Source organism: Pinus tabuliformis, chromosome 7 (assembly GCF_031772625.1).
Source record: "Pinus tabuliformis cultivar Carrire ecotype Pingquan chromosome 7, CPIR1, whole genome shotgun sequence".
Taxonomy (NCBI): domain Eukaryota; kingdom Viridiplantae; phylum Streptophyta; class Pinopsida; order Pinales; family Pinaceae; genus Pinus; species Pinus tabuliformis.
Window position 1 is genome coordinate 1,426,932,985 of NC_142293.1, and position 72,089 is coordinate 1,427,005,073.

At 34.7% G+C, this 72,089-nt stretch overlaps 4 protein-coding genes across 5 annotated transcripts; all 4 read right to left on the reverse strand.

Moving 5' to 3' along the window:
* Positions 1-17,720: 17,720 nt before the first annotated feature.
* LOC149253034 (ABC transporter I family member 17-like) lies at positions 17,721-19,230 on the reverse strand. The gene is made up of 4 exons (XM_089459855.1): positions 18,968-19,230; positions 18,527-18,877; positions 18,147-18,334; positions 17,721-18,016 (listed from the first exon to the last, which is right to left on the reverse strand). Exons 1-4 carry the CDS (start codon positions 18,978-18,980, stop codon positions 17,762-17,764), a joined length of 807 nt encoding a protein of 268 aa, XP_089315981.1. The 5' UTR covers positions 18,981-19,230; the 3' UTR covers positions 17,721-17,761.
* Positions 19,231-24,366: 5,136 nt separating this feature from the next.
* On the reverse strand, positions 24,367-25,011 carry LOC149253035 (alcohol dehydrogenase 1-like). Its single transcript, XM_089459856.1, has 2 exons — positions 24,962-25,011; positions 24,367-24,815 (listed from the first exon to the last, which is right to left on the reverse strand). Exons 1-2 carry the CDS (start codon positions 24,989-24,991, stop codon positions 24,600-24,602), a joined length of 246 nt encoding a protein of 81 aa, XP_089315982.1. The 5' UTR covers positions 24,992-25,011; the 3' UTR covers positions 24,367-24,599.
* A 246-nt stretch (positions 25,012-25,257) lies between these two features.
* On the reverse strand, positions 25,258-28,298 carry LOC149253036 (alcohol dehydrogenase-like). 2 transcript variants are annotated; one of them, XM_089459858.1, is made up of 3 exons: positions 27,125-28,298; positions 25,424-25,469; positions 25,258-25,312 (listed from the first exon to the last, which is right to left on the reverse strand). In XM_089459858.1, the coding sequence occupies exons 1-3, from the start codon at positions 27,317-27,319 to the stop codon at positions 25,269-25,271; spliced, it is 285 nt and encodes a 94-aa protein (XP_089315984.1). In that variant the 5' UTR covers positions 27,320-28,298; the 3' UTR covers positions 25,258-25,268. The 2 variants fall into 2 exon arrangements, 1 of the variants encoding a protein (XP_089315984.1); XR_016267024.1 differs by lacking the exon at positions 25,424-25,469 and having other exon boundaries at positions 25,264-25,312.
* A 23-nt stretch (positions 28,299-28,321) lies between these two features.
* LOC149253037 (putative choline kinase 2) lies at positions 28,322-29,283 on the reverse strand. The gene is made up of 3 exons (XM_089459857.1): positions 28,824-29,283; positions 28,596-28,720; positions 28,322-28,514 (listed from the first exon to the last, which is right to left on the reverse strand). The coding sequence occupies exons 1-3, from the start codon at positions 29,232-29,234 to the stop codon at positions 28,331-28,333; spliced, it is 720 nt and encodes a 239-aa protein (XP_089315983.1). The 5' UTR covers positions 29,235-29,283; the 3' UTR covers positions 28,322-28,330.
* Positions 29,284-72,089: the final 42,806 nt, after the last annotated feature.

Sequence of the window (72,089 nt, forward strand, 5' to 3'; positions counted from 1 at the left end):
TGAGCCTCTCCCTCAGTGTGCAACCCAGTTCGAGTTCTATTAGTGGATCAACATGCAACATATTATACTAGGGGTTTATCAGACTAATGTTGTCTTTTGATGAGTGAATTGTAGATGCAGGTACTCTATAAGTCCATGAAAGAATGATGAAGAAGGATATGAAGAAGGGAAACATGTTAGAAGGAATATTTGTAGTTGGTTATGCAAGCTAATCAATCAAGACAAACCAAAGGGGCACCAGTTTGTAATCACAACTCGAGACTTGATATCATTAAATACTCCTCACCTCTAAGCCATATGGAGGTGGGAAAAGGAGCATACTCAAGAAGACACATAACAAGTAGCAATAAGAATGGCTTGGCATTGCCATGTCATCATTCAATCCATGTCAGCAGTGTCATGTCATGTCATGAAATTAGTTGTCATGTGCCACATCATTATTTTGGATTGTGTAATTATCTATTCAAAATGTATTGCAAAGTGGAATTCCAAAGGACACATACCGAATATGAAGAGTCATATAAAGTTGAAAAGTCATAGGAAGTCAAACAGTCATGAGGGTAGTTAAAGATTCACAAGGGAGGTGAAGCATCACCCCATTGTTTATATATATATATATACCCTCATTGTATGAGTAGAGGGATTTTCACCTTGGCTCCTCCTACAAGGCATTAGAGAGACAAGCTAGTTCTTTTAAGGAGCAAGTGGTGGCTCCAATTCTCCACTATTAGAGCTAGTGGTGTTTGATGTATACATGTGTTTTGGGACTTTTACTCAATATATGAAGCTTGATGACTAACACGTTCTTCATCCATGGATTATGAATGTTTGTAAGAATATTTTGTGAATGTTTATGATTCATGTTTTTTTTCACCTGTACTAAAGTAGTTGAACTATTTTGGTTATTTTAGGGCTTATCAAATTAAGAATCTGTTGCAGTGGTTGCAATGCCTGTCGCATCCTTGTAGACTATTCTGTTGGATGTTAGGTAGATATCCCTTATTTGTGTGTGTTTCTACAAGAGTGTTACTATTATCTCTCTCTTAGAGACTCACTTTCCTTTCCCTTCGTAGTGGAAGAACCTTGACACATATACAACTGAACACTCACTTTCTTTTCAAAGGCACATTCACACTCCTCTATTTTGCTGACCGTTAGAGCCAAGAAAAATATTTAAGAAACTCATAAATGGGCCATATTTTGGATGGGTCTCCTATCCCAAATGGTGTGAGGTCTAATTGGGACCACATATCGAGTAGATCCCTTGAATGTTGGCAGGTATAGCACCGTCAACAAAAATCTTTTGAAGTTTTACCCTTAAAACATGTTATCTTTAATCTCATAGCTATGATCATTTGTGTAGCTCTTTTATCTATCTTGAGATTCCTTTAACCTTGCTTCAATCATGGTCATTTGATTTTCCATTTCTTGTATAACTTGATGTCCTATCAATACCTAGTCCTTGAGTTGATCCCAACTTAGAGGCATCCTATAAGGCCTCCCATATAGGAACTTGGAAGGTGTCATCTTGATGGAACTTCGGTAACAGTTATTATAGGAAAATTCCACCAATGGTAAAAGCTCTTCCCATATTTCTTGTTGGTCCATCATATACATCCCCCTAGGACCCCCCTTTGTTCATGGTGCATAAGTCATGAAAATAATATAACACATACCCAACATTCTCCCACTTGTTGTTTTATTTGCATAAAGGAGGCCACAAGAGTACACAATCAACAATTCATGCTAATGATACCCATTGTTTCTCTATGCCACGATAAATTTTTAGTGCTCATATATTTTTCAATGCACCTGCAACATTCTTCAAATTGTCCACCTTTACCAACAACACCTTTTTGTCTTCAATCATATCTCTTACAAAGTGATACTAAACATCAATATGCTTTGTATTTGAATGATAAGCAGGGTTCTTCACCAAGAAAATTACACTTTGGTTGTCACAATATATCCTTATAACTTGTTGTACCAACCTCATACTTGAACTCAACCTCTGTAAACAAACCACTTCCTTGCTTGCATGAGTGGCTGTCATGTATTCATTTTCTATAGTTGAAAGTGCCACTACAAACTATCTCTTACTCATCCAACTGATAGCTCCTCCAAATAGGTTAAATACATACCCACTTGTAGATCTTATACAATATAGATCACTAGCCAAATATGCCTCAACAAATCCATGAATTTCCAACACTATATCCAATCTTGGTCTTCCTTGGTAGCATAATCCATATCTAATATTGCCTCACAAATATCTAAAAAGTATCTTCATCGCTGTCCAATGCTCCATTCCCAATTTTGACATATAACTTGTTGAAAAGTGGGCAACAAGAAATGCTAAATTTAGAATGTGCTAAAAATAGAATGTCTAAAAATAGTAGTTTGGCCAGTGAGGTCATTGGCCACCTTGGGTGAGAGGTGAAACTGCTAAAACAGAAAGTTCTAAAAATATAATTTATAGGTCCTTTCCTATTTATAGCAGTCCCTGGTCTATCTATAGGAAGTAAAATCGAATTTGGTCTTAACAGTAGTTTAAAATATTAACTGATTAATCTCCATGAGTTAATAAGTTGGAAAAATTAAACTTGAAGTCTTTGTGAGAACATGCAAATTAGTTGTCCCACTGATTGAGGAATTTATCGTTTATTCTCTCCACTGATAGAGGAATTAAGTATGAGTTCTATAATGAGAGAATCAGTTGCTTAGTTCTAACTAGTCAAGTCCAGTTAGATTATTTTAACAAGTTGTTAAAATAATAAAATATAGTTTGTTAATGCTTGCATGCATGTGACAACTATTATTTTAGATAACTGAGGATTCACTCATGGATAACTGTTGCATGTCAGTTCTGTTAGAGACCTGGTTGAGATCAGATGAGGGATAGTGTACTATCAAATGCTTAGATCTTCCCATGGAATATTCCTTTCATGCAGGAGGAACTAGTGTCCTCAAGCATTGCATAGTTGGACCTATGGTTGACAGCAGGTATGATTGGGGCCAATTCACATATGTTTTGTAATTGGACCCCAATCAAAATTGTGCAAGGAAATAGGGGATTGGTGGACTTGAGGCCTACATATTGAGGCATAGTGAGTCTATGATCATCATCTTTTGATTGCAGAGAGTACATGATAGCTCTTGAGCTTATATTTTTTGTAAACAGAAGAGGATTTCCACTTGATTAATAATACATTGTTGGGGGTTTTATGCTAGTGCATTCCCCAGTGATATATCTGTGTTATGTGTGATTATTTCTCTTGATCAGTTATATGTGTTTATGATTGAGGTTGCTCATGAAATCGATTTTGCTGCCGCTTAATGTTTTGTAGAAGTAGATCATGTGTTTTGCTTTAGTACATTGCATTACCAGTTTGATCTACAGGTGAAATTTCTACATAACTTCTCAATACTACCACTGCATGCATAATTCTTTGGTTGATATAGGCCATTGCATACATCAAACTTTTAACCACACTAACATATGGAACATAGGACATGGCATCTACCTCTTCCTATGTCTTAGGACACTAATTTGCAAATAAGTTTGTACCTACATGAATAGGGACCTTCTCCAGTTTACGTTCCTTCACACTAAACCTCTGAAATATTGTCTCGACATATGTTCTCTAATTTAACCATATTTTTCTCTTTTCCCGATCTCTATTAATTCCCATGCCAAAGATAAAATTTACAACGCCAATATCCTTCATGTCAAATTTAGAGGACAAATGAGTTTTCACTTCTTGGATGATTTTCCTATCATTTCCAATCAATAATGTATCACTACATACAATATCAAACAAATGAGATGATCACCAACTAATTTAAAGTACACATAATGATCTATTTTTCCTCTTGTGAATTCAATTCTATGTATATATGTATCAATTTTTTGATACCACATCCTTAGTGATTGCTTCAACTTGTACAGGGACTTTTTCAACCTACATACCAACTACTTCTTTCCCTTCATTGCAAAGCCTTATGGTTTCTTCATACAAATCTCTTCTTCCAGATCCCCATGTAGGAATGATATCTTCACATCCATCTATTCTACCTCAAAATGAAAAACATTAGAAAAAGATAAAAGGAATCTAATAGAAGCTAATTTTGCAAAAAATAAAAAAAATTGCCAAAATCAATTCTCTATACTTGGGAATAACCTTTTACTACTAACCAAGATTTGTATTTCTTCACCTCACGTTCTGCGTTCAACTTCTTCCTAAACACTTGTTTTCTATTAATGGGTTTTCTTCCAGCGGACATATCCACTAGATCCAAGACTCATTAGTATATAAGGCTGCCATTTCTTCAACCGTGGCCTTTTTCTAGAGTTTTCCATCCTCTAAATCCATTGTCTCCCTAACCGTTCCAGGATCAACATCAGTAATAAACAAAGAAAATTTTGATTGGAAATCGAGTGGAGTATACTTTTCTAGCTGCCTTCTTTCCCAAACTGATCTTCTCAAAATTAACGTATGTGGTTTTTCTTCTTTCGATCCTTCTTCTTCTGTAGAGTCTGAATCATCATCCTTTAGTTCAAAATCCATCTTCTATTCTTTCTCCCTTGGTAGGACTTAATGTTTGATAACATCTTTCACTTCTCTAAATACCACATCTTGACTGTACATAACCTTCTTTGTTTATGGATTCCAAATCTTGTAACCTTTTAAACTATCTTTATAACCAACAAAGATGCAACTTTCAGATTTGTTATCTAACTTAGTTATGTTTTCCATTGGTACATGTACATATGCAACACAATCAAATACCCTAAGATGTGCGAGTGATGGTTTCTTACCATTCCATAGCACGCATAGAGTCTTATCATCCAACATTGATGAAAGTGATTTATTTACCAAGTAACATGCAATATAAATTGCCTATGCCCAACATTCCTTTCCTAACCCAACACCATTGAGCATGCTCTTTATTTTTACCATCAACATCCTATTCATCCTTTCTGCGACTCCATTTTGTTGAGGTGTGTATGGGGTAATTTTTCGTCTTGCTACACCAAATCATTTACAAAACTCTTAAAATTCCTTCCCATAAAACTCTCCACCATTATTCGTCCTCAACACCTTTATTTTCTTCTTTGTTTGGTTCTCCACTAGAACATTAAATTCTTTAAATTTGTCAGAGAGTTCATATTTCTTTTTGAGGAAATATATCCATGTATCTCTTGAGAAGCCATTTGTAAATTAGATGTAATGCACAGATTTACCCAATGATGGAATTGGCACAGATCCAAACATATAATTGTGCACTAGTTGTAGGATTCCCTCTACTCTCTTAGAACCAGAGGAGAATCTCACCCGATTCTACTTTCCATATAGACAATGTTCATCGAAATCAAAATCTAGAAACTAATTAGACATACCTTCTACCATACCATTACCATTCAATACTTGAAGCCCCTTCTCTCCAATATGACCCAGCCTTTGATGCCTCAACATACTCTTTTCTCTTGAAGCTACAAGATTTTTTCCTTCTTCTGCTCCATTATCTGGAAGAATGGAACTTTTCACCCAACACTAACAATGCTTCCTAATAACTTATTTAGAGTTCTAATTCAAACTTCCCTCAACAATACCATTTATCCTTGAACCATCCTACAAGTATCCTTTTCAAACACTATTTTTACACCCGCAACACTCATCTTGCTTACAAAAATCAAAATTCTAACTACCCTAGGATGTGCAGAACATCAGGGAGTGTCGTAATCCTTCCATCCATGAGCTTCAACTAGACTTTTCCTCGTCCTATAATTCTAGATCTCGATTATCTCCTAAGAAAACATCACCACCATCGAATATTTCATACTCATGAAACCACTCCTTGTAAGGAGTCATATGAAAAGATGTGTCTGAGTTAACCAACAATACCTCATGGTCTATTAGTGTACTTGAAGAAGCCAAGTACACATCCCATCCTTCATCTAAGGGGTATTTTTCTTCTATAGAGATAGCATCTTCATATCCCTTCCCTTTCTTTGCAGTTTTGGTTTTATAGTATTTCTTGTAATACCCTTCTTTCCCACATTTCCAACACGCTTTTGTGAACTTTCCTAAAGATTTCGATCTTCCTCTAGATTTATATCTCCCACTTGAGGACTTATTTCAATTTCTAGTTTGGGAGTGTTATCTTACAAACAAGGCATATTCATTTTGACTCTCCATGTTTTTCCATCTCATCTCCTTCAACAACAAGGATGAGACCATTTCATCAAATTTTAAGGTAGTTGCATGACTAAATATAGCAACAACCATACTATCCCATGAGTTTGGTAGAAAACATAACATAATAATGCACTTATCCTCATATGAAATCTTAATATCAATAGATAACAATTGACTCACCACAACATTGAAAGTGTTCAGATGCTCTGTCACTGAGTCTTTGTCCTTCATGTTTAGGTTATACAACTTTTTCCACAAGAACAATTTGTTCACTAGGGACTTAGACTGATACAAAACCCCTAACTTGTGCCACAAATCCTTTATTGTTGCTTCCTTTGACACATTCAGTGACACCAAATCTAAGAGACAATTGTATTGTGCTCTTTCCCTTTCGATCAAACTTCATACAGTGTTCTATTGGCATCCCTATCGGTGCAAATTTTGTATCCACACCAATCCACCCATCTTTATCCACTAACAACTTTTCCCTTTTGAACTTCTACCATTCAAAAAATCTTCCCATTAATTTTTTAGATCTCTAGTTTAAATTTTAAACTGCTCACCATTTTTTCCACCACAAAAACCATGATAAATTTAATAATAGACACCATCAAAGATGGTGAAAAATCTCCACATCTAATAATATATGCTCACCATTTTTTTCCACCGCAAAAACCATGATAAATTTAATAATAGACACCATCAAAGATTGTGAAAAATCTCCACATCTAATAATATATACTTCAATCAATACAATATTAAATGCATCATTGTCAAGTTTTTGGTTTTACCTTTATTTTAATAATTCAATTGTTTGAAACCGTAATCAAATGTCGGTATGCATCAATTCCAAGGAAATTGCAAGGCCATGCTGTAACATGAATGCCATTCAAGAACCTTCCCGGAGATTAAGTAGTGTCAAAAACTCGAAATTAATAATTAAGAAACTGATGTCAAACTTTGAGGGAGGGGTTTGATGGAGTGTTGCGGTGGGCCACAAAGGATTATACTGCATAATTTAAAATATCACGATTTCAATTTCCACTTTAGTATTATTATTATATTGCATAATTTAAAATATCACGATTTCAATTTCCACTTTAGTATTATTATTATTATATTGAATAATTTAAAATATCACGATTTCAATTTCCATTATTATTATTATTACGATAATTTTTTAATTTCAATGTTATGATTAAAATAATTTTTATTTATTTTTGATAATCTATATAAATCTATATCGATGAAAACGTGTTTTGAAATTGCAACATTGCCTCTATCAAAACCACTGCATTTTATATTATTAAATTGAACAAAAATGTTTCATTTAAACATGGAAAAGATACGGTTATAAAAGGTTAACACTATTATAATGTTGATTACTAAGGTTTTGACATTTTGATCGGGGAGGAGAGAGATTTATAATAATATTAAGGATTTTTTTAATTATTAATAAAAAAGTCATAAAGAATTAACAAAAACATTATGTACATTAAAGTTATATATTATGACTTTTTAAAAGCAAACACATATTTTTAATCATTAGAACTAATGATGTTTTTCTATTTTTTTTTTATGTTTTTTTTTTTTCATTTTTCTACCCATTATCACAAAATCACAAGTAACAACTTTCAAGGGATAAGACGATCCAAATTCAAGAAAAGTCACAACATTTCAATCAACCAACATGTGCCTTCTTCACATTACAACCACTCTATTGGATTAACTATAATCTTCTATTAACTTTTTGTAAGCAAAAACATTTAAACTCACTCCCCACCTCTCCCTGAAAAACATATCATCCAAGAAATTTACAAGTCAGTAAATTGTTGATGCTTCTCCTTTCATTAATTAAGGAGGATGGTGGGCATCTTGGCCCCATGTTCTGAGCGCTTACCACTTGTAATGTCTTAACACACAACTACTTTAATCTATCTTTGAAAACATCATTTGCCCACTCTCAAAGCTCCAAAAGAGAAAATAATTATGAGGATTATTTAGTGATGGTTATCTTTGTGCTAATTTAGGATCTTGGTAGCAACCTCAGAAGCACTAAGTTATTTAACAACACACTTGACTAATGATTAAAATTTGCTTTAATAGATTAGTGGCTTGTTTCAACACAACAATGATACGAACAAGACCGTGATCTACAAGTTTTTATATTAATTATGGCAAATGATGTGATTTATTTACTTGTTTTTTAATATTAGTTATATTCCATCTATTGATTCTTGGTTAACAAAACAACTAGCGATAATGGAAGATATCTTATGATAGGAAAAGGAAAGTATTTCCACAAAGTTCTATGGGATTTTCTCCATCCCAATAAACTTGGGTATGTGCCCTTACAATCAATGTGATTCTCTCTCTCTCTCTCTCTCTCTCTCTCCCAAGGAACATAAATGGAACACCTAACACATCTATCAATGTAGACTAGTGTGCTTCACTCAAGAGGATTCAAAACAAGCAATATTAGCACAAACTAGCCAAATGCCCAAAAACATTGGTGACAACTAGTTGGGCTTCATCTAAGGGATTTATACAAATGTTTAACTATGTTAGCAATTTTTAAAGGATTGGATGAATTTCCATTTTATTGGCTGTAATACTGTAAATATTATCTGAATTGAATCAATTTCTGCTTCATTGATCCTACTCATGAGGTTTGCTAAGGAGCTCAACATTCATAGAGCAAGGCAAAAGCTTCAAATTTGAAAAAATGGGATTCTCCTTATTTCACAAAAATAGGTAATGTTTGTATTAAAATTGGTTGTAGTTGAACGGTTGAACAAATTAAGATAAAAGGAAAATATGTTATCTATCTTGGATATTTAAGAATATATTAAAATTTCAAAATTGCTACAAGCTAGTTGTTGTAATTGTGTCATATTGAACCTATATCTATAATTATAGCTCACATATTACTTAATGAATTGATTTAACAAAAACATTACTTTGCAAAACAATACATGGACCTATTTTTCATGAAAGTCTTTCACTCTACTTGCTTCCTACTTGATACTAACTTTGGAAATTTCATTGGTTGAGCATATTTCTATGTTTCCTCTCATGCTTGGCACTTGTTGCATAATCTCTTCTTCTTTCATCTTCATTTCTTCATTCCTAAATAATCCAACACATTGAATGGGAAGGACAATGACCAAGGGTTTTCACCGATTCTCCAATAAAATCCCAATAAAATGATATATCCATTCTCTAATTTCATAACATATCTTATAACATGTGAACTTTCTTTCTAACGATTCATATATTTTTCCATAAGAATTACAATTCATTTTCCTTTTTCCTATATATTTCCAAATACAATTTCCTACCATATAAATCTCCATTGTCGATTTATACTTACATCCTTCCCATTTATAAGTTTAGAAAAACCAAGAATATAACTCATTACAATATTTCAAACTAATTTAAATTACTATATTTCAAACCAATGATCTTTGCTTTGTTTTAATTTGTTTTATATCAAATTTTAGGCCTCTTTATTATGTGTTATTTGGAGGACTATGCCAATTTAGAGATCAGATTTGACGAATTCCTGTAAATAAGTCATCCTGGAGATAAATTTTACTTAATCCACACTTTATGTTGGCTATTCGAGGGGGATTTCGTAGGATTGACTCAAAAATTGTGTACATTCAAATGGAAAAAGGCCTTGTTTCAGGAACAAATTTTCATTTTTATGTCTTCGTGTGTTTTGAAGCGATGTTACTATTGTTCCATAATGTTCAATGATAATATGTCTGGGTCCTCTGTTAGCAATTCCCGAGGCTTGAAATTGAGCTTTCAATAGTGCCATCACTCATCTGGTGAAACAAGACAATGGTGGAATTTGGTCACAATAGACTCTCACAGATTTGTGTGTTAGAGAATAAAGAGAGACCAAAGAGCGATTACACACAACACAAAACACACACTATGATATATTTATTGACCAGAACAGTTACACATATATAGGACATAAATCTTTGACTTTCACACATCTAGATCATAACTACAACTCATATATAGGAAACAACAACTTCTAGATTGATGCATGGGAACTCTCAATTACAACACATGGAAGAATTACTTCCAATACCCTCCCTTAATGCTTACATGGAAAACATGGAAAACACATATTACAACAACAAGGATAATCTTTTTATGACTGGTCTTAATCAACACTCACATCCACTTTGGAATCTCGCAAACACTGATCTTTCACGACCACATCTTCGAGCTATCACTTGACCTCCATTTAAAATGTAACTGCTTGTGACCATCATTAAAGAGATTTGCAAGATCAACAACATTGACACCTCGGCTTGTTGAGGCTTATGCGATAAGAGTCGTTAAGTAATGAACCATCCTATAGACCAACCACCACCTGTTGGATATTTCGCTTTCGGTTATCTGTCAGTTTCTAGGATGAAGGTTTGGATACTTAATGTGTTCAAAAGTTGATTAAACAACTTGACATTACTAACACACAATAATTGATGTTCCAGACACCGGGGCTTCGAGTTTAAGAACCACCAACCCTTTTTATAACCAATAAAAATACAAACACCAACCACCAAAACATACAAAGACAAAATCAATGACTGCTCTTTATTGATTTGTGCAGATCAAATCAAATATAATAATAATAACTTTGCATATTGGTATTTGCCATCAGATCTGCAATGTTTGGATCTCGATCTCTGGATAAACAATACCACAATATTTTATTAGTTTAGATCTAGAATGAGAAATGCCAACATTCCACTTGCATGCTACAGTTGTACATCTTGCACCATTTGATAATCTCGAGAACCACCATTTAAACATGTAGACATTGCTCTGAATTGTAGATCCACACTAGATCAAGCCAAATCTACGTTGATCTAACTTCTTCACAAGCATATATCTTCTTATTTTACAAAGATTTGTCCATAATGGAACTTCACACAACAACAACAACACATGATCTTCACAAGTCTCCTTTGCATGTAACTATCCATAATCCACACACAAATCAAATATTCACACAAAGAATAGATCAAATGTTCTTTTAAACTAATCTATGTACAAAGGAGTGTCATGGCTAAAATTGCATGATCTCAGCCCCTCTCTTGAGAGAGTCTGGGCTGAACCAACTTTGATACCATGTTAGAAAATAGAAAGAGATCAAAGAGCGATTACACAAAATAGAAAACACACACTATGATATATTGATTGATCACAACAATTACACATATGTAGGACATAAATCTTTGACTTCCACACATCTAGATCATAATTACAACTCATACATAGGAAACGAAAACTTCTAGATTGATGCTTGGGAACTCTCAATGACAACTCATGACAACACACATAAGCATTACTTCCAATACTCTGCCAGATCCATTTCTCATTAAGACATAGCAGCGTGTGGATGATTTGAACACGGATGATATAATTTCATGGAATGAAGCCGGATCAACGTTTATTGTTTGGCGACCTTCAGAATTCGCCAAAGATTTATTGTCCAATTACTTCAAACAAAACAATTTTTCAAGTAAATATGTTTTGTTACAATACCATGTTTTATCAATATCATATGCTCAATCAGTAGTCATTTCATATGACACTTGTTCATATGTCATTTTTTAAATTAATTAGTTAATTAAAACATACTACTTTTGAGATAATTTTCAGCCTTTGGTTCTTGACTACTATGAAAAATATTCTAGAATACTCTTTGTAAGTTAAATCCTCACCATCCATCTAATATTTATTGATAGTTAAATTAAAATTCTGAAAGCCATATTCCAAAACCACAAAACTATGATGTAAGCTAGAATTTATTATGTTTTCTCCTAAAGAATAATTAACTATAATATAAAAATATGAATAATGATGATGTAAGCAAATAAAAAAGTTAACTAGAAGATATTTAGTATTTTTTCTAAAATTCCGAAATATAATTTTAACAAAATTATAATTTTTTATTATTTAAAAAATATATTTAAATATATAAATAAATTTAATATTCAAAAAAATTATAATCACCGTTGAAAATGAAAATTTATAATTAAAAAAACATTTTAAATCCTAACTTTTTAATTATTAAAATAGAATATAAAATATTGGTAGGGAAAATAACACCTTTTCCATTATTAAAATATAATATAGAATTTTGGTAAGGAAAATAACACCTTATCAAGTAACTATTTAAACAGACCCACTTTACAAAATTAAAATAATCTTTTAAGATGAGTTAGATAACTTAGATAAACCCACCTTATAAAAATAAAATAATATATTGATATTATTCAGATAACTTATAAATCCGTTTAATAAAATTAAAATAATCGATTAATAATATTTTATAATTGAATGATTTAAAATCGTGATTAAAGCTGACGAACATCGATTTTGAAGTTTATAAAAGTAATGTGAAGCAGTTAACATCAATGTCAATGCAGTATCTTCGCCGAAATTAATCGCGGTAAATATCAATGCAGTATCCTCGGGACTAATTAATTGCGGGAATTAATTGGTGTCAATTTTTTGCTGAATTTTATCATGATTTTGCAAGAAAATCCAATATAAAAATGATAATTGTAAATTAAATTTGGTCAAATTTCGGTACAAATTTAAATGTAATGTTATTATAAAATATTTTTATTAAGAATTTAATTTGTGATAAATTAAATTGTGTAAATATAATATTTAAAGTTATTATAATAATATATTTATTAAAAATTTAATTTGTGATATCTAAAGTTATTATAATAATATATTTATTAAAAATTTAATTTGTAGAAATTGATTATGGAAAAAAACATCAATTTCATTTTTTATAAAATTTTAATAATTTTAAAATTAAAATTTTTATATTGATTTTCAAAATTTTAATTATTAAATATTTGATAATATTTTTATAAAATTACTTAAATTTATGAAATATTATATATTTTTTTTTATAAAGTGAAATATTTCTATTTTATAAAAGTTCAATTATATTTCAAAAAATAAAAATTAATATTTTTTTAATTATAAAAATTTAAATAATGAAAAAATTTAGTCTTTAAAATTTTCCTATCTTCTTAATCACTAAAACTACACTCAATTAAAATTTTAATTAAAAACCTTGCGTAACGATTATAATACATTTATTATTATTATGTTTGGATAAGGAACTTATCATGAAATATTTAATATATACCATGTATTCATTGTTCTGATTATTTCCTTATTTTGTGGTGTATAATTTCCTTCTGTAATGATCATGTCCGGATAAGGAACTTATCATGAAATTTTTAATATATACATTGTTGTAATTATTTCTTTATTTTGTGGTGTATAAATTTATTTATTTTTTTATTTAAGTGTAATAATAAAGTGTAATATATATATTTATTACAATATGTTTTTTTAGATTATTAATATTATTATTATAATAAAATTTTAAATAACATAGGAAATCATAAAATTTTTAAGTTAGTTTTAAATTCCAATCAAAAAAATCTAAGACTCAATCAAGGTTAGTATAAAGATACCAGGTCTGGTTAAACCATTGGGAGATGGGCGAGTATGTTGCTTTGCAAAACATTAATAACATTAAAAATATTGTTACTTCTAAGTTCAAAGAAAAGATGTGGTGTGAGAAAGATTTAGCAGCTAAAAGAAAATTAAGATATTATAAGGAGGTCATCAACCCCACCCTAGAAGATCAAAAGTATCTCTCTGTTTTAATTAGCTCAAAGAAGAAAATTAATATAGCTAAGATTAGAATGAACTCTCATGAGCTCCATAATGAAACGGTTGTTGGGCAGTTCCTAAAACACCATGGATGGAAAGGTTATGCCATCTCTGTGAGAATACAAAAGGTTATGCCATCTTTGTGAGAATACAAACATGGAGGATGAAAATCACCTTCTCTTAGAGTGCCCAACGTACAACCACATTAGATCTCATTTTCAAAATCTTTGTTGCAATACTGACCTTCCTAGCCTTTTACATTGTCAAAATTACAGTGAGCTTACAAGGCTCCAAGCTTTTTGAGCATAGGAATAAAATCTTAAATCAAACTAAATAATTCGTTTCTTTAGATCCGATAGACCAAAATTTGGTCTCAGTGGACCTTAACCATCACCATCATCACCATCAAATAAATTACGTATAAATAATTGAAATTAAATTTTAAAAATATTTATATCTAAAATTAATTTAAAAGGTATATATAAAGTTTAGTGGATATATTAATATAAAAATTATTAAAATAATGATGATAATGTAATGGTAATTAATGAGTTTAACAAAGTTTAATTAATTTGTATTGGAGTCATTTAATTTTATAATATATATTTTTTAACTATTAGAACATCATTTTTATAAGCTTTCACATTCTATGTGTGAAATGTAGTGTAAAATACATATACATGATAGACAATATTATTGAAATAAAAAATTCCACACTTCAAATTAGATATGGAGATATCTAAATATGACAATTGGAATCAAAATAATAAAGAGCAACAAAATTCTTTAAGTTTAGCATGGAATATATAAGATATGGAAATGGAAAATTGCAAAAAAAAAAAAAAAAAATACTAAAAAAACTAAAATACACTTTCTATAATAAATGCAAAATATGAAATGATATATAAAATGGTAAATAAGATTTAAAAAAATTATACATTTTAATTAAATATTTTATTTTTAAATTTATTCAATAAAATATATTATTAATTAAAAATAAATTATCTTAATGATGATGTCAATAATCAAAGTAAAGAGCTTTGAAATTAACATGGGGATCCTTGTAAGTGTTTAAATTAAAAAAACAAAAACAAAAAATAGGAACATTGCCACACATAGCTCTTGTTTTATTTTTAATAAAATTTTGAATGGAATTGTAATTTTTAATTATTTAAAATATATTTTTAAGTATATAAATAAATTCAATATACAATTAAAAATAAAATAAAATAAAAAATGATATATTATATGTAGTATAAAAGACAAATATGCAGAATTAAGAAAAATATAATAGATGTTAAAGTCTACTAAGGTGTACATGTTGTGACCTCTTAAAAAGAAACATATGTTCTTAACCATCATGTCCAATGGTGCCCTTCTATGTTCTTATTTCTTTTTCTCTTTCTCTACCAACCATCACAAAATCACAAGTGAACTTTCAAGGTATAAGACCATCCAAATTTGAGAGAAGTCACAACATTTCAGTCAACCAATATGTTCTTCACATTACAATCACTCCATTGGATTAAGAATGATATCCTATTGACCTTTTGTAAGCGAAAACATTCAAACTCGCCCTCTACACCTCCCTAGAAAACATGACATCCAAGAAATTGACAAGTCAATAAATTGCAAGTTCTTCTCCTTCCATTCATTAAGTTTGATCATGGGCATCTTGGCCACCATGTTTTGAGTACTCACAACATGTGATGTCTTAACACACCACTACTTTAATCTATATCTGAAAACATCATTTGCCTACTCTTAAAGCTCCAAAGGAGAACATAATTATGAGGATTATTTAGTGATGGCTATCTTTGTGCTAATTTAGGCTTAACTTGAGAAGCACTAAGTAATCCAACGTCACAGTTGACTAATATTTTTTAAAATTTTCTTTTATAGATTGGTGACCCCTTTCAACACAACAATGTTACTAAAAAGACCATGATCTACAAGTTTTAATATTAGTTGTGGCAATTGGTGCAATTTATTTACTCATTTTAAAAGATTAGTTATCATTCCATCTATTGGTGGTTGGTTAACAAAATTAGTGACGGTGGAGGATATTTTATGATCAGAAAAGGAAAGAGTTGCCACAAAGTTCTATGGGATTTTTTGCATCTTATTCAACATGGGCATGTGTCCTTACTCACAACTAATGTGATAGTGGTCTCACTCAACTCTGCCACAAAGTTCTATGGGATTTTTTGCATCCTAATCAACATGGGCATGTGTCCTTACTCACAATTAATGTGATAGTGCTCTCACTCAACTCTCTCTCTAGAGATTAACAATGTAATACATGTCGGGGATTTTTTCCTTAAGTAAACCTAAGGAATGTCCCCCCACCTTTATAGATGTCATCCATAGTAAATCTATCAATATAGAGTAGCGTGTTTCACTTAAGCGGATTGAAACCAAGCAATTGTTAGCACAAAACCAGCAGAATGTCCAAAGATATTGGTGACAACTAAATGGGCTTCAACTAAGGGATTTATGCAAAGATTTAACTATGTTAGCAATATTCAATGGATTGGATAAATTTACATTTCATTGGTTATAATACAAATATTATGTCAATTGAACCAATTTCAGCTTCATTGATCCTACTCATGAGGTTTGTTAAAGAGCTCAACATTCCTAGAGTAAGGCAAAAAACAACTTCAAATTTAAAAAAATGAGATTATTCTTTTATTCACAAAAATAGATTTAATTTGTATTAAATTTGGTTGTGGTTGAAGCATTTAACAGATTAAGATGATGTATTTTATAATTTGGATATTTTAGAATATCTTAAAAATTCAAATTGCTATAAGATAGTTGTTATAATTATGTCATATTTAACTTATATTTATAATTAATAAAATGATTTAACAAAAACATTACTTTGCAAAACAATACATAGACTATTTTTTATAAAAATCTTTTCCTCTACTTCTTTCCACTTATATTAACTTCAGAAATTTAATTGATTGAGCATATCTCTATGTTGCGTCCCATGATTTGTGATTGTTGCGTAATCTTTCTTTTTTCACCTTCATTTCTTTATTCCTAAATTGAATAAAAAAGACAATGAAGAAGGATTTTCATCTTCATTTCTGTATTCCTAAATTGAATAAAAAAGACAACGAAGAAGGATTTTCACCCTTCTCCAAAAAAATTCCATTAAAATGATATCAACCATTCTCTAATTTCTTAACTTATCTTGTAACATGTTAACTTCTTCTTCTTCTTCTTTTTTTCTTTCTGATTTTCTATAAAAACTGTAAATTCATTTTCTTTTTCTTATATATTTCCAAATACAATTTTATACGCAGTTGTCTTTAGTGAGATTTTTGGAAGCTTTTCCGATGGGTTTTTCCGATCAAATTTCTCTAAAATCCGGCAGCAATTTATTGAAATCCCAAAGTTGATAGGTAATTTCTGCACAATCAAAGCGTCCCAGGGTTTTTCAGGTGCTGAATCCAAATATGCAGTTAAAAAACCATTTTAAATAATACAAATCCAGATTTAACCTCAATTTTTTCCACCGGATTCCAACACCTGAATCTCCAAAAAATCACACTAAAGACAACTCCATGTAAATCTCCATTATTAATTAATTTATTCTTACAGCTTCCCCATTTGTGAATAAAAAAAAACCAAAAATACAACTCATTACAGTATGTCAACATTTGTGAATAAAGAAAAACCAAGAATACAACTCATTACAGTATCTCAAACTAATTTAAATATCATCTCATTACCATATTTAAAAACAAAACTGGGAAGAACACACTGTTAAAACAGAAAGTTTCTTTTATATATTATCTCATTATTATTCAGGAACTCAATTCAAGGAACATGCGAGCCATGGGATGGTTGGCATTGGAGAGCTGATCGGGTTTCAGAGTCTCCACAATCTGCCCGTCCACCAACAGAAACACGACGTCCGCGACCCTCTGAATCTGTTTCACACTGTGGGACACCATGATTATGGTCATTCCCCTCCCCCTTTTCAGCTTCCCGATCGACTCCTCGATGTGCTGAGTCGAGATGGGATCCAGAGCGCTCGTCGGCTCGTCCAGCAACAGCACCTGTTTACATTTAAAACACAACCAAAAGATCTAAAAATTGAAATCCCCTTCTCCGACCCCAGAAAAGTAATTAATTAAATACCCCAAATCCCGCACAATTGTAACCAAATTTAAGGAAAAGTAGCCGGACCTCGGGCTCATTGGCGAGAGTCCTGGCCAACGCCACGCGCTGCGCCTGCCCGACGGAGAGACCGTTCGCGGATCTGGAAGCGAGGGAAGAATCCAAGTCTGCAAAACCTAGATATTTGGTCACCTCCTCCTCTGACAATTTTTTACCGCGCAGAGCCGGCCCGTACCTTATGTTATCCCCCACGGTTCCTGTGAATCAAAGAAATGGAAATGGGAATCCATCAATATATATCATCCAGTAAGAACAGAGTAAGAACAGAGTATCAATACAGATATACATAGCCTTGTTTTGGATTGGAGTAATTTTCAGACCACATTCTCAAAATTTATACAATATTGATTACGCCAAACATATATATATATATAAAATTGATTACCGACCATCGAAGAGCGCCGGCGTCTGGAAAAGCATGCCAACGCGCCGCCGGAGAGCGAGCACATCGAGCTTGGTAATGTCGTGGTAGTCCAGGAAAACAGAGTCGGCAGGCGGTTCCCAGAGCCTGTTCAAAGCCCTCAGGAATGTGGATTTGCCGCTACCGCTGGGACCAATTACACCCACCACCGTCCCCTTCCATATATCCACCGACACTCCCGACAGAAGGCACCGCCCCTCCTCCGATTTCCTCTGCAGATTTCTGATACTCATTTTCGGATGGAGATCGCCATTACCCGAACCCTCCACATTCTCCTCGTCGATGCGCAACAGCAGCGCCTCTCGCAATCTATCGGCTCCTTCAGAAGCCCGTAACTCATCGTCAGAAAAAATATTTGGGAATTTATATATGTAATGGCAAAAACACAGATATGTGAGTAAATGCATACCTTCGAATTCCATCGACCGACCTGCAATCTCGACCGCAACTGAATCTTTCCAAGTCCGATAAAATTCAAGAAACAACGATATCCACTCCTTGAAAGCCTAGGCTGTAGCTCCGCCTCAGCTTTCAGGCTGTAGCTCCGCCTCCCACTGAGAGTATGAATTTATGTTTGGTATGGATTTCGCCAGTTAGCTTTCCCCCAGTTGTGCCTCACCCCTGGATGTGCCTGGAAAACTACCAGTCGTCTCTCCGATGGCAGAGCCCATTTTTAATTTAATAAATACAATTTATAATACGGAAACTACCATTCAATCACGGAATTTGGACTGTGCTGGGTACGGCAAAAAGTGTACACCTGGCGCCGATGTCACATGGTGAAGCTTTTTAATAGGTTTTTGACCAATGCCAATTTGGGAGTTATAAATGCAATAGTCTAATTATTCGGAGGAATTGCTTGGAAAGTTATGGAAATTTCGATAAGGATTTTTGTAAATGTAAATTTGGAAAGTTATGGAAATTTCGGTAAAGGATTTTTGTAAATGTAAGTTATAGTTGTTAAATTTCAAAATTTTAGGTGTTTTAGACGTTTTTGATGGTGTTGAATCCATTTCCATCATCAAAAACACGATTCAAACACTGACTCTACAAGATTTTTTGAAATTTTTTTGCCTAGACTCTAGCCACTTTTGGCCATCCGGGCAATTCCTCCGCCTGGATAAACGACTCCATTATAAATGTTTTATCTAAATTTTCTAGAAGAGGAATATTGAAGTCATCATTATTTTATTTAAATTTTGTACACCTCTAAGATTTCTAGATCTCAAATTGTCAAATTCAATAATTTTAAAGAGAGTTTTATTCACTTAGATTATAAACTTTTCAATTATTTAAATATATATAATTTCTTTTTCCATAAAATTTACATTTTATTAAATATTTTTGTTCAAAACCGCTCATAACTCAATTATTTAAATACATATATATAAAATTCCAAGAAAAATTACATTTTATTAAATATTTTTTTTTTCAAAAATAAGAAAACTTGTCATAATTCAGTTCTCAAATCAATAAAAATGACAACCATCACGGATAAATGTAAATAGATAGAGTCACATTATAAAAATAAAATAATATATTAATATTAGTGAGATAATTATCTAGATAAACTTATTTGGTAAAAATAAAACTGTGTATTAATTATGTAAACTGACTAATTTCAATATGTGTTTGGATACTTGAACTTACACGCTTTGGGAAAAATATTGTTCACCAAATCATTCGAACTAAGATCTTTTAACTATTTATAAATATAAATTAATATATAAGTATAAATTTCAAAAAACATATAATAGTATTCTTGATCATGGGAATTCTTAACTTGTAAATATTTTGTTGCAATGGGTCTATAATTTTGTTTTTTTTTGTTTTTTATAAGAAAAAAAAGCTGTATTATATTCATATATATTCGGAGTATACATCATATGGCAGATAGTAGGAGAAATCCCAAATAGGTCATGAAGAGAGATCACGAGAAAAAACTATAAGATCCCCAAAACATACAAGACAGAGGGATGATATAGATCCATATCATATGAGAATATGACAAATACCGTCTCTGAACATATCAAAATACTAGCAATTGTCCCAAAAGGTACAAAGAGAGGCCGATAGGATTATTAATTTGGAATTGTAAAATTTAGTAGCAAATATTGCAGAGGGAAATCTCATGATATTACAGAATGAAATCCCATCCTATTACAAGTAAAACTGAGAAATTTCATATACCACAATACAAGTAAAACTGAAACCAATCTTGTAGAGTGAAATCCCATCATATTACAAAATGAAATCTCATTATATAGGATTTATTAGGGTGATTACAGAGAAAATTAACATAAGTGGAGAGCTGATTCAGAAGGTATGACATGGACTCTGTAGAGTGAATCCCCTAATCTTGTAGAGTGAATCTAATCATACTACAGAATGAAATAGAAGTCTAAAGGATTTATCAGAGACATTACAAAGAACGCTATCACAATGGAGAGCTGCTTCACAAGGCAGGACATGGATTCTGCTTATTCACCACAGAAACTCTTGTTGTTGAAGATGAGAAGCAGCACAAAAGTAAGTCATTCAACAACTACTACAAACTTACAACAATATTAACATCCTGCAAATATTCTCATCTATGAGGAGCTTTGGGGGCCTATAGATTACAAGAGAATAGCAGAAATTTTTCACTAAACATGTAAGTAGCGTACTGATCATCTTGGCGGTTGGAGACAGAACTGGTGTTGAAGCTCTCTTTCCTCACAAACCCAGCAGGGGCTTTCTTGTCATGATTCTGAGTACAAAATTTGACTGTCATTTTCTGCATCTTTCTATTTATATACATTGTTTGAACTCCTGTACAAAATTTCCCACAGAATAGAAACAAAAGATATTACAAGTGACTTAAGCTATTTGGCTAGCTAGAAAGGAAAAGAATTCAAAACAAAGATGTTATTACTAATCAAGTTTGACACCAGAATAGATATGCATATTAAGGGACACAACCACCTTTAAAGGAAAAGAAACAAATAATACTAAGATCCCCAGATATATATATAACAATAGTGTGGAGTTATTTCAACGAGGCTTGTCAAGGTAATCCCAGCGATTGTGGATCATGAGTCATTACTTTAAGAGACAATTACGAAATCAGTTTCAAAGCAGAGCTGTAGGAGATGGATCAAACAACAGAGCAGAACTTTATGCTTTTTGGTAGATTCTGAAAATAGCAATAGAGAAAGGTTTAAATTGTCTACAGGTGATAAGAGATTCCAAACACATTGCAGAGAGGTCGATTCCAAACACATTGCAGAGAGATGTTGGAAGACATGGAACAAGAAATGTAGGCAATCAAGAATAAGCTAAAGGCAACACATGATAGGAAGAAGAGTTATACATATTGAAAAAAGTTGTTTAAGGAGTTTTAGGTTGTGGAATAGGTGTACTTGAGCATCAAACCAAAGAAGAGCTCGTTACAAATTTGATCATGTACCAAGTTAGCACCACGGTTTTGTGGACCCTTTAGTATCATTGAGATGATTGGGCTAGTAGCCTATCGACTTGAAATGCCTCTGATAGTGAAAGTCCATGATGTTTTCCATGTGTAACTACTTAACAAGTATGCTAAGTATGTTGATCATGTGATTGAATGGTCTATATTGCAGGTGGAACCAAATGGAAAATTCCCGCTGGAGCCTTAGTGTATATTGCATAAAAAGGTGCTCATGCTGTGGAACTGAGAAATCAAGCAGGTTAAAGTGCATTGGAAGCACTTTAGGACCGATGAAGCTAAATGGGAGATGGCAGATCAGATGTGGGCTATGTATCCTTCCTTGTTTGCTAGTTGAGGCAAAGTAGTTTTGGTATGGTGTTTTGGTATATGTTCTGGTATATGTTTTGACGATTTTTCTATATGTAGATATGTATATGTATGTAAATACCACCATGAGCTATGTTATAAAGCTCCAATAAGAAGTATGGGTGTCATTTCATTATGATGTCATGTTATTATGTTGTTATGTTGGTTTGCTTTTAGCAAGGGTTATCATTGTAAATATTGCATCGAGCTATGTTATAAAATTCCATGGGTAGTATGTTTTCTTTTCATCAGTTTTTCTGAGGTCTTGGTGTGCTCTAGCACTAAGAACGATGTTCCCCAAGGGGGATGGTTGTGTAATAGCCCTTGTGAAAATTACATGTAATAAAAATAAATAAAAGAAAAATAATAACCACGGTTGATGGGACACTTATTCCAAATTGAATGTTGGGAAAGACATCCTAAGTGGTGTTCATTTGGTTTATTATGGCTAAGGAAATTGGCAAAGGCAATGGCTAAGGCTTTGGAAAGGCAAAATGGAATTTTTGACACATATATTTATGAAAATAATGGAAATTAGGAGAGAAAAGGGAGGTGAAAGGTCACATGTTGCATGTGAGGAGGAAAATGAAGAAAATAGAGGCCTCACTAATAAAAAGGATTCTTAGGATCAATGGGTAAAATTTTATCAGTTGATTTTTGGAGCTCTCTCATTATTATCTCTCTCACTCTCTCTCACTCTTAGATTTTTCTTAGAGCAAGAAAGGCAAAGAAGGCAACAGGAAGGAAAGATCAAGTAGGGAAAGGCAAGATCAAGCAACTACAACAAGATTCTCTGCAGGTATCGATTTGCATGTGTATTTTCCTTGTTAGATTTGGCATGCATGGTATTGCATGTGGTTCTTTGGTGTTGTGGCATGGGTTTTCCCAGGTGTAAAATTATTTTCAGCCTAGCCTTGTCATTTCAACATAGCCATGGTGTGATGGGGTTATCATGTTTTGGTTGAGCTGGATTTCTAGATGGATTCGAAGTCGAGTGGGGTGGATATCCAAATGATAGAGCACATGACCTAGTGGTCCCTAAACCAGACTGTGGATCACAGTAAAGCCACTGGCCTAGTGACCCCTGAGCCACATTGTAGGTTGCAGTAAAGCCAAGATTGTGTTGCCTTAGTGGGCCTAGGAATACTTGCCAATGAATGGAAGGATATACAGTAAAGCCAAGAGGTGGTTTTCTCTCAGTTGGGCCTAGTAATCCTGGGTTTGGAATATGCGATAAAGCCTGGAGAGTGGGTCTCGATTTAGGGCCTAGTGATCTGGGTTTGGATTGCGGTAAATCCCGAGAGACTAAGAGGCAGGAAAATTCCTCACAGTGTAGGTGGAGAAATCCGGTGGAGTTCATGCTTGTTTGGACCAGTGATTGGGTGGAGATCAGAATAAAGCATGTTATGATGTGTTCATTGTGTTAGCTTAGTGATCTAGGATGGATTATGGTAAAGTATGGTTTCCATTGATGAGGGAGAGGTGGTTTAGCCTCGATATTCCCTGGTTGGTTCTGTTGTTTTGAGTTCCACATTCATGCTTGGAATATGGCACGAGGGTGAATGGTTGAAGAGAGATTTGGCTTAGCCATTCTATGGGCTGGTGGAACACGAAAGTCCCATCCTGGGTTTGGTTTTTGCATCATTAATGAACTGATATATTGTTCAAGTAAGCACTGAGGATGCAGAACAGATGGATGGAGATGATTGAATACCCCATCTGGACCTTCTCATTCAATCTATTTCTAATCAAGCTATTATAGTAATGACCTTTTGTATGGCTGTTTTGGAAGCAGTGTCAAAACTTAAACATCATACTTACCCTAAAATTATTAAAACTGTTTACACGCTTTCCAGGACTTTAATTGCATACCATAGTTACACATAAAAGCCACGACAATAATCACATAACAGTTTGAAATAGTTCAGCATGCCTTCATAACATTGGAGATATTCCAACTGTGTTCATATTTTTCACTAATCTTGGATGGCTTTAATTACAGTTCTCAGACCCTCTCCTTTAAGCATGTGATCAAATGCCTTGTTGATGTCAGCAAAAGAAACCTTGTCTGTAACAAATTTATCCAGTTGAAGCTCCTGCAAATTTAACAATCAAGGAAGGAAAGATTAAAACCATAATTATAACTCTAATTAGATATGATAAGCATAGATTGCTCCCGTCATGGTACGGACAAAAAAAAACAACTGGGAAATATGACCACACAGTATTATCTACAATTATGGTTTAAATAAGCTGTTACAACTATGTTATGAAGTCTTACCCCATTCAAATACATCTCTACAAGGCCTGGAAAATCAGTACGAGGCTTATAATTTCCAAAGAAGGTTCCTTTCAACGTTTTCTCGCTCAGAAAGTTTACAGGATTCGTTTTAAAGACTGCGTCTGAACGAGGGACCCCTGTTAAAACGGCTACACCCCAACCCTGCAAAAACAGAACTCTGATATCAAACATATGCATTGCCTGCATTTTCTTAATTAAATCGAAGCAATCAGTTTAAACTTTAAAGCTACAGCTTAGAATTGAAATGATTGATGTATCTTAAACCAAAGGAAACCAAGAGCTAGTACATCATGGCAGCATTCCAAAGCTTGAACCATGGCCTCAATACTCCCTGTGCATTCGAACGCTGCAGTCCACCCCTCCATCAGTTTTTTTCCGCAATTACCTGTAAACATTTTTTATAAGTGTTTGGAAATTAAGAGTCTACACTGCTTTGAATGGATGGTGAATGAGTGCACTCCATGCGAAAACTTAAAATCTCCCCCACCTAAGTACTAAAGTACCACACTAGTCAAAAGCAACCAATACTCTGATCTGGGAGAGAGTTTGATGATCATTTTGGGCAGCTCAACGTACCTCCTGAATAGGTTTTTCTTACTCTTTAGGGTTTATAAATTCCGTTACTCCAAATTGTTTTGCTGAGAAAGGAAAGATTACAAGAAAGGGTTAAAAAGGCAATTCTACAAGTCAACATATCAACATATGTACACAGATTTTCCACATAATTCATAGGAGTAAAGTATGAATACCTTTGTAAACTAAGTAGTCAAATAACGGCATACAAGAAGCCTCTCGCTCCACGAACACAAAATTGTAAACTAAGTAGTCAAATAACTGCATACAAGAAGCCTCTTGCTCCACAAACACAAAAGAAAAAAATCTCTTACACCTTAATATTAAAAGATAAAATTATTATTTATAAATATTTTAACATATACAATTTGGTGCTTGGTGCTTTTTTCTGTTCTTCTCAATACAACAAGATTCAGTGCTACTTCAAATTCAATTTGCCACAAATATTCTGCACTGCCTATTATTCACTTTTCAACATAATATATGGACACTCTCTCAAGGAGGTAGCAGAATTTTGACCTACACCATTTGATGCTCATGTTTCACATTTCAGCTCGCACAGATGGTAGGGTTCTTTAAGCAAATTAAGAGAAACATTGAAATTGCAAAATTCTGCGTAGTACAATAACTTGTCAAGAGCTTGAAAATATATCTTATATTGATTCAGTACCAATAAATCAAATGATTGAACAAGCTTATTGAAGCCTACAAGGATAGAACTATTATGAAGAAAACAGAAAAACAGTATCCAAATGGCCATATGGTGATGGTCCTTTTATGGCACAATCGGTTATAACAAATTAAAAATGAAAGGAATTCAGCTATACTAAGTTACAGAAACCTTGTTAATTTAAGCAATAAGTTCAAGGATTGTTCGAGAGCTTCCAATTTAATACAATCTGTTAAACGATATTTTACTTTAAAAATGTGCAGAACAATTAGGTTCCAGAATCCCCAAAATTTACCATGATGATAGACTTGCATTACATCACTCGGATGAATGAGGTCCTCATTAAAGTTTCCCATAATGTAGAGATATCCATGAAAGTAACACCATGAATTATGTGCAAATTCCTCAAATTTACAATAACATGATGTTCCATGCGGTTCAGCCTCAAATTTTGCTGGATACTCTCTCAAGGAGATTACAGAATTTCAACATACGGTATTAGATGCTCATGTTTGACATGTCTGCTCACACGGAAGATAGGGTTCTTGATGTAAATTAAGAGAAAAATTCAAACTGCAAAATTTGTGTAGAACAATAACTCATCAAGGGCTTGAAATATAAAACTTGAACAAGCAATTTAAAAGGGGATTAAAAAATCACTTCGAAAAGGACCAAAACACACAGGGCAATTGGGAAAAAAAATCTTCTTTTGATTCACTACTAACAAATCAAATGATTGGCCAGCTTATTGAAGCCAACGAGGATAGAGCCATTATGAAGAAAACAAAAAAGCGGTATCCAGTTGGAGATATGGTTATAGTCTAATTATGGAATGATCAGTTATAATACATTAAAAAGAATGGAATTCTCAGCTATGGCACGTAACAGAAACCTTGATAGTTTGGTCAATAAGTTCAAGAATTGTTCGAGAGCTGATGTGCTAAACGATATTTTACTTCAAAAATTGCAGACCAATTAGCTTCCAAGATCCTTAGAATTTAGGATCATGATAGATTTGCATTACAGCGCTCGAATGAATGAGGTCCTCATTAAAGTTCCCCGTCATGTAAAGATATCCACGAAAGCAACAGCATGAATTATGTGCACAGAATAGTCCCTAGAAAAAGGTTTGAGGACTTTAAAACTGCAACATATACTAATATGCATACAGTGGAACATAAAGAGGGCACTTGTTATTAGTACTTACAGCAAGCCCAACAGCCCCCAGGCCAAACACTGCTACTATCGAACCCTTCTTGGGTTTGCCTGCGTTCAAAGTAGCACCCATCCCTGATTCCACAACAGAGAAGAATTTTACACAACAATTCCAGTCAAAGAAACCATTATGAATGATTTTATAATTATTAACAGTACAGCGAGCGAAAGTCCTCGCAATTGACATGCCCACTTTGTAAAACACTATACATTGTCAACGAGGTCAATTATTTCATTTCTTCAGTCAAACTTAATATATTATCATCTCAAAATTACTTATAAAATCTTCTACAATTCAGGAAAGTAGTTTTTGCATAAATGGCAGGCTGCATCCAGACTTGGAGTCGCTCTGCATTGAGTAAATTCTGTTTTGATAGGAGATCCAAGGGCAATATAGGCCTTGCGGGGCAGGGGGTGTTTAGAGATGAGCATGGTAACATTCCAGGGAGGTTAGACAAGTTTTGGAATAGAATACCTAACAGGTAAGCAGAGATAACTTGTAAAATCTTCTACTATTCAGGAAAGTAGTTTTCGCATTAATGGCACGCTGGATCTAGACTTGGAGTCCCTCTGCATTGAGTAAATTCTGTTTTGATAGGAGATCCAAAGGCAATATAGGCCTTGCGGGGCAGGGGGTGTTTAGAGATGATCATGGTAACATTCCAGGGAGGTTAGACAAGTTTTGGGCACAACACACACACATATATATGAGAGCACTGGATTTATCAGAGGGTTGGTGGATGGGAGATTGCTGAAGAAGCTGTGGTCTCTTTCCCAATTTCCCTGTGATCCCAGTTTCTGTGGGAAAACTCTCAACATCCAATAAAGGTTGCCAACTACACTCAAGGGAATCAAGTTTTTCTTAAACTCTCAATGAAATTTTGTTTTTTCCTTCTAGCAGAACCCTTTCATTCAGATGTGCTTTTGCATGCTGCAATCTAGAAAAGCTTCTTGTCACTTTCATCGTGCCAAAACATGAAGAGTGTAAGTTTCAGACAATAATCACAGACAATAATCTAAAAAGATTTTGCGAACAATAAAACCCTGAAAAGCATTCTTTCAGATTTAATTGTTCAGAACAGAAAACTTGCAAAAGTCTGCAACTGGTTAGTTGATGAGAGCAGTGAAGAATTCCTTCAAATCATGAAAAAAGTGATGTCTATAAATATTTTAAGGTGGAGTATTCTCACAATTAATGTCAAGCACTTATCTTCATCGTTAATATCATGTTTGCATACTGTAAGTCATTGTGACAAAATCCAATGCTTTCACTCTCGCCTGATAACATCTTCTCCAGAAAATTGACCTCATCTTCTATGCAATCCAGTCGGAATCCAGCAACCTCAATGTCAGGACATAGCGCCAACGCTGTCTTTAACCAGTTTCTGGTTTTAATAACAAAAGATTCAGTAAAGAAAAAGAAAAAAGTACATCACAAGCAATTTGATAAAGATCCAAGAACAACCCTGAGGCGCATCCAGAGCTTTGGTTGCCGAGGGCCGAATATGTCAAGGTGATGAAATTCCCACAACTTTGATGCTATTTTAGCAGATATTTCAGGATTTTTCAAATCAGGGGGCGACAGTGTCTAAGTCTCTCGTACAAATTAAAAAAAACTGTCAGAATTCAGTGATTTTGATTTAAAGAAACATCTTCAGTGAAGAATTAGTTGAAAAGTCTAAAGAACTTACCCTGGCATTCAGAAATTCCTCAATGCGGCCATTAGTGAAGGAAGCCAGGAGACGGGGGCCCTGCCCGAGCCTGGAAATGCACTCAAATGCCCTAATCTCGTATTCTCGATCAAAAAACGCATTCGCATGGGCATCTCCATAGATCCGAACCTTGACCTTTCTAGGATTTTCCTCCTCTCTGGTCTGCCAACTGCACTTGAAAATCTCATTCGTCATGCTGCCCGTGAGAGGCCTGATTTCCATCTTCTTTTCGTCGATAACGTCCGCCCAATGCAGAGCGAGGGTTTGCAAAGTACCCTCGGCTTCTTTGGGCAAAATAGAACTCTGTTCTGTGGTAGCGGCCATGAATAACGACTCGAAATTTCTGCGCTGCAGAATTCTGTTGAACTCAGAAAAGAATGGATCGTGCATAAGGCGGAAGATAACTGCAGGAAGTTAACACGACCCGTCATTCCCTCGCAGAACTACTCCCTCGCAGAACTGTCCCGCCAGAATCCGATGCCACGTGTCAGTACGAGGAACGAAGGATCCATTCAGAATCCGATGCCACGTGTCAGCACGAGAGCCAAAAGAACGACGAAAGTCTGTTCCAAAGGAAGGCCTATCGGCCTAAATATAACGATTTGCTGAATAATAGCATCTGAAATAGATGAAGATGATAGAACATGATGAAACATAGAATGTAACAGGTTCATGCTTCGTACCATATATGAGGATCACAAATATTGAAGAAGCAGGGTTATACAACGTACCAGATATGAGGATAAAAAATATTGAAGAAGCAGGTTTATACAACGTACTAGATATGAGAAGAGAGTTACTTATGCTATGTACCGGGGAGGCGGAATTCCTGAATGTTGTGCTGAATTTCTCCAATAGTGATGGAAACTTGCCAAAATTGGTTTGGAGACGAAAGACCTTCTTTGGATAGCGCATCTGCCTCCTTGTTGAATGACCTTCCAATGTGATGAATAGAATAATCCTTGTGAGCCGTTACTTATGTTATGTACCGGGGAGGTGGAATTCTTGAATGTTGTGCCAAATTTCTCCAACAGTGATGGAAACTTGCCAAAATTTGTTTGGAGAGGAAAGACCTTCTTTGGATAGCGCATTTGCCTCCTTGTTGAATGACCTTCCAATGTGATGAATAGAATAATCCTTGTGAGCCTTCCATATAGATGCGATTCTTTCCAGCCACCCCAAGAGATTGATATTTTGAATATACCATAGTTTATCAATAGCACATGCCCAAAAAGCCATGACTCATTTCATATGACACTTGTTCACATTTTTTTTAATCAATCAAGCTAATTGAAAAGAAAGAAAAGGGATGACTACTTTTGAGATAAATTTCAACTTTTCATTTATGACTACTATTAAAAATATTCTACAATATTTGATGGAGGTTAAATCTTTACTATTTATCTAATAATTATTGATAGTTACATTAGAATTATGGAGTCTTAGTTCAAAATAGACAATATATCCTTGTAACTATGATCTAAGAATGTGAGTAATTATCCTTATACTATGATGTAAGAATGTGAGTAATTATGATGTAAGCCTGTAAAGAGTCTAACTTTGTGATGTTTTGTTTTTTTCCCCAAAATTTAAGAATATAATTTTAAGTGAGATTGTGATTTTTAATTACTTAAAATGGGTAAATAAATTCAATGCTCCAAAAACTATATAGTTATATTGAAATTTATGTGAAATTTCAATAAAATTTATAATTAAAAAAAGTCATTTAGATCATAAACTTTTGGATTATTTAAATATGTATAAAATTTCGATGAGAAAAATAACACCTCATATAATAACTAACAAGTGTAATATGCAAATAACTAATAAGAATAATATGCAAATATCTAACAAGAGTAATATGAAATGTTGTTGCTTAGCACCTATCTCTTATGCAAAAAGTAATTCATAGCTAAATGTAAATTAATCTTAAATTAAAAAAATAAAAATATATAAATCTAAATATACATTATAACAATTAAATATTCACACTTTTTAATTGAAATTTTCAATTTTCAATTAAAATTAGTATGCATGTAAACATAAAATAATATGTTTCCAAAAAACCAATTAATAAATATCATTACTAAATATTTATTTTAAAGCTAGGCAAACATTTTACCATAAAAAAAACATTAATATAAAAGATTAAAATTAAAAAAAGAAGTATATGTAAATAGTTTTGAGATAATTGAAGAAATGTATATGAAGGTAGAATAACAATGAATAGAAAATAAATTATATTGTTGTGTCATTAAATGATGTGTTTAAGGAGTGGTTTATTAAATTTTAATTTAATAGTTTTCTAAAATTTTTTGGAAAACATTATAATTTTTAAATTATATATATATATATATATATATATTATTTTCTATTTCTAATATGTTAATTGATATTATTATAAATGAAAAATAATGCTCATTCACACATATCAACTATTTTATTAATTTATTTGTGTTAGTTTCATTAATTTAGTGAAAATTGTTAAATCATGTGTTTGGTAAAAATTGTCTAATTTAATTGGTTGATATTAAAATAATTTATTTTTAATAAATATTGAAATATTCTTTTATTATTAATTTATTTTAATATTATATGTAAACTTTATGTGAACCTAAGAGTTATACATCTATTTCATATTGATTCGTAGAAAATACATTTTGAAAAAGAAAAGAAAACTCTAATTCATTTTCACTATAAAATAGTTTGATGATAACATGTCAAATCAATAAAAGTTTGACCATGACATTTTAATTGAAAAGTAAGAAAACTTTCAGTCATTAATTATCAAATATTTTAATGATATGTGTTTTATGATGCACAAGTGGTATATAATTTTCTTTTTCCTCACATTATAACTCCATAAAACTAGTCACTTTGTCTATATGAACCAATTAAAAAATAGAAATTTAAATTTAAAAAAATTTAAAATCTATTTTTAATTTTCAAGTTTAATATTTAATTTTTTCAAAACTTTAATAAATTTTATAAAATCTATTTATAACTCCATAAAACTAGTCATTTGTCTATATGAACCAATCAAAAAATAGAAATTTAAATTTAAAAAAATTCAAAATGTATTTTTAATTTTCAAAATATTAAATTTAATATTTATTTTTTCAAAACTTTAATAGATTTTATAAAATTTTCAAAATATTAAGTTTAATATTTATTTTTTTCAAAACTTTAATAGATTTTATAAAATCTATTTAAAATTTATAGAACTAATTGAAAATCAATTGTTTTTTAGGTAAAAACAAATCAGTATAATAAGACAGACATACTTTCTAAAAATAACTATCTAGATAAACCAACTTTATAAAAAATAAAATAAAATATTATATTATTTTATAATTAAATTATTTAAAGTCTTAATATGAAAGCAATGTGTTGCAATAAACATCAATGTCAATGAAGTACCTTGGTGGAAATTAATTGGTATTAAAGTTCACACTCAACTATCAAGAGATTTGAAGTGGAAATTAATTAGTGTTAAAGTTGACACTCAACTACCAAGAGAACTCTATAAAAAATAAAATAATATATTGATATTATTTTATAATTGAATTATTTAAAATTTTAATAAAAATAAAATAATATATTGATATTATTTTATAATTGAATTATTTAAAATTTTAATATGAAAGCAATGTGTTGCAATAAACATCAATGTCAATGAAGTACCTTGGTGGAAATTAATTAGTGTTAAAGTTGACACTCAACTATCAAGAGATTTGAAATTGATAATTAACTAATATTTGCATCAAAAGGGTGCAAAGACATGCTGATAAAAGTGTAGATGAATGTAGAGTGATGTAGAGGTAGCGTTACAGAAAACAACAAGGATATGGACGGGGAAGACATGAGGAATTAAAAGGCTAAAGTATTGTTAAGTGGCATTTATGGATAGTCAATGTAATGTTGAATGTCCCAATAACAATTCTAATAGGTTTTATGCTCTAGCAATTTTCATTAGCATTTTAAATTTTATTAATTTGTAGCATCTACTACACAAGCACTTTTTGTATAAATGTGCAAAACACACATTATAGATTTTTGAGTTTCTGAATTCAGATATTCCACACTCTTCATTTTTACTTTGTAGGCGTTTCGAATCTAGAACAAACCGGAGCTCTAAAGATGATGATGTGAGTTGTAGAGTTGGGAAGCCCACCACTTCAAGATTGTTTTAATTCTTTATTATTATATTGTCATTGATAAATTATTTTATTTATTTTATTTTATAAATTTTCCTATAGTTCTTACTTTGTTATAATAATGCTTTAATGGAATTATTGTTAACTTATTTTTATTAATATCTCTATGATGGTTATAATATACTTAATAAATTAGTTCAAAATGTTATTAATTATAATCCTACCTATATGCTTATTGTAATAAGATTAGATTCTCTAATTTTTATTTTTAATTATATTCTAATTAAATTACAATAGTTTTTGGTTATATGTAAAGTGTTAATATATTACTTTAATATATTTAGAATTTGGATATTTAAGTTTATGTTAATGGCTTATTTCTAAGGTATTTTTAATTAGAATCTTAATTTTGTTTAATATAAAGTCAATTTATTGTAATAAGATTTGATTTTAAAAATTGTGATTTTTTGTTTTATTTTATTATATTCTAATTAAATTACAATTTAATAGTTTATGTTTGTAGAGAAGTGTTAATATATTATTATACTAATATTTTTGCTTCTTGATTTTTATGCCTATGTTATTGGCTATAGACATCCTAGATTTTTATAGATATTATTAAAATTAATAGTTAAAGGAGGCATCGTACATAAACTTTTCAAACAAAATCATCATAATCAAAATCACAACTCATTAAAGCAACAATCAATAACACTCACCTTCCTTCAAATGAAAATTTTACCAACATAGGAGAAACATCTCTAATTTTATTCATTCAATCATGCAATTATGATAACAATAATTTTATGTTAACTCAAATTAATGATTTTTTTTTCAATCACGTCTATGCCTTTTTCATAGGAGGGACTAGCCACCTTAAGTTTGGACTTCAATATTTGTAATTATCAATAATAATTGTATTAATTATTGTTTGATATTTCACATATGACATAATCCCCCTTTGTTCGTCGTGTTCTAAATCTTCAATTTTAGAGAAGAATCTTCGGCGAAAATCACATAGAGATCATTTTTTTGTCGACGCGTTTCGAACCAACCAGTGTGGTTCATCGTCAGGATGTGATTTTCGCCGAAGATTCTTCTCTAAATTGATATGGATCACAGAAGCCTAAATTCAATAATCTTCAATTTTGTTAGCAACTACCATTAGTACTTTGAAAATAAACATATGACACTCCTTGCTAGGGGGGCCTAACAATGCATACTACACCTTCTTAGAGACTTGATTTACCTTCATGATCCATGTTCTGAAAGTTCAATGTTGTCCAACTACCATTAGTACAAAAACAATATATATATATATATATATATATATATATATATATATATATATATATATATATATATATATACACCACTCCTCTTTAGTAGATACCTAATGGTACACACTACATAGAGATAAAAAAATGTTAACTACAAAGAACGTAATCATCACTTGCAATGAAAAAGCAGTCCAAACCTTCATCCCTTCAAACCCAGCTACATAGAACGTAATCATCACTTGCAATGAACAAGTAGTACAAACCTTCGTCCCTTCAAACCCAACTACCCCACTACCTTTTGCTAAGGTAAGCGAGGGAAGCTATCTAAAGCTTATCTTCATTTAATCCTGCTGAATCTAATAACAAGGAGCGTAATATTGTTGCAATCTTTAGAGGTGTTGTGACTCTTAAGGATCTTAATTTCCCTGGTGATGAGGAGTGCTATTCTTGCAGTTTGGATCTCCAAACTAATGGAAGACAATTCATATAGCAGGCAAACATCATATACTAGTCTTTGCTTTGATTCCAAGCACAACTAGAAACTTTATGATTTGAAGCTTTTAAAGGTTGGATGATGAATTTCACTAGTGACCAAAGATGGCAGGAAAACATCATATACCAATATTTTCTTTGATTACAAGCACAACTAGAAACTTTATGCATTGAAGCTTTTAAAGGTTGGATGATGAATTGCAACTACATTAATTCATTAACAACCCAAAGCATAGAACCAAAGCCCAACTATCGTGGTTCCAAAAGTAGCTAGAAACATTCTTAAATAAAGTTTTCCTATCAAGATTTGATGCCTAGTTGTAGCCGCATCGACCTCTTGACATATTGCGAAGGAATTTGAATCATTTTGTTCAACAAGGTTTCCATTTTTAGCAATCTTGCAAGCTGGCTTGTTAACTTACACCACCATATGCACATTAGGCTTCAATGGATTGGGTCAAGGAATTCCAATGAGACATGGGATAGAGTATAGATAATTGGGAGCCTCTCCCCCTTCAGAGGCTTGACCTTTGCATATGCCTCTAAACACGGTGACGAGCTATTGTCTCATTAAACTCCAATCCTCAAAAATGTTTCCCTTGATGAACATAGAGGTGGCATCATAATAGATGTCTTATGGTGAAATGCATTAGAGACCATTCAAAAGTAAAAGCTTGTAACCTCCTCATAGATAAAGATATTCTAAGAAAAAAATGTGTTTATGATAGATAGACATAAAATCTCTACAGTCAAAAACGTGGGATTAAACAACATTTGCCAAAATGTGTTTTCCTGCTATACTAATATAATACCCCACTAAAATTGACCAATGCTTAAAGATACTTTCCATGATTTATTTTGAACCTGATGTTAACTTGTAAGCAACAAGCTCTTGGATTTTCCATCAGATGTTATATAATTGGTTAGAAAACAATAATAGGAACACGAATAGGATCAAGTGATCAACATTGTAAATTTTCACAAGAATGAAAATAAGTTCTTTATTTTAGATAGAGGACGCATGACTTGTTATAGAGTTTTGTGAACCCAACGTTTCAAACTACCAAGTGAGCCCATCATCAGGGGATGCGTCAATAGATATTCTGTATATATTAATGATGTATCCATGAGTTGTGTTTTAGAGTATATATATGGGCTATGAAAGAAATAATATAAGAGATTTTGTCGGCCATTATCTGATTAGGGTTTTTGTTGTTGTTGTTCTAATAATAGATATTAGAACAATAAGTTCTTTATTGTTCTAAGAACGCAAACCAACTATTGCAGTTGATGCTTTCAAGAGTAGGTGTTAAAGTAATTGGTGATCAATAATAACTCTTGCAACTTATGTTTCTGAATCTTAAAGTACATATAACTCTGTGATTGCTTATTTTATTTGCAGCTGATGCTTTCCCTTGTTTTTCATGTCAATAACAAAATGTTTTTTTTTGTTTTGTTTTTTTTTTGTTTTTGTTTTTGTTTTTGTTTTGTTTTTGTTTTTGTTTTTGTTTGTTTGTTTGTTTTTTTTTTGTCTGGGATTTATGCAAGTTGGAAATGATAATATGCCCCACTTACAAATTGTTGCATACCGTAGAGAGACGATTTTGCTGATAGCCCTATATGATGTAGAGCAGGGTGTCCACAGGGAGATAACTAAAGCAAGCCAATGCATGGGGACTTTATAGAGGAGACATCTATACATAAAAATTACCTTGCAATAATAAGAACATTTATTGCTATGATTTAGTTAGACTTAGAGCTCAATCATGACCACACACTTGTTAGTTTCCCATGTTCTTTTGATGACTTGGGAGGTCTGAACAAACATAATGTAACAAGGTACAATCCCTATGACCTAGGGAACAAATGTATATGCATAAAAAAATTAAAACTAAAAACAAAATAAAATAATCCCCCTTATGGGATAACACTGTACGTTGCATGAATATAAATCTCTAGCTATGATACCAACAAATTATATGTTTGAACCTTATGGAAAAATAGACCAAAATAAAGATGTGGGAGATGATATATTGGCTTAGTGCAATAAATATTTGTTGACGGTGCTGGACCTGCTAACATTCAAGGGATATCCCTGATATGTGGTCCCAATTAGACATGACATCGTTTGGGATAGGAGCCCCATCCGTAATATGTCTTGGTTGCCGGTTTCTTAAATATTTTCCTTGGCTCTAACTGTCAACACAAGAGAGGAATGCAAATTCACCTTTGAAAAGCAGGTGAGTGTGCCCGATTAGTGTTCGAGTGTAAGTGTGTCAAGTTTCTTCTACTGTAGAGGGAGAAAAGAAAGTGAGCCTCTAAGAGAGAGGTAATAGTACCACCCCAATAGTGACACACGTAGCCAAGAATGATTCGTCTAATATCCAAGGGAATAGTCCACAAAGATGCAACAGTCGATAGAATCAATGAATACGAAAGATCTGTCTAATATCCAGCGAAATAGTCCAAAGGATGTGACATCAATAGTAACCATTACAACACATTCTCAATATGATAAATACTAAAATAACCGAAATAGTTCAACTACTTTAGCACAGATGAAAACAAACATGAATTACAAACATCCACAAAATAGTATTAAAAATATTCATAACCCATGCATGAAGAAAGTGCTAGCCATGAGGCTTCTTATATTAAGTAGAAGTTCCAAGACACATGTATACAATGAACACCATTAACTCCAATAGTGGAGCATTGGATCCACTCCTTGCTTTCCAAAAGAACTAGCTTGTCTCTCTAATGCTTTGTTGGAGGAGTCAAGGTGAAAAGTATTTTTCTCATACAATGAGGTTGTATATATAAACAATGAGGGTGTATATATAAACAATGAGGTGATGCTTCACCTTCCTTGTGACTCTTTGACTACCCACATGACTGTTTGACTTCCTATGACTTTTCAACTTTACATGACTCTTCTTATTTTTAATGTGTCCTTTGGATTTCCACTTTACAATACATTTTGAATAGATAATTACACAACCCACAATGATGATGTGCCATATGACAACTCATGACATGACACTGTTGACATGGACTGCTTGATGACATGGCAATGTCAAGCCACTTTTGCTGCTGCAAGTTAATGTCTTCTTAAGGATGCTCTTCTATCCACCTCCTTATGGATTAGAGGTAAGGAGTCTTCAATGATATCAAGTCTTGAGTTGTGGTCACAAACTGGTGTCCCTTTTCTCTTCGCTTGATTGATCAACTTGCATAATCAACTACACAAGTGTCTTTCAACATGTTTCTCTTCTCCATCTCCTTCTTCATCATCTTGTCATGGTATGATAGAGTACCTCAATCTGTAACTCACTCATGAAGAGATGACATCAGTATGATAAAACGCATAGTGTAAGATGACACATTTTGATTTATTGACTAAGCTAGAACTGGGTTGCAGGTTGGGAGAGAGGCTCAGTGACTCCGTAATTTCATAGCTCAAAAGCTCAAGGGTGAAGCTTGAGCCTTGAGACTGCACAATCCAGGCTGGAATGAGGAAGGAAACTGCACAATATGGGAGATCAATGTGACAGAATGAGGGTATGGGCACTGGTTTAGCTTATTGCACAGTTCCAAGAGTAAAAGGAGGTTGGGTAACTGTGAAATTGTGCATCTCAGGAGCTGAAGGTCTGAGATTGAGCTCGGAGACTATGTAATGCACAATTAAGGCTAGGTTGGAGAACTAGATTGCACGATTATGGGGGCCAAGGTCTGGGCTTGAGCACTAGAACTGCACAGTGCATAGTGTTGGGAGGCAGGAACTACGCATTACACAATGTCAAGGGACAAGGTTATAGCTTGAGGGTTGGAACTGTGTAATGTGCAGTTGGGGAAGGCCAGATGAGTCTAAGTTGCTGGGAAATTTCTAAAATTTCTCTAAGTGTGGGATCAATGAATTAATGTGATCAATGACATGACTTGACTATGACCACACACTTAGAACACTTGATGACACAACAACATAGATAATTCATGACAAATGAACCACACATTTCCTCCAGTGCGACAACTTTGTGATGACTTGCGGAAAGTGCGAAACCAAAGGTACACTTTGGATGACCATAACCACACTTGTGCAACAATGCTTAAAACTTTGGGAATGAGTGCTACGAATGTTTACATGACTAGATAAACTCATTTGCACAAAGATAACCCCTTGAAACCACTAGAACAAGACTTTACACATTATGCAACAACTAACATGTGAAAAGACAACATTTTTCCTTTCTTGCTGAAGGGACCATAACACTATAGGTTTTTGGTGATTCTTATGTGTTTGTTAACTGGTTTAATTAAAAATCTGTTTATCACATTCACACATTCACACCCATATTGGAGGAGGTTTAATTGTTAAAAAGGAACTTTGATCACATCATTTGTCAACACATTTATAAGGAGAGGAATGCGCTTATTAATCAACTTTCCAAGGTGGGCACACAACAAGCTTGGGGGATTTGGCAGACCTTAGAATATGTAGACAACTAACACTACGAGTATTATCATAGACCTTTTGTAGATGGGATACGGGAGGATGATCGCTGAGATGGTTGACACTTGCTCAGTTTTTCTACAAGATGATTTCTAGCTTATACCAAAGTAACTCTTTATATTATGTTTTTTGTATTAGATTTTGTATCTATAGCTATGATCAGCTCATGTAGTTATATCAACTCTACGTACAGGGGCAACTTATGAATCCCAGATAGTAGGCTTATTAATTTTTTGTATGCTAGTTGTTTCTAAACTGTTATGATATGATCAAATTTAATGACTATTGGCTTCGTAAAGTAGTTCATATGATATGATATATGACATCTACAAAGTGAAATTTGCATCTTTTCATAATGAAATTTACAATTTTTCCTTGGAGAAAAAAAAACATATTCCAAGAATTTGATACTAACATCTTATTTTCTTTACAAAAAGTTACATATTCCCTCCTCTCATATAGATCTTAGTCTTAAGAAGTTGCTACTAACCAATTGAATTAACTACAACATAAATCCTCTCATAAAAAACCCTCCTTATGTTATTTCAATAAAATTATAGTTATAATTAGGGAATACAATCCCATTTTGGCAAGAAAAATTCTCATGAGTTATTTGAACTTTATCCTACCATACGAAAACTCTATGTGAATACAATGTATTCTCCAACTTCCGATATGTGATCCATTTAAGTTTTAAGGTTTATTCCTTTCTTTTTTTGAAATATAATTGAAGTGAAAATAGTGGTTTTTTTTGCTATAAAATGGATAGGTGAAATTTTGTTTAATTGTGCATGCCATTTTGTGATAGAAGAAAAAATAGAAAAAATAACACTAAAAAGAACAATGCCACTCTTGTTGAAAGGTATGGCTAACAAGAAATGGAGTAATATTCATGTAGGGATTTTTCCCTTGAGAACTAACAAGCCTTAGAATTGACATCTTTTACACAATTTTTTCCAGGCTATTATTAATTCCTTTTCACTCTCCCGTGGCCTTATATTGGTATATTCTAATGCTTATATGTGAGATTTAGACATAAAGTTTTTTTCCATTGCATTCCTTAGTATACAAGAATATGTGATTACACATTAGAAAAATATCATATTTGTATTTATCTTTGAGTTAATTTGCAAAGACGATGCGCTAGACAAGTTGTTGTATAGGTTGTGATGTTGCCATGGGGAATGTTTTGGTTATAGTTTATGCAACTCTGAACTCTTTTCATGCAACGCCAGTTCACGTTGTTGTTGCAACTCCTGCTGCTATAACTCCTACTGCTACTACTTCGAAATCATAATGAAATAATTCAATTATTAAGCTTTTATTTTAATTGTAATTTATAATTTTCATAGTTTGTAATCAATTTATTTCCTTTTACATATTTATTTGGTTAATTACTGTGATTTATTTCTTTTTTCATATTTATGAATAATTAATTTTTTTGAACTAGCTTAGTTAATCAAATTGGTTTATGTTTTCAATATAGCAAGTGTTAATAAATATGAACACTCAATTATATGAAGGCATGTCCCACTTAAATAGAACACAATGTCATATAATTTATGTAGTTCTCTTTTCTAGTTGCATAATTTAACTAATTAGTTATTTATTCATCTACAATTTATTTTATTCATTGAACTGTAATTAATTTATGGTTATGAGATTTTTAATTATTTATGCAATTAATTATTCATGCATGGTTGTATTTATTTATTTATCGATTTATCTACACAATTGATTATTCATGCATGGTTGTATTTATTTATTTATCAATTTATTTACACAATTGATTATTCATGTTTATTTCTCATTTGACATGTGTGCATTTCAAATTGGTTTGCATTCAAGTTTTTGAATAAATGTGCTCAACACGTGATTACATGTTTTAGTTGACTAAAAACATAGATCATCTTGGCAAGGATTAGTCTTTTCATTTCCTACCCATATGGTTTGTTCTATCTGTGCTAGGGTTATAACATTAAGCTTCCTGTGCTAGGGGTTATAACTAGGTAGAAGTGTGTTATTTCCATTTTTTATGTGTGATATTTAATTTCCTGCAGGCATGTTGAGTTTCCAACAAGTGTGCTTAATTTCCTACAAGTGTGTTTATTTTCCTGTAAGTGTGTTTACTTTCCTACAAGCATGTTTAATTTCTTGCAAGTGTGTTTACTTTCTTGCAAGTAGTTTTAGTTTCTTTACTTCTGAATTTGTAGAACCTTGCCAAATTTGTGAGTTGCCTATACTTTATCTACAAAAGTAATCATTGATACTACAACTACAAACAAACCAATAAAAATTAAGAGTTTGATCTACATATACAGTGCACGGTAACTTGCAAGTTCCATACCAGCCCTAGGTTGACAATTAAATTCACATTGTTTTGGTTTTCTTTTTGAGAAATTAGAAAGGTAGTTGAAAGGTTCATTAAGAACAATAGTTATGCAAGTCAATGGGCTTCTTAATGAGGCAATTATTTTAAAGGGAGTGAAAGGTCATGTAGCTACATTAGAGAGTTTATGGTGAAATAATTTATTGATTTGGGGGCTAATGTTGTCCAAATTTCAAACATGTAGACTCTTAACTTTATTTGCTTGGAAACTTAGGTTGGAAGAAATAAAATTTTAAAGGTGGGCATTAAAGTAGAAGCGATGCATTTTGTTCTTTGATGGGTTCTTGAAAGGTGTTGACAGTGCTGGATACCTCCAACATACATGGGATCTACCCAATATAAGGTCCCAACTAGAACTCACACAGTTTGGTGTAGGATTCCAATCTGAAATATGGCCCGATTGTTGTTTACTTAAATATATACTTGGCTTTAGCTGTCACCATGAAAGAGAAGTTTAATTGTGCTTTCGAATGAACAAGCTAGTATGCCTTGTGAATGATCAATTGTTGATGGATGAAAGTTCTTCTATTGCGGGGGAAAAACTAAGTGAGTCTATAAGAAAGAGAAGTAATAGTACTATCCTAATGGGGACACATGTGAAAGAGAAATGTTCGTCTAACATCAAGCGAAGTAATTCACAAGGATGTGATGATCGTTATAGAATAACAACACATTTCCAACAAGGAGCACCTGAGTAACCAAAATAGTTCAACTACTCCAGTACTAATGAAAGCAAACATGAAAATAAACATTCAAAGAATAGTCTTAGAAACATTCACAATCCATCTGTGAAAATGTGTTGGCCTGGAAGGCTTCAATGTTAAGAAAAATTCCCAAGATACATAAATTCAATGAACACCACTAGCTCCAATAGTGGAGTGTTAGAGCCACTACTTGCTCCCCAAAAGTACTAACTTTGTCTCTCTATTTCCTTGCAGGAGAATCCAAGGTTAAAATTCCTTTACATGAGAAATGAGGATCTATTTATAACTTCAGGAATGACCTTTCACATCCTCATGACTCTTGATTTTATAAATTCTTATGACCTTTGGACTTCTACAACCTTTGGGATTCCAAATGACATTTGGAATTACACACGAATTTTGATATTACATGTCTTTTGGATTTCCGTGAGTCTTTAGTTCATACACAACTCTTTGGCTTCCACTTATTTGTACTTTACAATGATTACAAAAATACATCATGATTTCCACATCATAATGTTATGAGACTTGACATGTCACTATTTTGATGATTGGGACCTGTAGGTTTTAACCCTGTACAAAAATTACCTGCATACGAATTCTAAAACACAGAAATAAATAATGCGAGAGAATAACACATAAAACACATATACACAGAGATTTTCCCCTAGATCCCAAAACCGGGACTACCAGCTTGATTTTTCATTATGTTCCTTTCAATGTTACAATACATATTTATAAATGCCGAAGCATCCAATACCAAGGACTGAAAACCATCGCATCCAAAACCATGTGTGAAAATCATGCACAAAACCATAGGTAGGTCCGCCCAACCTAATATAGGGTCCAAAAAACAAAATTTTCCGGGGTGCTACCCCAAACCCCATAGAGGGGGGTTACCTGCACCCCTCAAACCCTCTGTGACCCCCCTGCTACGCAATCGACGCAACGAAGGACCCCCCCTCTAACCACCCCGTTAACTACGTGGGTTAGTCATGGAAAGAATATAGCACAACCCAACATTCTCCCACTTGTTGTTTTCTTTCCACAGGGGCCACAAGAGAGCTTAGTCATTTATCTAGCCTTGCAACGCCCATTGTTTCTCTACAACAAGAGAACTTCTTAGAGCTCAAAAATATTTTCAATGCACCTGCAGTATTCTTCAAAGTGTCCACCTTTACCAACAACACCTTTTTGTCTTCTATCATATCCCTCACAAAGTGATACTGAACATCAATGTGCTTTGTCTTTGAATGATATGCAGGGTTCTTTGCCAAGAAAATTGCACTTTGGCTGTCATAGTCTATCCTTATAGCTCCCTGTACTAACCCCATATTTGAACACAATCTCTACAACCAAACTGCTTCCTTGCTTGCATGAGTGGCTGCCATGTATTCTGCCTTTGTAGTTGATAGTGCCACTACAAATTGTTTCTTACTCATCCAACTGACTGCACCTCCAAATAGGTTAAACACATACCCACTTGTAGATCTTCTTTGATCTAGATCTCCAGCCCTGTCTGCATCAACAAAGCCATGAATATCCAACACTCTGTCCAATCCTGGTCGTCCTTGGTAGCACAAACCATAATCACTAGTGCCACGCAAATACATGAAAACTCACTTCACTACTGTCCAGTGCTCCTTCTCTGGTTTTGACATAAACCTACTCAATACTCCCAATGCATGTGCAATGTCTGGTCTAGTACAAACCATTGCATACATCAGGCTACCGACTGCACTTGCATATGGAACACGGGACATGTCCTCTTCCTCTTCTTGTGTATTGGGACACTGTTCAACATATAAATTCACACCTACAGGAATAAGAACCTTCACCGGTTTACTATCCTACATATTAAACCTCTGCAGTATTGTCTCGACATACTTCCTCTAGTTTAACCAGAGCTTCCTCTTTGCTCGATCTCTTTTAATTTCCATGCCCAAAATATAGTTTGTAGCACCAAGATCTTTCATGTCGAATTTGGAGGACAATTGGGTCTTAAAATCCTGGATAATTTCTTTGTCATTTCCAACTAGCAACATATCATCCACATACAAGACCAGATAAATAACACAGTCACCAATTAATTTAAAATACACACAGTGTTCTGCTTTGCTTATGGTGAAGCCAAGTCCCCGTATAAATGTATCAAATTTATGATACCACATCCTTTGTGACTTTTTTAACCCATACAAAGACTTCTTTAACTTGCATACCAGTTCTTTATTACCCTTCACCACAAAGCCTTCAGCTTGCTTCATGTAGATTTCCTCTTCTAGATCCCTGTGAAGAAATGTTGTCTTCACATCCATCTGTTCTACCTCAAAATCAAAAGAAGTTGCAACAGATAAAAGTAATCTAATAGAAGTTACCTTGGCAACAGGAGAAAAAATATCACCAAAATCAATTCCCGGCACCTGGGAATAACCTTTTGCTACCAACTAAGCTTTGTATTTCTCCACCTTTCCTTCTGCATTTGTCTTCTTCTTGAACACCCATTTGCTGCGAATGGGTTTCCTTCCAGCTGGCAACTCCACCAGATCCCAAGCCTCATTTTTGTGCAAAGATGCCATTTCATCAACCATGGCCTCTTTCTAGAGTTTTCCATCCTCTGAATCTACTGCTTCCTTCACATTTCTAGGATCATCATCAGTAGTAGATAAATCAAAATTTGAACAGAAAGCATATAGACTATACCTTTCTAGCTGCCTTCTTTCTCGAACTAATCTTCTCACACCCAGAGTTTGTGGCTCTTCATCTTTTGATTCCTCCTCTGTTGTAGAGTATGATTCTTCCTCCTTAAGCTCAAACTTTATCTTCTTAGGTTCCTTTGGTTGGAATTCATGTTTAATAACATCTTTTACCTCTCTGAACACCACAACTCGGCTGTACATAACCTTCCTTGTTATTGGGTTCCAAATCTTATAACCCTTTAAACCATCCTTATACCCAATAAAGGTGCACTTTTCAGATTTACTATCCAACTTGGTTCATTTCTCCTTTGGAACATGTACATATGCATCACATCCAAATACCCTCAGATGTGAAAGAGAGGGTTTCTTACCAGTCCATATCTCTTGTGGAGTCTTATCCTCCAACGTTGATGAAGGTGATCTGTTGAATAGGTAACATGTTGTCTCCACTACCTCTGCCCAGAATTCCTATCCTAACCCGGCACCACTGAGCATGCTTCTTTCCCTTTCCATCAACGTCTTGTTCATTCTTTCTGCAAATCCATTTTTCTTAGGTGTGTATGGAGTAGTCTTCTATCGTGCTATACCACACTTCTTACAAAATTCTTCAAATTTCTTACTGCAAAAATCTCCACCATTATCTGTCCTCAACACCTTTATCTTCTTCTCTGTCTGGTCTTCCCCAAGAGACTTAAATTCTTTAAACCTGTCAAAGATTTCAGATTTCTTCCTAAGGAAATATATCCATGTATTCCTTGAGAAGTCATCTATAAATGATACATAGTACACAAACTTACCTAGTGATGGAACCTTCGCAGGTCCAAACACATCACTATGCACAAGTTCTAATATCTGTTTCACCCTCTTACCACCAGAGGGGAAACTCACCCGATTCTACTTCCCATATACACAATTTTTACAGAAATCAAAATCGAGAGAGCTATTACTCATACCTTCTACCATACCATTACCATGAAGTACTCAAAGGCCCTTCTCTCCAATATGTCCAAGCCTTTGATGCCACAACATGGTCTTCTCTCCAGAGACCACTAGATTTTATGCTCCACTTTTAGGAACCATAGAGTTGTTGCACCCATCAACAACAGTGCTACCTTGCAACTTGTATAGAGTTCCAATTCGAACTCCCCGCATCAATACCAGTGCTCCCCAAACCATCTTGTAGGTATCCTTCTCGAACACTGTTTTTACACCTGCATCATCCAGCTTGCTTACAGAAATCAGATTTCTGGCCAATGCAGGAATATGAAAAACACCTGGAAGTGTTCTAACCCTTCCACCTTGCATGTTCAACTTTACTTTTCTGTGACCAATGATTCTAGCCTTCCTATCATCCCTTAAGAACACATCACCACCATCGAACTTCTCATACTCGCAAAACCACTCTCTATGGGGAGTGAAGTGAAAGGGTGCACCTGAGTCAATCAACCATGCCTCATGATCTACATGTGTACTTGAAGAAGCCAAGTACACATACCCACCTTCATCTGAGGTGGTTTTTGCCTCTGTAGAAGGAGCATCATCAAATCCCTTTCCTTTATCATGAGTTTTAGATTTACAATCCCTTTTATAGTGCCCTTCCTTTCCGCATTTCCAACACACCACCTTTACATGTTTTCCTGGAGATTTTAGATCTCCCACTCGATGATTTTTTTTTTTTTTTTTTTTTTTTTTTTTTTTTTTTTTTTTTTTTTTCTGTTCTGGGACCATCCTCGTACAGACAAGGCATCACCATTCTGGCTCTCCATATTTTTTCGTCTCGTCTCGTACGTCAGTAAGGATGAGACTATTTCATCAAACTGCAAGGTAGTTATATTGCTACCTATTGCAATAACTAGACTATCCCACCAATCTGGTAGAGAACACAACAAACTGATGCACTTATCTTCATCTGAAATTTTAATATCAATAGATAATAACTAACTTACCACAGTAGTAAATGCGTTCAGATGCTTTGTCACTCAGTCTCCATCTTTCATCCTTAGGTTATATAGCTTTTTCCGCAGGAACAATTTATTCACTAAAGACTTACATTGGTACAAAGTCCCTAACTTGTCCCACAAAGCCTTCAACGTAGCTTCCCCTGATACATTCAACAATACTAAACTTGAGACACATAATCATATTGTGCTCTTTGCCTTCCGATCAAGCTTCTTCCATTCTTCATCGGACACTCCCGTTCGTTTAGTACTTGGATCTACTGATCTTTGTCCACCAATAGATCCTCCATCTTGATTTTCCACAACACAAAACACTGACCATTGAATTTCTCGATTTCTATCTTTCCACTGCTCACCATCTTCTTTCACCACCAGAATCGATCTCGCAGATCTCCCATTAAACAGGGTCTACCATAGGCCTGAATGAAACCCCTCAGCAACAAAGGCATCCCCTTGAAGCCAAAACAACTCTGATGCCAAATGTAGGTTTTAACCCTGTACAGAAATTACCTACATATGAATTCTAAAACACAGAAAATAAACAATGCAAGAGCATAACACATAAAACACATATACACATATATTTTCCCTTGGATCCCAAAACCAAGACTACCAGCTTGATTTTTCATTATGTTCCTTTCAATGTTACAATACATATTTATACATGTCGAAGCATCGAATACCATGGACTGAAAACCATCGCGTCCAAAACCATGGACTGAAAACCATCGCATCCAAAACCATGTGCAGAAATCATGCACATAACCATAGTTAGGTCCGCCCAACCTAATATAGGGTCCAAAAAACAAAATTTTCCGGGGTGCTGCCCCGAACCCCATAGAGGGGGGTTACCTGCACCCCTCAAACCCCCTGTGACACCCCCCGCTACGCAATCGACACAACGAAGGAGCCCCCCTCTAACCCCCAGTTAACTACGTGCGCTAGTCGTGGAAAGGATATAACACAACACAACAGGATCAATGGTGACTGATGACATGGACTTTCTTAATTGGTGACATGGCTCCTAGATGTGTCTTCATTCTTTATTCATATTCTGATCATGTCATTTTTACCCTCCAAAGGGTGTTTAATCTTGGAGTCTTTAGGGTGCTTCGATCATCAAGATTCAATTGTGTTATTTGTTCTTTCCATGCTTCCGTTTACTGTTTCTCTTTGTCTAATATTCCTCATGTGTGCTTACCATGGTGTTTTTGGAATACCTGTAACTGAAACCACTCATTATGAGGAACTATCAACCTAAAAATATCCTATTCTACCATGATCCATGCATATTTTATGTTCAGAGCTTTTTAGTGCACTCAAAAGGGTCAAAGGGGCTAGAGGGTGCAAGGGCACACTTTGAAAGGCTGAAGGGATGAAGAGGAGAGGCTTTGAGGATTTAGTATGTGCTCATGCTCCCAAGAGACAGTCAGGGAAGGGCACAAGTGACAAGTTTGAAGGATGAAGGGGAAGGCTTTGGGCTTCTCAAGTGCACTATGCACCCAAGGGAAAGAGGGAGGGAACATGGCACACTCCCGAAGGCTGAAGGCTAAGGCTTTGTGCCTTTATGGTGCACTCATGTGCTTGAGAGGCCTCAATGAGGGTGCATAGCACACTCTTGAAGGTTGAAGGCTGAGGTTTTGTGCCTTTGGAGTGTGCTTATTCCCTCAAGGAATCAAGGAGGTTGCATGGTGCATAGGGGAAGGTTGAAGGATTGAGATTTAGGTCTTAAGGGTGTGCCAGTGCACTTAAGGAGGGCGTACTTCTTAGAGTCAAAGGAGTGCGCTCCAAGAAGACTTAGTCAATTTTAGAGGGAGTAGTTCAAAACAAGGAAGGGGAATCAGGCTTGAGGAGTGCACTTTGCACTCTTAGAGGATGCAGGGCACACTCTTGAACAATGAAAGGTTCCCCATCAAGGATTTGAAGCGCACTCATGTGATTTTGGCCTTAATGGGTCCATTTTGAAACTAAAATTTGTCTAAGTTTGAATGTTAGGGAAAGAGGTGAACAAGATGGATTATAGTCATAAAACCATGCGGACACATACCAACTCATCAATAAAACTTAGAAAATATTGATAAACAATGAACATACATGAAAACACCACTTTATACACATTCCCAAAGTATAAGTGAAGCGTGTGCGACTGCGACCCAAAAGTGTTGTTTTGCAACAACAAAGATGTTATGACCATGAAATGCTCATAGAGATGTTCTAATCAAAGCAACGACACTTGAGAACATGAAAGGACACTTAAAACATATAAAGAAACATGAAATGACACTTGATGACTGAGGAAATACCTGATACGACAATGATGTCGGCTCCAAAATTTGAATGTGGTGAAATTTTGGGGGGTGTTGTAGCAAAGCCAATACTTGGTGACACATTGGGTGAATTTCAGCTTCTTTGTGTAGGAATAGCTTTCATAGTAGGGTCAGACCTTAAGGAAGTATTGATTGCCTCGATTTCCCCCTTTCAACCTAGTTTTATACATATCATCTTCAGTTTTATGTACTTGGTTGAACGCATAGGAAGATACACCATATCACAATTGCTTCAATTTGGGAAAGGGTAATATGCATAATGTGTTTAGTGATATTTAGAGTATTAGGTTTTCATCTCTAGTGTTTCTCTGTTGCCAAAAGGCCTAGATAGTTCCCCGACGGAGTCACTTCAAGAGCACAAACATTACTTCATTGCCGACGAGCCTGGACAGTACCCCGACAAAGTCACTTGCTTCACCTCCCTGCACATGAAGCTTTTCTTTTCTTTCACCCTTTATTTATTTATTTATTTTAATAGAACTATGCATTTACACTTATTGTTTTCAACGAGAAGAAGAGGGATCCCAAATTATTGAGAGTAGAGGAGGTTGCCCCTTCAGATAAGTATTTTGAGACCTCTAATATTGGTTTGCTCGCTTTAGATTTTCCCCTTATCCCTTCTCTACTAGATTGGATAAGCGTTAATACACAAGTAGGTTAGAACCAAGTTGAGCAGTTTAAATTCCAACATAAGTACACATCTTATAAATTCCCTCAAGGTTCTCCTATTGGATGAATCGTATTTTCCATCTGGCCTTAGCTCAACCTATGGAATTTTCCCACACAGAGAAGAAGAACAACATAAGGCCAAGTGTTGTGGTTGTCACACTTCTCTTTGATTGCACCACAAATCCTTTTGATCAATGCACTTTACACAGGGGTCTTATTTATGTACAGTGACCAAGAATAAGACATGACAAGACATGACTACATAAAAGACAAACTAATGGCGCAAAAAAAATAGAAGAAGAGACTCAAAACAATATGTACAGGAAGTGTAGCTTGCAGCTACTAATGGAAATAATGTTTCAAGCCTTGGCCATTTACGAGAAGGGGGTCAATCCTCCTATCTAAATATTTCAGCTTGAAACTATTATGACTGAGCTTCTCTTCAATAACCTATGGTCCACTCCATAATCACTAGAACTTTATGTGTTTACCGTTGTCTCTGTGGGGTTTATCCCACTTGAATACTAGGTCACTCACATCAAAGCTCTTTGCCCCTATGGATTTTCTGTCAAACCAGTGCTTTACACGATTTTGATGCACGACAAATCTATATTTTCCCTTATGCCTTTCTTCCTCGAGTTTGAATAATGTATCTATCCTGTTATGAACCAGTAGGTAGTGTTCACCTTGTGACTCTTGGGAGAGTTGCAAGGTTGGAAGATACAGGTTCGAGGGAAAGATAGCTTCTTTACCATAAAATAGGAAGTATGGTGAGTTTCTTAGGGAAGGATTTGGAGTTACATGGTTGGCCCAAAGAGAATTTGTCAAAGCTTTATGTCAGTTCCTTTGTTCAAATAATATGATTTTCTTGATTATGCGAATAAGGTTCTTATTCGTTGATTCATCCAAACCATTTCCCTGCGGATAATAATTTGATGCATGTTTCGATACAATTCCATTTACTAATGTGAATTCATAAAGTTTTAATGATGAAAAATATGTCTCACAATCAAAGACAAGTGACGTAGGAACGCTAAACCTAGTTATAATATTTTGCTGCAGAAAGTGGATGACCTCTTGGTAATTTACTTGTTTGAGAGGGACTACTTCTAACCACCATGTGAAGTAGTCTATTGTTTTGAGAATTTACCGATGTTTCTTTGACAAATGAGGAAAAAATATCTTCAATAACAACAAGGCCCCACTGTTGAAAAGGTTCTTCAACTGCTACCAGTAGTAATGGGACAACTGCCCTTTGATCACGATTGACACATCTCTAACATGCTTGGCACTTTGGACATAAGCATGAGAATCCTTAAATGGAGTGGGCCAATAATACCTAGACCTCATAACCTTAAGTATTGCAGTGTCACCTACATAGTGACCACCTTTCAGTCCATCATGTAGATATTTTAATACCTTCTCTATATCCTATGGCTCAAGGCACCTCAGCAGGACACCATTGTGGTGCTTCCAAAAAAACACTCCATGCACTAATTGATATGATAGATATTTTAAATGAATTTCCCTTTTCTGCTTGTTCGATAAGTGTGAGGGAAAGGTGCCATGCTCCAGAAATTGTTGTATATTTGAGTACCATGGCACTGTAGGTGTGGATTGAGGAACATATTCAATATTGTACATTTCGATCTCCAGCACACCTTGACAGATCTTGTTCAGGAGAATCTCTTACTTTAGTGGCTAGCTTACATAGGTCATGACCCTTTATGGTATGAAATAGTTTAATTTCCAGGTCATATTCTTGAAGACAAGTCATCGAGTTAGCCCTCTTCTCACCCAACTCTTGCTGCATGAACAATGTTCTTACTGTTGCATGAGGTACAAACATAATTGTGTGAGCTTTTAATATGTAGGGCCTGAAATACTTGACTTTCTTGTATACAACATACACTTATTTATCAATGGAAGAATAATTTAATTCAGGTCCATGTAGACTAGCACTCATAAAAGAGATAGGCCACTCATTCCCTTCATTTTATTTCTGAGTCAACACAACCACAATCGATAAATTCGAAGAAAACATATAGAACATGAAATATTTACCATAATATGGACTGAAAGGCGTGGGTGCATCAGAAATAGCTCGGTTAATCTGAGCAAACACATCCTTTTCTTGTTTATCCCATCTGTATACTGTATCTTTCTTTATCATCTCCTATATGAGCTTGACTATCTGAGCATAACTGGAGATGAATTTTCTTAGGAAATTAATTTTTCCTAAGAAATACTGCATGGCTTTCATATTCACCGGGAACAGAAACTGTGTGATAACTTTGACCCTCTCAGGATCAATATTGATTTCACTCTTTACTATGAAGTGCCCTAGTGGAATCCCTTCGGATACACCACAAACACTCTTCTTGGGATTAAGGGAAATCCCATACTTTTGACATTGATCAAATATATGTTTCAAATGATATATGTGGTTTATATTTTCTTGGAGAACATAGTAACATCATCCAAATAAACAACAACGCTCTAACCTATCAGGCCACGAAATGCGATGTCCATTTCTCTGTGGAAAGTGGCACCTGCATTTAGAACTCCAAATGGCATTCTCTTAAAAGTGAATGCCCCCCATTTGGTCTGGAAGGTTGTTTTCATTCAGTTGGGTTCTGCTACTAGCACTTGATTATACCTAAAAACCCCTCTAGTAGCAAAAAAATTTCATAACAAGTTACTATCTGGATTATCTGCTCCATGGATGGCACTGGATAGTTATCTTTATCAGAATCCTGACTAAGGTTGTGAAAATTTACACATAATCTTATCTCTTCGAACTTCTCTCTGACTGGGAATAGATTGGAAACCCATGTGGAATTTATGACTTTAAAGATGATCCGAGCATCCAACAACTTTTTCAGTTCCTTTTGTATGAAGGGTTTTGGTGTTGGATGAAATTTCCGTAATTTTTGCTGGAATGGTTTCACCCCTTCTTTTATAGGGATGATGTGATGGTTAATACGACTTTCGTAAGTATTTAAATCATCGTAGGCCCATGCAAACACATCATGGTACATTTTGAATAAACAGATAAACACATATTGTTCCTGTGGGGAATAACAAGTACCAAGGTTCACATATTTCAGTTCTTTAGGATTTCCAAAATTGACTTGTTCAGATGCTAACTTTGAACTTTGAGTCTTAGTATCGGTTGGACCCTTGAATCTGTTTTGTAGGTTATATAATTTCTCCAGGGGCACCACACCCTTATGAATAGTGTTTCCTTTCATTGCATTAGATGCCTCCTGCAAAACCTGATCGTACTCATGCTCCTTGATGGAAGCATCTTTGAATACATCATCATTATTAATAAAGTGTAGTATCTATTGGTTGTCATTGAAAATGCATAAGTTAGTGACATAGTCTGGAAGAAATGGTTTATATATAATTTCAATAGAAAAACCATTTTTTAATGACGACATCCTGACAACTACATTTGCTAATGCATCTACTGCAATATTTTTAACTCTAGGAACATAAACAATATTGAAATATTTGAAATGATTGATCAAACGCCATACATCCTACTAGTAGTTTTTAAGATGCGGTGAAACACAGTGTATAGTATCTGATTCCTAATGAGTGACCACCTATGAGTCACTGATTACCTTTAAAATTTCTACCTTTAGTTCAATAGCTTTCTTAAATTCGAGTACAAGTTCTTCATATTCAAAAGTGTTATTGGTGCACTTGAACTCTAGACAACATGAGAGCATATGCTTCTTAGTGCATGGGTCTGTAAGAACACAACCTGCTCCGACACTATCCTATGTCTTTGAAACATCAAAATATAAAGTCCAACCATTATGAGCTACCAAGCTTCTGCCTATATGACTATTACTATTACTATGTACATCCATATCACATGTTTCATTTTCACCAATTGGAGAACAAGGAAGGAAATCCAACTGTGTATCTGGTGGAATGGGTGATGGCAATGCCTGATAACACACAAGGTCATTTTCAAGAAAACAATTCCCAAAATTCAAATCAGTAAAATCAAGAGGCTCGTTGTGGCCCTCAAGTGGTGTCACAATGCATTTCATGTATAGCTCACTGTTCACTTGAATCTGATTATTCCTTACCTTATATGGAAGCCACAAATGCGACCAGTCTATTGCAAAATATCCTTGTAATTTTCTAGACCAATCCCTGCTAAGTAGTACACCATAGGCTTCTGGTATGTCCACAATTATAATATTTGTAAATTGGTGAAATTCAACATATTTTGATAATCTAATAAGCACATTCTTAAGCTCACAAATAGCCTGGAAAAGAGACCTTTCCAACTAAACAATTTGTGCAACAATTTTCTCCCATTTTGCATTTATTTTCTTTGCTACAAATAATGGCATGACATTCACAGATGCACCAAAATATACTAAATAATTATGGACTTTATAATTGAAAATTTCAAACGTTAATAAAAATGGTGGGTAGAGAGTGTCTGTTTCTAATGTTAAATCATCTACTACAGATTCAAGAGGATCATAAGAGTTACCTGACACCTTTTGAGAGGAAGAATCTTTACCACCTATCGAAGGTTGTGAAAAATTCTAGACAATAAGTTCATGTTGTGTTGTAATCTTCACGAGCTCATTTGAATTTTCTTCACATCTTTCACAATGTTATAATCAATTGTTTCACCAATAGTAGGAAATGGTGAAGTGTCTGGAGGAGTGGATTTGTTTGACGATTCCTGAATGCTCGGCTTACCCTTGTTACTAGAGGAAGCATTCTTGGACTCAGTTGTGTCTCTAGACTTACTTTGTGTATTATGAGTAGGATTGACCGGTGGTGAGATTCTTATTAGCAACTTCTCTTTTAACTTCTGCTTTGTCAATCCATGTTCAGAGATGGGCCCTTTACTCCTTAGACTATATCGACCATTTTCTTCTGAGGAGGGGGCTCATTCTGCGGTGGTTATTCAACGTCCTTCTTATCAACGTTGTAAATACTATTATATATATTCATTTCATGTCCAACACTTTTTCTTTCCTCAAGTTCCTCTAATTCATATGCCTATTCTATCTTCTCATCTGCTAATAGAGTATCTACAATGTGTACAACCAGAGAATTCATCTTCTGATTCCACTTAGGGAATGTTTTTTCTAAATGATATTCCTGGTGGAAAGAATAATAATTATCCATGCCTATGCTTTCTATGTTCATCACAACATTCAAATTTTCTGCAGATTTGGCGGGCTTATTATTGTTATTATTACTATTTAATTGACAAGGGAAGGACTTGGGAGGTTTTCTGCTGGTGGAAGTCTCACATGACCTTTTCTTTAGTTCTGAAATTTCATTGGTGAGCGTCTTCACCATCATGTTCAAGATTTCGATATTTGATGATTCCTTCTCTTTAGCATTACTAGAAGAAAGTTGTGACTTCCTACTAGTCTCTGTGGAGTCTTTTGATTCCTCATCATTTGAAATGACCCCAATCATGTACAAGTCCTTCTCAACATCGATAACTTCTATAAATTTTAGTGCCAACGTTGCCTTTGCATATCTCTTTATGAACTGGGAAATATTGTTGAGCAAGGCAACTTTGAAGTAATCGATACTAATAGAATCATGTGGTTTCATGTATTGGGTAAACTTATTCAATATACAATTGAATCTCTAATTAAAATATTTCACTTTCTCTTTTTCCCCCATTTTCATGCTTTTGATCTCTTTGAGTAGCACGGAGGGAGTTTTGTCGTTAGTAAACTTCTCAAGAAAAAGTTTTTTAAATTCCCTCCACGTGTGAATTGAATTGATGGGCAGACTAGGGTACCATGATGTCTCTTTGCCTTCTAATTTATGAGAGAATAACCTATAGGTCACATCATCATACCTCACCTCCAAAATTTGTAAATGCAGGTATAAATAATCGAGATGGTATTCTTCCTTTGTCCACTTATCTAGATCATACTTTGAGAGTATCTTTTCCGGATGTATCAGCATGCTATGCAAATTTATCAAAAAAGAAAGAGGCCCTTGGGAGATCCAATCCAAATCCTAGTCTACCATGTTCTCATATCTATGTTTTTCTTCCTTGTCAGAATTTGAGGAATCTTGATTGTCTAATATGTGGGAGAGATCATCAGAAAAATAACTGTATCATCTTCATATCCTTCATTAAGAGGTGGGAGTTATTCTTGATGTTCAATATTCTCTGTGGATTCTGCCAACCCCTCAAGAGTGGAAAGAACTAAATATTTCACTTTAGAAACCAAGATACCAGTACTAGTTATCTCTTTCTTCTTCAAAAAATGTGGAATATTTTGCACTCCAGGAATTAATCTGATGGCCTTCATGAACGAATGGGTTATAAATTGAATTGCCTAGATCTATTCGTAAGTAACTTCACAAGTTGGGTCTATGTCAGGCTGAGAAGATACTCCTACTTCAGTAACTAGAGTAGTTCTCAGAATGTTGCTACCTTTTCTGGAAGAAGAATGATGAAGGTGTGTGGAGTGATCAACCATAAAAACCTAGCAGCCCTCCTTCTAGCACCATAATGTTGACAGTGCTAGATACCACCAACATACAGGGGATATCCCCAATATAAGGTCCCAACTATACCTCACACCATTTTGTGTAAGATTCCCATCCAGAATATGGCTCGACTACCATTTACTTAAAGATATTCCTTGGCTTTAGCTGCCAGCACGAGAGAGAAGTGAAAATGTGCTTTCGAATGAGCAAGCTAGTATACCGTGTGAATTTCAATTATCGATGTATCAAAGTTCTTCTACTGTTGGGGGGGGGGGGAATTAAGTGAGCCTCTAAGAGAGAAGTAATATTACTATCCTAATGGAGACACATGTGAAAGATAAAGTTTCACCTAACATCAAGGAAAGCAATTCACAAGGATGTGATGATCATTATAGCATAACAACACATTTCCAACAATGAGAACTGGAGTAACTGTAATAGTTCAACTAATCCAGTACTAATGAAAGAAAACATGAAATAACATTCAAATGATAGTTTTAGAAATATTCACAATCCATGTGTGAAAACATGTTGGCCTGGAAGGCTTCAATATTAAGCAAAAGTCCCAAGATACATAAATGCAATGAACACTGCTAGCTCCATTAATGGAGCGTTAGAGCCACCACTTTTTCCACAAAAGTACTAACTTTGTCTCTCTAATTCCTTTTGGGAGAAGACAAGGTTAAACTTCCTTTACATGAGAAATGAGGATCTATTTATAACTTGAGGAGTGACCTTTCACATCCTCATGAATCTTGATTCTCTAACTTCTTGTGACCTTTGGAATTCTACAACCTTTGGGATTCCAAATGACTCTTGGAATTACGTATGACTTTCGATATTACATGTCCTTTGGATTTCCACGACTCTTTAGTTCATACATCAGACTTCCACTTATTTTTCCTTTACAATGATTTACAAAAATACATCATAACTTACACATCATCATGTGATTAGACTTGATGTGAACTATTTTAATGGTTGGGATCAATAGTGACTGATGACATGGACTTTCTTAAGTGGTGACATGGCTACTAGATTTCTTTTCATTCTTTATTTATCTTTTGATCATGGTGCTTTTACCCTCCAAAGGGTCTTGAATCTTAGATTATTTAGGGTGTTTTGAACATCAAGATTCAAGTGTTTTATCCATTCTTTCCATGATTCCTTTTAATTTTTCTCTTTTCCTGATCTTCCTCTTGTGTGCTTATCGTGGTGTTTTTGAAATAACTGTATTTGTAACCACTCACTATGAGAAACTATCATCCTTAAAATATAATATTCAACCATGGTCCATGCATATTTTCTATTCGATCATTTTCAGTGCACTCAAAAGGGTCAAAGGGGCTAGAGGGCACAAGGGGTCACTTTGAAAGTCTGAAGGGCTAAAGAGGAGAGGCTTCTAGGCTTCGGTATGTGCTCATGCATTCAAGAGAAAGTGACAGTGAAGGCAGGGCACATGTCAGAGGTACGAAAGATGAAGGGGAAGGCTTCATGCTTCCCAAGTGTGTTGTGCACTCAAGGGAAAGAGCTAGGGTGTAGGGTGCACTCCTGAAGGCTGAAGGTTGAGGCTTCATGCCTTCAATGTGTACTCATGTGCTCAAGAGGCCTCAGGGAGGGCGCAGGGAAAACTCTTGAAGGTTGAAGGCTAAGACTTCATGTCTTTAGAGTGCACTTATATTCTAAAGGAATTTGAGAGGGCATATGCCGCATAGGGAAAGGCTGCAAGATTGAGCTTTGAGTCTTCGAGCTCAAGGAGGGTGCACTTCATTGAGTTGAAGGAGTGTGCTCAAGGAAGAATTAGTCATTTTCAGAGGGCACAATTTGAAACAAGATAGGGGAATTAGACTTGAGGAGTGTGCTCTACACTATTGAAGGGCACAAGGCGCACCCTTGAATAATGAAAGGTTTCCTGTCAAGGCTTCAAAGTGTTCTCTTGTGCTTTTGGTCTTAACGGGTTCATTTTGAAACTGAAATTTGTCTAAGTCTGGATGATAGGGAAAGAGCTTGAAAGGATGAGTTCTAGTCATAAAACCATCTGCAAAACATACCAACTCATCGAGAAAACTTAGACAAGCTTGATAAAAAATTAATATACATCAAAACGCCAGTCTATACATAATCCCCAAGTCTAACGAGTGAAGTGTGTGTGACTGTGACCCAAAAGTGTCGTTTAAAAAAAAAGGATGTTATGACCATTAAATGCACCTATAAATGTTCTAATCAATTCAACGACACTTGATAACATTAAAAGACACTTAAAACATATAAAGAAACATGAAATGACACTTGACAACCGAGGAGACACTTGATATGACAATGAATTAGGCTCCAAAATTTGAATGTAGTGGAATTTTGGAGGGTGTTGTAGCAGCAACAACAGAAGGAAATCGATGGGAAATATGTAGGGAGGACCATTCTTGGTCTTTAAGAAAATTAAGAATCTATTTTTGCATAGGGATTAGGAAATTCCACCAATAATAAAGAAACATATTTGACATTGTTATAGGGATAACTCTTCTCAATACTAGAGGGATCATGCATCTCATTATTATGGGTGATTCCACAATTATAATGTGCATTTTTTTGTGTCAAGTGTCACTTCAATATCTCCACTTGGTTGGTCCCATTCATAAAGCTCAAAGTTTGGCGAAGAATTATGAACTGAATGAGTTTTTTTGGTGTTGACATCATATAACATATTAGCATATATACTAGCATATTATCATATACTAGAATATTAGCATATATATACTAGTTCCCCATGGGATCTAGTATTTCCTCATTTATTCGAGCTTGCAATGAATTTTTTCAAGTTGGTGGAGATGAGATGAAGGTTTGTATGTAGTATTATGTGCTTAGAAGTACCATTTTTTCTCCCTTTTTCTAGTTTCTTATTAGCTATTAAGAGAGAGTTGATGTGATTTGGTGTGTCAATGGTTTGCAAGTGTAGAAAAACACACCCATTTTGCGACTCAATGTCAATCATCTTAGATTAGAGTCTCATAGAGCCTGATTATGATTTTTTGAAAATTGCATGCTCAAGTGTGATTGTTAGGGGTCTTATGGATATTGAGCGTTGTTTCTTGATTAGTATAATGTCTAGGTACCACTACCATCTAGACCTATGTGCACTATGTGAGACATCAAAATTTGTAGGGGTGTAAGGAGATGTGAGCATCATGTGGGGGAAGTGTAGTATTATTTGTCTATCTTTGTGCACAAATGGGAAGGGTGTAAGTATAAAGTGGCAATGGAGACTTGATCCATTAACATATGTTAAATTGGTACAAAATTGTAGCTCGAAACATATAGGAGGAGGAAAATGAATTCACAATTTTCATGGAAAATCAAAAGAAGAGGTATGAATTATTAAAATAAAAAGTTGGAATGCTACAAGATAGGGTCATGAAATTGGAGAATGGATGATATCCTTCTATTGGGACTTCATTGGAGAATGAGTGAAAATCCTTGGTCACTTCCTTCCCATTCAATGTGTGGGATTATTTAGGTATGAAGAAATGAAGGTGAAAGAAAAAGAGACTATGCAAAAAATGGACATAGAGATATGCTGAACCAATCAAATTTCCTAAGTTAGTATCAAGTAAGAAGCACGTAGTGGGAAATAATTTCACGAAAAATGGTTCCATGCACTATTTTACAAAGTAATGCTTTTGTTAAATCAATTCATTAAGCAATGTATTGGATATAATTATAGATATAGGCTCAATATGACACAATTAGAACAACTAAAAGGTAGAAAATTTGAATTTTTTAAATATTCTAAAATATCCAAGGCATATAAAATATCTTCATTTTATCTTAATTTTTTCAACATATCAACTACAACCAATTTTAATACAAAATATACCTATCTTTGTGAAAAAAAATAAAAGAACATAGCAATCCCATTTTTTCAAATTTGAGTTTTTCTATCTTACTTGCTCTATTGAAGTTGAGCTTCTTAGCTAACCTCATGAGTATTATCAATGAAGGAGAAACTAGCTCAATCCACTAAATATTTGTATTAGAACCAATGAAAAGGAAATTGATCCAATCCACTGAATATTGCTACTATAGTTAAAATTTTGCATAATCCCTTACATGAAGTGCAATGAGTAGTCACCAATGTTTTTGGACATTTGGCTAGTTTTGGGGTTGTTAGCTCTACTGTGCAATGTTGATTTTCTAAGGCTAGAAAGGATCATGGTCTGTTGGTCTGTGTCCAAAAGAGGGCTCACATTTGGTCATTCCTCCTTTTCTTCCCACCCCGCTTACTCTCCACCACCTCTGTTTTCCTATTTGTCTCTTAAATCCGACAGAATAGCCCCTTTTGACTTTAGCCCCGAGCGCAAAAAACCCCAAAGCACCCATAAATCCTTACCCATATGCCCTCATGCACTCGTAAACCCCCCATCGTTTCCCGACCATTGATCGACCCCCTGCCGATCCAACGGCTCCCATCACACCTGATAAAGTGACCCGCTCGATCATTTCCCACCGTCCGATCATCTCCGCGAAGATCCAATGGAATTCACTTTCATCACGCCAACAACTTGATCAAACAATAGCACGTGATGAGAGTGGTTTTTCTCTCTCATTCGCCGCTATGTGTCGATCGCTGAATGGAATCACGTGACTTCGGGCTTTTACCGCTTAACGCCCGAAAGCGGTGTGATGAATACCATTATCGCCCGACCAAACCGCTCGCGCCTGTTAAACAATTGTGTAGTTCAGTAGCCTGATCACCCTTTGATCAGTCCACTGAAGATCTGATGGCCCTAATTCACCCCACTCTCACCTCGGTTGATAGCCTCCATCAAGTCATCTCCACCGTTCGTTTTCTCGATCCGACGGTCATCCTTCATGCTCATCTCAACTGTTCGTTTGCCCATGCATTCCACATCCTTGACCACTCTATTGCCCGAAGAAGGAGATGATCAGCTTGCCAGTATCAGTCATAGTCAATCCCCAATGACCATATTTAATAGACAACATGGCTAAAGGAGAAAAGGACGAAGCACGACCCTGTAACTGAATTTATCAGTTATGGACTCCACAGGTACGAGAACTCCGACAACCAAATAGGACAGCACAACACCTGAATACATCAAATTCATCCACTGAAGCAAGCAAACACATTCAGAGACTCCATCAGGTAGTTAAATGCAGTTGGCGTTCAATTATGACCCCTCCATACCTAAATGGCCAAGTGCAATTGTAATGTAAATCTATAAATATCCAGAAGCAAGATGCGATCAGGGTTGGCATTTGATGTAAGGTTTACACTAATACAAACTTCTTTTGCTGTTAACTGCTCACTTTCCATTTTCCTCTGTTCTAAGCTTATGCTTGATATGCTATGTTCTTGATCTTTTGAGGTTTAGCACTAGATAATTGTCATCTTATCTCTATGTTAGATTGTTGAATGCATCACTGAATAGGTTACGCAGGTTTCTTTCTATCTGGTGCAAGAGAGATGTCATCCTGTCTGTGCATTATTAGAATAGATTTACAGGTTTCTTTACTAGTTGTAGCTAGCCATAACATGGTCTTATGCATCTGCTAGTGTGGTTAGTATTCTCCATATTCACCTAATACCTCAAACTGTGAGCATTGGTGGTCTAAAGTCTTGTAGTCTTGGGGTGTTCACACACGTCTAGAGTGAAACAAAGTAGAAGTGGTTATCTAGCTTGAACCAAACCATCATTCCTTCCATTAAACCTGCAACAACAGTTGAATTTATATGTTACCATGCATCTCCGAGCTACAACCTAGGAGAGTTTCTTGGAATCCTAACAGTGCCATGTGATTCTCATAAGAAGAACATGCATCACTAAATATTTTACATGAATTTGGGATGTTTGAAAGGGGACAAAGATTTGAGACCTATTACATATCATTGGGTAGAATATTTAGGATATGAAGCTACACAAACATATGGAATTATGTGTAAATTTTGGATGAGTCTTTGAAATTGGCCCTTTATTTAGGGAAGAAGATTCATTTACACACATGTATCTATGAAAATTTGTATGACTTGATCTGGAAATAGAAAGAAGAGAGAATTATTTTTGAGGTATTAGACATTCTAGGTAAGTTATTTACAATCTTTGATGGATTGAATAAATAAGTTAATAGAGTTGAAAGCTATAGGTTTCCATGATTCCCACTCATCTTCTATCTTGCATATGTTGAGTTAGTGAATTAGAAAGGTGAATTAAAACAAGGCCCAAAATATTCTTTCATGACAAATAATACATATAATAAGATTCATCACCTAGTCCAAAAGGGTGGATAATTTAGAGAGACATGACATCACTTATCTGCACAAGAAATATCCTCATTTTTAGATGTCAAAGTTTCAAAGAAAGGTTTGATCTGTTACATGTTTGAACAAAATAGAGAAGCTTCATTATAGTTTAGAGGAAGCATGTTTACCATAGACCTATGAGATTATATGAGTTAAATAGATTTCATAATATCCCAATACACTAGAAGTTTAAAGAGAAGATAAGCAGAGGTAACAATATTATATAGGCTTAGAGGTTTGCCTTAACTAGATCCAACTTGTAAGAAGTTAAATTTGTGATGTTTGTAAGAGTAACATGGTGAGCCAACAAAACTATATTAACTAGGTTGATCTACCATGGCGGTTTTGAATTAACAATGACGTTGAGCTGACCATAAACTTGGCTAAAATGATAATTTGAATTTGTAAGGCACATATGGAATGAAGGAAATGAATAAAGAGGATGGGTTTTGTTTGCATGACTGGGGGAGATCTTACACCTTAAAGGGCTACATTTTGTATCTCAAAGGTCACTTTCCCACACATGAAAAAGGTTCAAAGTGTCAGTTTCATATTTAATGGAGCAAACAACCCTACTGAGAGGACTATCCTCTATTCCAGTGGGGGCAGGGTGGGGGGGGGGGGGGTTTCCATATAAATCTTTGTGGGGTGGATTGTATTGGAATACTGGAGATTCCAATTTCCAAAGGATGGGATCACATGACATATGCCATGATGCACCACTTAAGGGCTTATTGGAGGCTTCTACAACATCTTATGAGTTTATTTTCTATCATTATAGAATAATTTATACCCTTCAGAGGGCATGTGTTCCCACTTTCAGGGTCAGATGGATAGTTTTGGAGACTTCTTGGAAGCTACATTGTTGAAGTTCCTTTGGAGGATGGACACCACGTCCATAAGCCCCTTGTACCCTTCATTTATGAAGGAGGGTAATGTTTGAGATTATAGAATTTTGTAGAATTTTTCTACAAATCAGTCAACTCTGATACCATGTAGAAATTTCCCACCTGTAGATCAACCTGGTAATGCAATGTACTAAAGAAAGACACTTGATCTACTTCTACAAACAATTTAGCGGAAGCTTAATCAACCATGAGCAACATCAATAAGAACACATATAACTGAAGAATCAATCACACATAACACAGAAGAATTTACCCGGGGAAATCACCTGCCTAAAACCCCTTCTTTTTATTATCATACAAGTGGAAATATAGTCCAGATTACACAAAGCCTTAGCTCAGAAGCTATCCAGCTCTTAGTACAATCCCTCTGCTGCTCATAGATAGTCTAAGGCTTCTCACAAACCTTCTCCTCTGCCCTCCAAGCCTCCTATTTCCTTGTACAGTTTCCTTGGGGTCCAGTGATGTCACAAGTGTGAATTGGCCTCTTCACACACTCACTAACCTCTGATCTAACTGCACAAACCTGAAGGAGATAAATCCTCATCATGGATGAGCTTCCTTTATAGGAGAAATATTCATCCAACTGATAGTACACTGTCCCTTCTCTGATCTCAATTGGGTCTCTGTCTGAACTGACATGCAACAATTATCCATGAGTGAATCCTCAGTTATCTAAAATAATAGTTGTCACATGCATGCAATAATTGACAAACTATGTTTTATTATTTTAATAACTTGTTAAATTAATTTAACTGGACTTGACTAGTTAGAACTAAGTCAACTGATTCTCATACTTATTCCCTCAATTAGTGGGACAACTCATGTGCATGCTCACAAAGACTTCAAATTCAAATTTCCTTAACTAATTAACTCAATTGAATTAATTAATTAATATTTCCAACTGCTGTTAAGACCAAAATTAATTTTGCTTCCTATAGATAGACAAGGGACTGCTATAAATAGGAAGGGGCCCCGAAATGCTATTTTTAGAACTTTCTATTTTTAGCAGTTTCACCTCTCACCCAATGTGGCCAATGACCTCACTGGCCAAACTACTATTTTTAGCACATTATAAATTTAGCATTTCTTGTTGCACATTTTTCAACAGAGATACCATGCCCCTTGGATTTTGTACAAGTGGTTCAATTCATGCATCTTTGGCCCTCTCCTTGTATTATTCACATTTGGATTGAAAACAACTAGAAACCCCTAATCAAAGGGGAGGTTGTTTCCTCCTTTTATGGGAAAGGGTTTTTCACCTTTTTATTTGAAAACAAGTCGAATAGGGATCTGATCTTCAGGAGTGGATTGCATTTCATGGGTCTGCAGGGCCTCTTCCTTGACTGTTGGAGCCTGTATTTCAGTCCCAATTGTCATGTTCCTACCTTGGTCCTTGTTTGGGTCAAGCTCCCCTTCCTCCCCCTACACTATTGGAATGATGCTACGTTTAAATGAATTGACAATGCCCTTTGAAAATACATTGACTGTATTGAACCCTGTGAAGGGATTTTCTCCCGTGCTCTCATTTGTGTTGAAGTTGATATAGATAAAGGGATCCCTACTGCAATAAATCTCTACCTTGACAACTGGTCCCATATTCAAGAAGTTAATTACGATCAACTTACCTTCAAATGCAAAGTTTGTTATGAGTATGGGAAATTTGTTAGAAACTGCCCCAAAAAGAAAGAAGATCAAGATAAGCATGGTGATCTAGGTGAGCAATGGTAGTAAGCTAAGAAGAGACATGGCCACAACAATCAACGACCTCCTCCCAAGCCTCAAAAAGATAAGGAAAGCCCAAAATGCAAAGGATCCTCTTCGTCGAAGAAAAATACTCCTGGGAATGGAGAAGGGTTGAGCAGATCATGGAATCCAGAAGGTAATGAGAACAAGTTCGAAGCCCTAGATACCATAATGGAAGAAGGAAAAATTCCTCAAGAAACCCAGGTACCAGACAAGCAACTCAAACAACCCTCCCATCTTGAGCCTAAGGAAAAACCCACAAATGAACCTAGATCTAATGTAGATCTAGATAGTAGCTTAGAGGAACATTCAGATGAAGAAGAGGTTTTCCTCTCTCTAAGATAAATTTCAGCCACTTCTACCCTTCCCATCTCATTGGATGAAGCAAATGAAAATAAAGAGATTGAATGTCACTCAAGTAGATCGGGAAGAAAAACCAACAAAGAAGTATGCATTGAAAAGACTAAAAAAAGAAAAGGAGCTTGGACACCAACATACCATTCCTTGTCAATTAGCAGAACATGGTAGAAAAGGAAACATAAAAGGAGTTGGAGCAACCCCTCCAAAAGGGGAAACCTAATATAAAAGTAAGTAATGCTCGTCATCTCCTGGAATTGGATTCCCATGGTAAGAAATATCAAAAGTACTTTTAACAAAGTCCTTGAATATAAAGCAACAAAGTTTCCACCAAGTACCAAATTATCCTTAATGACAACATCAATTCATAATATAAATTTTACAATTCCTATTCTCTCCATACAACATTATAAAAACTACCCACATTGCACATAACTCAAGGCTCCAATATGGTTCTTTTATACATACATTTGTTATCCTTCCTTAAAGTAGTGGTGTATATCTAATTTTTTTCCATAATGGAAAAATGAGAAAAACATATATCCTACCCTTTACAACAATGTATGCAGTATTTACAACAAGATATCTCAAGGATCTCATGAATCTAGAATGCATGTCTAAGAAGCTAGAAACACATATAAATTAAAACAACAAATATAAAAGTACCAACCTATAAAACCGCACACCATTGGACAAAGACTTATATTCAGGATATCAATGAACAAAATCCTTCTATACACCACCCTACCCAAGCTTTTCCTCACAGATATCCACATTTGAGAACCAATTAATTGGTCTAAACAAACTTTCTTGGCATTGTCACACATGCAACCTTGTATTCTCCTTAGGAAATAGGTTGAATTTCCTCTTATTATTATGCACACGGGATTTTACCCCTGCATTACATCACATCTCCATGGAAATACTTTTCAAAGCATTTCCTTTCGAACAAAAGGCCCTTTGTACTTGGATTTCTTGCCTCTCAAATTCAACATAATAAAACATTATTATAGCTCACAAACAATATCATATACCAAATATTAGGGTTTCCAAAATCGGCTATAACAATTTATATTGTCCTTGTTAAAAAGTTGTAAGGAAAATGGAATCTTTAGTCTATATTGTGGAAATGCACTCCTACAAATGAAGAAAGGGAGATTCAAATTTGCTTAAAATTCTAGCTTTTAGTGTAAAGAATTCTAGGCACACCACAACAAATATTTTATCATGCAAGGTTGTTCCCTTAGATCTTATATCTATTATCACTAGTTTATTTCTCAAATTTATGAAATTACTTGAAATATGAAATAAAATAACAAACAAATATACACACCAACCACACAAATTGCTGACACCTAATCCTGAGGGATTGGGAAAATATAGTAAATATGCAAATAAGAAGATAAGAGACATTAGAATATGAATTGCAAGGGTCTTCCTATGCAATGTATATATTATTGATACTTCTTAATAGAAATTCACTATTCATGGAGTTACCAAACATGGTCTGACATGTGGTATCAGAGCGCAGGTCCACAGATCTCAATTTGACATTCTTTTGCCATTGTAACTCCTATCAGTTATGCCCTAACACCTACCGAGTGTTAGGCCCCTATACTACTAGTGTAACCTTTATTGTTATTAGTACAACCCCCTTATTATATTGATGTACCCATGTAGTCCCCATATTGTTATTATTGTGCCCCATAGAAGCCCATTATTGTTATTATTGTGCCCTTACATTATTATTGTTATGTCGGCTTTGATTATATTATGACCCCTTAGACTCCTATATATAGAAAGGAGGTCTTGTCATTTGTATCATCCAAGAATTATTCATTTATGTAATGTAAAGGAGGTTTCCCCTTTGAAGACGCTAAATTATAAGGCGTTTATCTCTCTTTTCTATCTTTTTATGAGCTGCTTACATAACATTTGGTATCAGAGCTTTGGATTCTAGGGTTTCATTGCTCCAAACAGTTCATTGTGGCATTTGCGCTATAACTATTTTTCTGCGACGTTTCAGATGCTCAAAAAAACCCATTTCGGATGAAATCTTTATGAACCTCGAGTCTGAATTTCAGAGCATTTCGCGCTATATTTGAGGAGATATGATCTGAGGAAGTTGGCCTTTTTGTAGACTCCCGAATTTCATTCCAAACAGGTGACCTGGGGAAAATCGTCATAAATTTTGTTTTGAGCATCAAATTGAAATTTCGTAAGAAGTTACAAAAAGAGGACAGACTTTAGTTTCTTGTGTATATTTTTTAGATAGTAAGGTGAAAACAGTGACACGTGGCACTTCATACAAGTTCACTCTTCTGGAAAGGTATATAATCAGGTCATCTTGGAAGATTGTGCATAACTCTTTCTTGGAGAATCCAATTTTGATAAGACTGGTGGCATTGGAAAGAAAACATAGAGGGCTACTGCAGGTCACAATTTCAGAATTGGAAGAGCCAAAATTACAGAGTTATGGTCGTTTCAAGATCAAACTCATAAAATCAAGAAAAGGCGATATGAGGAAGTTTGATGGCAAGGATCCTGCAAATTGGATACTTCAGATGGAGCAATATTTTGATCTACATGGTGTATCACTGTTACAAAAGGTATGTGTTGCATCTTCATATTTAGAACCGGATCAATTTTTATGGTATAAAGGGCTTTGTTCTCGTAAACAACTTGTTACGTGGTCAATTTTCACGGAGGAAATGATAGCACATTATGAGGATACAAAGAGAAACACCTTCTTTAGCCAATTGATAAATATCAAACAAAAGTGTTCAATGGTAAAGCACATTGAGGACTTTCAAAAATTGAATATAAGGATAAATGATATTCCTGAGAAGCAAAGGATTGATGTCTTCATAGGGACTTTAAAGGATAACGTTCAACATGAGGTTCGTTTTTGGGAACCTGATTCATTGGAGGAGACATTCGAGTGGGCAAGAAAATTTGAAAGCGAAATTATGAAAACAAGGAATCCCACCACTCACGACTATAATTATGGAAGTGTTTCTTCTCCTAGCCTTCCATAACCTACAAGGTTTACATCACAAAAATTGGAAGAAAAAAGAGAAAAAGGGATTTGTTACAATTGTGATAGAAAATGCACTAAAGGTCATAAGTGTGCTGAGAAGAAATTATTTTACATAGGGTATGAAGAGGAGGAAGAAAAGGATCAAGAAACATCACAAGAAGAGGATATACGCTAGGACCCAACCCCAGATAAAAAAGAAATGAATCCGGCCATATCTTGTAAAGCATTGGCAAGAATTACCACTCAAACTCTCAAGATAGAAGGACATATCAAGAAGAAAAAGGTTCAAGAAGTGAAAGATCACATCGAGAAAGAAGAAATGAATCCAACCATATCTTGTAATGCATTGGTCAGAATTACTACTCATCAAACTATCAAGATAGAAGGACATATCAAGAAGAAAAATGTTCAAGAAGTGAAATATCGCATCGAGCATCAGGAAATGAATCCGACCATATCTTGTAAATCATTGGAAGAAATTACCACTCCTCAAAATCTCAAGATAGAAGGAAATATCAAGAAGAAAAAGGTTCAAGCAGTGAAAGATCACATCGAGCATCAACAACAAGTTCTCCAACTTTTAAAGGATAACGCCACTTTGGTGCAGAATCGTATGAAAAAACAAGTAGATCAACATCGCAGTGAAAAATGTTTTGATGTAGGTGATTGGGTATTTTTACGGTTACATCTCAAGCAAGCTATTTATGAGAAGGAAAGGTTGGCAATACTACATGCACTTAAGAAATGGTGACCTTACCGAATGGGAAGATGCTTCAAGGTAAAAATGGATCATGAAATTCTTAAATACATTTTAGAACAAATATTATCATTAGAAGAACATAAAAAATGGGTCACAAATATGTTGGCTTATGACTTTGACATCATCTACAGAAAAGGGAAGAAATTTTTTGTTGCAGATGCACTCCCAAGAAAGGATGAGGATGTGGAAGCATTGTTTTGTGCTATTTCTATTATCCAACCAAATTGGATAAACGAAGCAAGGGATGAATGGAAGAAGGACAAAGAAGTATGGCCACTCATTCAAAAGTTGTAGAATATCCCAATTCAAACAATATTGCCAGAACTTGAAGAGGAAGGAAAAATCATATTGGAACTTGGAGCAGTCATAGAAACAAGAACCCGACAGCTACGAAATCGATCAATTTCAAAGTATCTCATCAAGTGGAAGAACTTACCCACTGAATATTCCACATGGGAGGACAAGAATCTTATATAGAAGCATTAGGAACTACTCAAGCATTGAGGACAACACTTTTTGAAGGAGAGGGGAATGTTAGGCCCCTATACTACTAGTGTAACCCCTTATTGTTATTAGTACAACCCCCTTATTATATTGTTGTACCCATGTAGTCCCCATATTGTTATTATTGTGCCCCACAGAAGCTCACTATTGTTATTATTGTGCCCTTATATTATTATTGTTATGTCGGCTCTGATTATATTATGACCCCTTAGACTCCTATATATAGAAAGGAGGTCTTGTCATTTGTATCATCCAAGAATTATTCATTTATGTAATGTAAAGGAGGTTGCCCCCTCGAAGAGGCTAAATTATAAGGTGTTTAACTCTCTTTTCTATATTTTTGTGAGCTAGTTTCATAACACCGAGACTTGTGTTTTCTCTCTATGGGACAGAGATAGGGATAATTGAATCTATTTTTATTCTGGTGTAAATGCTCAATTCTTATTCTTTGTGTGTCGATTCAATTTATCTGAGTGAAGTTTCAATCAGTTCATGTGATGGTTGATTCTTGTTAAAGGTTCATGTGCTAGTTATGAAGAAGTGAGTTTATCTATGGTATATATGCATTGAATCTCTTGTTATGTGCACTCGGTTCCTACGTTCGTTCATACGCTGGTCGAAGCGATTACAAAATAGTTGGTGTTGTATTGAATTGAAGTTGAAATGGTGAATGAAGCATGATTCAGTGCATTGAATCTCTGGAATACAACAATTAATGTTGTGTGTGATACATCTATGCATACACTCATCAAGGATTTAGGCGATCTGGTTGTGGCATATTCTTTGTGTGTTGATTAAAATCTTGCATTGAATTCCACAGTATGTATGTTGAGCTTTGAAGCGCGTGCAACAATATTTCATATGTATTGGTGCTTGCTTAAGGGTCATATAATTATTGTGTTGAATTAGATGCTTTGAGGGATCATTTGAACTATCATTTGCATAGTGTGAGTTGAATAGTAAGTGCGTTGAAACTCTTTTGTTGAACCATTTATGCACATTAAAAAATTCATATATTTGAGTTGGATTATATATATGGAGTATGGATTTTATATAAGTGTTGTTGTTTGAGATAAAGCTCCTGAAGCCAAATTCTAGCATCAATTTCTTAGGTTATTTTGAGTGATTTTTGGAGACAAAGTTGTATGGCGAGTCTATGCTATTTGTAGAGATATATATTAAATTTTTATCAGAGATTATATTGTATTGTTTTGAATATTCAAGGCCCATCTCATAATCTTGCAGAAATGCATTCTCTTATCTCAATAGTTGGAGTAGTTCTCATTGGCAAAGAGAACTACCATGAATGGTCCATAAAATTAAAGTATATCCTCATTTTCAATGAATTATGGAAAGGAGTATGTGAAGGAGAAATTGGGAATCCACCTGAAAAGACCACATTTGACAAAGAGCTTGCCATATGGGAGAACAAGAATAACAAGGCCTATGCATTTTGCGTAAGTAAATGAAGAGGTGAGTCATCACATTGCACCATTTACAAATGTCTTTAGTTCTTTAAAGAAGACGAAAGACTTATATGAGTCAAAATTTGAGCTTGAAGTAGTCTAATTAATGGTCAAATTATTCAAACTTGAATCGAAAGATGACGATCCCCTTGCAATAGCCTCTAAAATCAAAGTTATTATGCATGATGTAGAAGCCACCTGTGTTAAAATGGATGTTTCTCATACATGGGTGAGATGGAGAGGGAGGGGTAGGGGAGGGTATGTAGGGTGAGAAGGAGAGGAGAGGGAGAGGAGGTGGATGGAGGGGTTAGGGGGAGATGTTGAGGGAGGGGGTTGATGGAGGTAACTGCAAGGGGAAGAGAAAGGTGGGGTGGGAGGGAGAGGGAGGGAGTTGGGGGCAGGAGGTGGGGTGAGAGGGAGAGGGAGGGGCTAGGAGGAGGTAGAGGGAGGACTAGTGTT

Bases quoted from the DNA above. Each gene is read 5' to 3' on its own strand.
- LOC149253036 (XM_089459858.1), bottom strand. From the start codon at position 27,319: ATGTCAATTGCGAGGACTTTCGCTCGCTGTACTGTTAATAATTATAAA. The intron at 25,470-27,124 runs GTAAGTACTAAT...GTGTTCGTGGAG, and splicing joins TGGGGGCTGTTGGGCTTGCT to CGAGAGGCTTCTTGTATGCC. The intron at 25,313-25,423 runs GTATTCATACTT...TTCCTTTCTCAG, and splicing joins TGACTACTTAGTTTACAAAG to CAAAACAATTTGGAGTAACG.
- LOC149253035 (XM_089459856.1), bottom strand. From the start codon at position 24,991: ATGGTTCAAGCTTTGGAATGCTGCCATGAT. The intron at 24,816-24,961 runs GTACTAGCTCTT...CTGTTTTTGCAG, and splicing joins CTTTGGAATGCTGCCATGAT to GGTTGGGGTGTAGCCGTTTT.
- LOC149253037 (XM_089459857.1), bottom strand. From the start codon at position 29,234: ATGCACGATCCATTCTTTTCTGAGTTCAACAGAATTCTGCAGCGCAGA. The intron at 28,721-28,823 runs GTAAGTTCTTTA...CGAGAGACTTAG, and splicing joins AGGAATTTCTGAATGCCAGG to ACACTGTCGCCCCCTGATTT. The intron at 28,515-28,595 runs TGTTCTTGGATC...TAAAACCAGAAA, and splicing joins CTCTGGATGCGCCTCAGGGT to CTGGTTAAAGACAGCGTTGG.
- LOC149253034 (XM_089459855.1), bottom strand. The intron at 18,335-18,526 runs GTCGGTAATCAA...TTTGATTCACAG, and splicing joins GACGCCGGCGCTCTTCGATG to GAACCGTGGGGGATAACATA. The intron at 18,017-18,146 runs GTCCGGCTACTT...AAATGTAAACAG, and splicing joins CTCTCGCCAATGAGCCCGAG to GTGCTGTTGCTGGACGAGCC.